This window comes from Anomaloglossus baeobatrachus, chromosome 1, assembly GCF_048569485.1.
Source record: "Anomaloglossus baeobatrachus isolate aAnoBae1 chromosome 1, aAnoBae1.hap1, whole genome shotgun sequence".
NCBI lineage: Eukaryota > Metazoa > Chordata > Amphibia > Anura > Aromobatidae > Anomaloglossus > Anomaloglossus baeobatrachus.
In genome coordinates, this window is record NC_134353.1 from 879,957,433 (window position 1) to 880,029,521 (window position 72,089).

General features: G+C 46.3%; 1 protein-coding gene across 1 annotated transcript; it reads right to left on the minus strand.

Annotated features, from left to right (window-relative positions):
* Positions 1 to 479: 479 nt before the first annotated feature.
* Positions 480 to 25,507, minus strand: SELENOP (selenoprotein P). Its single transcript, XM_075326462.1, has 5 exons — positions 25,440 to 25,507; positions 20,066 to 20,281; positions 14,039 to 14,251; positions 5,316 to 5,433; positions 480 to 918 (listed from the first exon to the last, which is right to left on the minus strand). The coding sequence occupies exons 2-5, from the start codon at positions 20,266 to 20,268 to the stop codon at positions 595 to 597; spliced, it is 858 nt and encodes a 285-aa protein (XP_075182577.1). The 5' UTR covers positions 20,269 to 20,281; positions 25,440 to 25,507; the 3' UTR covers positions 480 to 594.
* Between the last annotated feature and the right edge of the window lie 46,582 nt (positions 25,508 to 72,089).

The window sequence follows — 72,089 nt, forward strand, 5'->3', positions numbered from 1 at the left end:
ATGTCTCCTCACTAGAACAGTTCTGGGCAATCTAGAGATCACCAGAGCTTTAGAAACCCTGAGATCTAGCAAAGCTTGCTAAATCTGAAGTTCCTTAAAGTTTGGAGATCTGACCATTGCTCACCACTGCTCTAGGAACCTCTATTTCTGCTGGTATCGAGGTCACATTATGGTGTTACCACATTATGTTTGGTCTGATTATTGGAGAAGCACAGAAGAGACATTGTCTACTTTGGCAGCTTACTCGTGACCCTTGCACTGCTCCTGTCATTGTCAGTTTCCTGTTTCCTTGGATCATTCTCAGGCAACCCGGTGTTCGGTTGCTGCGGGGGGCTTGGTGTCAGACTGGCCTGCACTTGCTTTCTGTCATGCAGCTGGAGGCAGACGTCACTGTCAGGATTCTGGCAGGTTTTCTGTCCTCAGCTCCTGTCACCTGCAGGAAGATGGGAGAACCTCCTTACACTGTCAAGTGACTCCATGTTGTGCTGCCTGGAAGGACAGCTGTCTGCAGTGTCAGCATCAGCTGTTTGAGACCTTTCCTGACTCCTCCTCCCAATCTCAGAGGTATTGTTTTCGTCAGCTCTTGACTTTCTTTCAGAGCTTATTTTCTAGAGCTGGACCCTCTGTCTCTCTATTTGGAGCAACTGCCCTCTCAGGTAGACCCTCCAACCTTCCGTCTGGCTCATTACGCTCTGCTGCCCTATCGGGGGGAGTCTGACAACCCTCTGCCCTATGGTGGGGGTGATGGTGGTGGTGATGATGATGATGCTTTCTGTGACCATGGCCATGTGGCCTGATAGAATCTTCCACGGCAGTCTCTTTCTCCTGGTGATGGTTACCCGGATGTTTGAGTTGCTCTTCATCGGTCTTTGCCGGTGTTGGTGTCTCCTCTTCTTTGTTGCACACATCATTGTGGGTCTAGAATAAAGGATATTATAAATACTACAAGTAACATAAGACGCAAAGAAATGTTTTAGTAAATATTGCTATTAGAGCAGATCTGTAACCAGATTTTATAAGAAAAAACCTATACATTATAAAATAGATATCTTGGACCTGATGGGGCTGGTGTATCTACCTGCTTTGAAAATTCATGTTATAATGCCTGATAGCAAAACAAGCTAGTGACAGTCTAATTGTATTCAGGCTCTTCCCACCCTGCTTTACTGACAGTGGCAGCTGGTACCGAGCAGTGTTAGATGTTAACAGCAGCAGGGAGGAGGGACACTGAGGTAATGTCAATCATGCCAGCTGGGTGGAGATTGAATGTATAGTTTCACAAGGTTTTTACAGTAAAGGCCGCTTTACACGCTGCGACATCGCTCAAGCGATCTCGTTGGGGTCACGGAATTTGTGACGCACATCCGGCCGCTTTAGCGATGTCGTTGCGTGTGACACTTATGAGTGATTTTGAATCGTCGCAAAAACGTTCAAAATCGCTAATCGGTGACATGCCCCCCTATTCTCGATTATCGCTGCTGCAGCTAGCGATGTAGTTCCTCGTTGCTGCGGCAGCACACATCGCTACGTGTGACACCGCAGGAACGAGGAACATCACCCTGCACCCGCCGGCAATGAGGAAGGAAGCAGGTGGGCGGGATGTTACTTCCTGCTCATCTTCGCCCCCCGCTTCTATTGGGCGGCAGTTCAGTGACGCTGCTGTGACGCTGAACGAACCGCCCCCTTAGAAAGGAGGCGGTTCGCCGGTCACAGCGACGTCGATAGGCAGGTAAGTAGTGTGACGGGTCCGCGCGATGTTATGCGCCACGGGCAGCGATTTGCTCGTGTCCCACAACCGATGGGGGCGGGTACGCACACTAGCGATATCGGTCACGATATCGCAGCATGTAAAGCGGCCTTTATTCTTATCTGTAGTAAATACACATTTAAAGTAAATATACCAGTCTCATCAGATCTATGTAATAGCATATACAGTTAGGTCCAGAAATATTTGGACAGTGACACAATTTTCGCGAGTTGGGCTCTGCATGCCACCACATTGGATTTGAAATGAAATCTCTACAACAGAATTCAAGTGCAGATTGTAACGTTTAATTTGAAGGTTTGAACAAAAATATCTGATAAAAATTGTAGGAATTGTACACATTTCTTTACAAACACTCCACATTTTAGGAGGTCAAAAGTAATTGGACAAATAAACCAAACCCAAACAAAATATTTTTATTTTCAATATTTTGTTGCAAATCCTTTGGAGGCAATCACTGCCTTAAGTCTGGAACCCATGGACATCACCAAACGCTGGGTTTCCTCCTTCTTAATGCTTTGCCAGGCCTTTACAGCCGCAGCCTTCAGGTCTTGCTTGTTTGTGGGTCTTTCCGTCTTAAGTCTGGATTTGAGCAAGTGAAATGCATGCTCAATTGGGTTAAGATCTGATGATTGACTTGGCAGAATGTTCCACTTTTTTGCACTCATGAACTCCTGGGTAGCTTTGGCTGTATGCTTGGGGTCATTGTCCATCTGTACTATGAATCGCCGTCCGATCAACTTTGCGGCATTTGGCTGAATCTGGGCTGAAAGTATATCCCGGCACACTTCAGAATTCATCCGGCTACTCTTGTCTGCTGTTATGTCATCAATAAACACAAGTGACCCAGTGCCATTGAAAGCCATGCATGCCCATGCCATCACGTTGCCTCCACCATGTTTTACAGAGGATGTGGTGTGCCTTGGATTATGTGCCGTTCCCTTTCTTCTCCAAACTTTTTTCTTCCCATCTTTCTGGTACAGGTTGATCTTTGTCTCATCTGTCCATAGAATACTTTTCCAGAACTGAGATGGCTTCATGAGGTGTTTTTCAGCAAATTTAACTCTGGCCTGTCTATTTTTGGAATTGATGAATGGTTTGCATCTAGATGTGAACCCTTTGTATTTACTTTCATGGAGTCTTCTCTTTACTGTTGACTTAGAGACAGATACACCTACTTCACTGAGAGTGTTCTGGACTTCAGTTGATGTTGTGAACGGGTTCTTCTTCACCAAAGAAAGTATGCGGCGATCATCCACCACTGTTGTCATCCGTGGACGCCCAGGCCTTTTTGAGTTCCCAAGCTCACCAGTCAATTCCTTTTTTCTCAGAATGTACCCGACTGTTGATTTTGCTACTCCAAGCATGTCTGCTATCTCTCTGATGGATTTTTTCTTTTTTTTCAGCCTCAGGATGTTCTGCTTCACCTCAATTGAGAGTTCCTTAGTCCGCATGTTGTCTGGTCACAGCAACAACTTCCAAATGCAAAACCACACACCTGTAATCAACCCCAGACCTTTTAACTACTTCATTGATTACAGGTTAACGAGGGAGACGCCTTCAGAGTTAATTGCAGCCCTTAGAGTCCCTTGTCCAATTACTTTTGGTCCCTTGAAAAAGAGGAGGCTATGCATTACAGAGCTATGATTCCTAAACCCTTTCTCCGATTTGGATGTGAAAACTCTCATATTGCAGCTGGGAGTGTGCACTTTCAGCCCATATTATATATATAATTGTATTTCTGAACATGTTTTTGTAAACAGCTAAAATAACAAAACTTGTGTCACTGTCCAAATATTTCTGGCCCTGACTGTAGTTTGTATTGTGAATTTTGGTGATAGATCTGCTAAAATATTTTTTTTGCCCAGACTGCAAAACCAGATAATGCTCATAGACATACTTAAAAAAAATTAAAAGCAGATAATTCTCCTGATCCTGGACAAATGGCAAATACCCCAAAACATCTGTCTAAAGAATGGCTACATCCTTGCTCAAGCTGGAAGCCCTGTTAGGCGGTCGGACACTGACTTCTAAGCAGTGCTTCTCTTTTTTCTGGAAGAGTACTAATTTGCATACATTTTCCCCACGGTGCATCGGCTGTAAGACTTCAAACTTTATCTGAATCCCCCTAAGTTTTTTCTCACATGGCCGCAGTTTCTCTCATGCGAGAAAATTGGGCCTATTATATCAATGACACTCAGCTCAAACTTGAGCGTGATCCGAGTGTCATTCACTGCGATCCGGTTCTGACACAAGCGAGAATCAGAGCACACGTGCGGAGAAGATGGAGAGATTACATTTTCCATTTTTTCAATCGCTTGCCTCTGCACAATCGGACTGCACTCGGATGACATCGGAGTGCAGTCCAGTGTTTTACACGAACCCATACAGTTAATGTATAATGATATAAGCTGAATCGAAATGAGAAAATAAAGCACTGGTCAGCACTGCCCCATAGTGCAACATAGGTCCAAGTGCTATCTGATAAAACATCAGGTAGCACTTGGCCGTGTTACACACTGGTGTGAGCGAGCCCTATGGGGAACTAGTACTGCCTTCTACAGCAGCACGGAATTAGAATTTTAACGTAATCTGTGACCATAAAAATGCTGTCCGAACACCCGGGATTATTTTATAGAGCAATACGAGCCAAGCAAACGTATATATATTTGTAAAAAAGAATACAAATTATATATATATATATATATATATATATATATATTTGTATAACTAGCAATGTACTGATTGAAATATCTGCTTATTCTGAGTTCAATAGACACGGTGGCTCAGTGGTTAGCACTGCAGTCTTGCAGCGCTGAGGTCCTGGGTTCAAGTCCCACCAAGGACAACATCTGCAAGGAGTTTGTATGTTCTCCCTGTGTGTGTGTGGGTTTCCTCCGGGTACTCCGGTTTCCTCCCACACTCCAAAGACATACAGATAGGGAAATTAGACTGTGAGCCCCAATGGGGACAGTGTTTCTGATGTATGTAAAGCGCTGTGGAATTAACGGCGCTATATAAGTGAATAAATATTATTATGTGAATCAAAAAAGTCTTTTCTGAGGAGCTGTCAATCACTATTAGGTCCACTCACTGAACTCTTAAGCTTAGAATAAGCATATCTTCAGTCAAGATGCATGTTTTACAAAATACTTCCACGTAAAACTATTTATCAATCTGCTCAGCTCCTCTTGCTCTATAAATTCACAGAATTTAGTATATACCAAATGATCAACCGATGCTCCTGCTCTATAACATGACGCTGGCAGATCATCCGCACATGTAACACGAGGCGTGCCCGTTAACAACTTGGTCTTGGGCTCGCTTTCTCCAGCATAATGCCTTCATAGTATTGTCATACAGACTTTATGAATCAATCTTTGTTCCAATGACTACACCCCAACATACATGGAGAGCGCCAACTACGCTTATAACACAATGGCTCATTCATCTACACAATAACTTTCTATCTTCGCTTTGTGCAGGGAGCAAAAATAGTAAACTTTAGAAGAGATTTTACGTAAAATTTCTGTATGAGAAAGAAAATTACCTTATGTTTGCATTCCCCACAAGTGGAGCCGCAGTACGCCTGCTTTATTGCATCTTCTACATAATTAAATTGCAGGAACGAAAAAGGAAGAGTAAAGTGTTTCACCATTCGACCACACCTGAAAGAGAAACCGGAGGCATGAAGTTGGGGTGCAAAATATGGGGGGTGGCCATAGTGCTCTGCTCAGCTGCCAGCCTAGAGGACGCAGACCTGCCTCTCTAGGAGGATGACAAGGTGTGGCTGGGACTATGATGTGATGGAAGGGACTGCGTGACTGGTACCATTACAGCAGCATTGTTCGGCTAAAACTGTTATGGGAGCCTTATACAGGGCAGCCCCATAGGCATACATGAGGCAGCCCTATAGGCATACATTAGACAGCCCCATAGGCATGTATGATGCAGCCCTATAGGCATACATTAGACAGCCCCATAGGAATACATGAGGCAGCCCTATAGGCATACATGAGGCAGCCCCATAGGCATACATGATGCAGCCCTATAGGCATACATTAGACAGCCCCATATAAATACATGAGGCAGGCCTATAGGCATATATGAGGCAACCCCATAGGCATACATTAGACAGCCCCAAAAGAATACATGAGGCAACCCCATAGGCATGCATAAGACAGCTCCATAAGAATACATGAGGCAGCCCCATAGACATACAGTAAATGAGAGAGCCCCATAAGAATATGTGTCGCCAGGGGTTAAGGAGATACCCAGAACCGGGCCAAGGGGTCGCTTCTGGAAAGGGGATCACGGTGTCGTGACCCGGTCTGTGCTCCCTGGTTCCACAATAAAAGGGGGGGGTTATGTTCGTGACGCCACCCGTGGAATGTGATCAGAGATGACCACCGCTGCTGCAGAACCTCCGGGGTGATGGAAGGCAGCTTGAGATGGGACGGCTCCCCACGGGTAGAGCCTTTTCCCCGGGGCAGTGTGTAAGTCTATGGGGGGAGTGCAGGACACGAGCATAATAAACAGGCAGACTCACGGTTTTGCAGTTTCTTTGTCTTTTACTGATGATGTTATTCAGCAGAGTACTGTCCACGGAGTCTGTGAGGGGTTCAGGGTTTCTCCCACCCAGCCGGGCCGTTTTGGCTTCCTTGCCTGCACTGTGTGTCTGTGGCCCTGCTGCTGCGTGAACTATGCAGCTGGCTCTGTGCTCCTCGGTACCGACCTGACAGGCAACTCGAGTCCTTACTAGTATGTTCCTGAACTCTGCGCTTGTTGCTTGTGTCTGTGGTACAGGTGAAAGATCTGGAATCTTCACTTCTCTGGTGGTAACTGTGCAGTATGTAACCTGCAGTCTCGGATCCAGCATCCGTCTGTGTGCTCCACTGGGGTGAGCTCAGCAATGCTCTGTCTCCCAGGAATGTTCCTCTGTGTACTCTGTCTCCTTCCCTCAGACCCTCAGCTAGGCCTGGAATTGGTCAGTGGATCCTGAGGTGAGCTAAAGCCAGCTTCCAACCTACAGATCCTTTCTCCTCAGTGCTCTGCACTGAACTTCCAAACTGAAACTACTTCTGACCATTTCCTCCCCCCCAGCAGAATGTACAGGGAAGCAGCTTGGTCTCCCCCTTCTGGCCAGGAGGTCTTGGTGTTGTGTGTGGGAAGTTAACCCTTTGTGTGGCAACCCTGGGGTGCCACATTCCCCCTTAGTGAAGAACAGTACTCCGGGACTGTGAAACAAACAAACAAGTTATCACAACAATTATATATATACAGAGTCTCAAAAGGAAAAAATACAAAAACCTTAAAGCTCAAAAAGAGTCCAAAATGTTCAAAAATATATAAGTGTTCATACAGTATAGTCTCTGTAGGTACTGGGCTTATTGGTCTTAACGTTGCAATTAAATAAACATTTCAATCAACAAACACTTCTTAAAGGTGTCTCTACTCTGGTCATAAGTGCAGTAGGCCTCACGGCCCTCGGGCCACCAACATGTGATCAAGTTGTAACTCTCCGGGCTGCCACCTTACACCACTCTTCTCTCACCTTTTCTGTACAATAAACTGTTACGGTTTTTCATATAAACATTATAACATATGTACATTTTATATGCAATTCCACATTAGTCTTTATATCTTGCTGGTATCTGACCCTGAGTACTACGCTGTGACCTGCGTACTGCTGGTGTACTGGGTGTACTTAGCATAATGGTGTGAGTGGAAGTGTACCTATTTGGTGTTTCTGGTACTTGTGAGGATAGTGGACTGACTGTAGGACTGGCAAGCCCACTGGGACCAGGAATCTGTTCTTCCTCTACGGTTTCAACTTCCAGTTCTTCTTGTCTTGAGACTTCTTGTGGTATGGGTTCTGATTGTGGTTCCACCACTTGAGGGAAGGCGATCATTGGGACTACTACTGCTCCATAGTAATTTGGCCATGTTTTTGGGAAATCTCCTAAGACTGTATGGAATACATCTTCTTCCTTCTTGACAGGTTGTACCTGTATGGGTAAGGTGACTTCTGGTGTCTTCAGGGTTTCAGGACACGGTTTGAGTTGATCTCTTGACACGACAGCTGATGTCCTTCCTTCATCCTTACTGATTAGACACACTTTGGGATTATCCATACTGGATGGTAAGACTGTATATGGGGTGGTTTCCCACTGATTATCCAATTTGTTTGTGCGCCGTTTCCTCTTGAGAACTTGGTCACCAGGTTGCAATGGGGTTGCTAGAGCATGCTGGTTGAAGGTTCTCTCCTGTCTTCCCCTAGCTTGTTGGAGACTTTTCTCTACGCACTCTTGTACTTGGCGATACTGCTGCTGACGTAGGGTATCCCAATTGGATTCTTGAACTTCTGCATCTGGCTTCAGAATTCCCATATCTAGATCAATTGGCAGTTTACCGGGCCTTGCACGCATAAGGTAAGCGGGGGTGCAGTTTGTAGAACTCACCGGGACATGATTGTACAAGTCCACCAAGTCTGGCAATTTCTCTGGCCATTGATTTCTTTCTGACTCTGGTAAGGTCTTCAACAGGTCAATCACAATATGGTTCATCCTCTCACATAAGCCATTTGTTTGGGGATGGTATGCTGTTGTGCGAATCTTTTTACAGCCATACATGTTGCAGAATTCTTGGAAGATCTGTGATTCAAAAGCTGGACCTTGATCTGCAAGGACTTGTTCTGGGTAACCATGGGGTCTGCAAAAGTACGTCTGGAATGCTTTAGCTGCTGTTCTAGCTGTAAGGTCTTTCACGGGTACCACCACTAAGAAGCGTGAGTAATGGTCCACGATGGTTAAGGCATAGACATAGCCGGACCGGCTTGGTGACAACTTGACGTGGTCTAATGCGACTAGCTCGAGTGGTTGCTTGGTTACTATGGACTGGAGTGGAGCTCTCTGGTTCTGTTGATCCTTTCTTCTGAGGTTGCATGGTCCGCATTTTCTACACCAATCTTCAATTGATTTTCTCATGCCAACCCAGTAGAATCTTTCTCTTAAGAGCACTTCCAACTTTTTCCAACCAAAATGACCAGCACCGTTGTGGTAAGCTTCCAGAACCATCTTGACGTCTCTCTTGGGCACGATGATCTGCCAGACCAACTCATGTGTTTTTGGATTGGTGTGCCTTCTACAGAGCTTCCCTTGGTACAGGAACAATTTACCTCTCTCCTTCCAGAGATGTTGCGTCTCAGCTGGGGCATTCTTATTAGGGTATGCACCTTGTTGTGTAAGCAGTTCTTTCACTAGCTTCACAGCTGGATCACTGTCTTGTGTTTCAGCCCATCCGTGGTGCGCCAATGGGTTGAGAGTTGCCTGCTGTTGTTTTTGGTAGACACTTGGTTGATACTGTCCCACCTTAGGACGGTGAAAGGCCGGTAACTCAATTTCTTCCAGTCCCTCCGGTTCCTCTTCCACGTCCCCCGAGTGTGGCATCCGGGATAAAGCATCTGCATTCCCATTCTTGTGGCCTGCCCTGTACTTGATGACAAAGTTGTAGTTTGACAGTCGGGCTATCCACCGCTGTTCCAGTGCACCTAGTTTTGCAGAGTCCAGGTGGGTCAACGGATTGTTGTCAGTAAAGATGGTAAATTCTGCAGCTGCCAGGTAGTGTTTGAAACGCTCTGTTACAGCCCAAACTACTGCCAGTAGTTCTAACTTGAAGGAGCTGTAATTCTCTGGGTTTCTTTCTGTAGGCCGGAGCTTCCTGCTTGCAAAGGCAATAACTTTCTCCTTGCCTTCCTGCTTTTGAGACAATACTGCTCCCAGTCCTACGTTGCTGGCATCCGTGTACAAAATGAAGGGTTGATGGTAATCTGGATATGCCAGAATCTCTTCTCCTGTCAGTGCCCACTTCAACTTCTTAAAGGACTCTTCTCTCTCATCACTCCACTGGAAAGGAGGATTTCGGGCTGCAGACTTCTTTGACTGTCCTACCAGGATGTCTTGTAGGGGAGCTGCTAGCTTCGTGAACCCTTTTATAAATCTTCTATAGTAGCCTACCAGTCCCAGGAATTGCCTCACCTCTTTCACGCTGGTGGGTCTCGGCCAATCTCTGATCACGGTAACTTTTTCAGGATCTGGTGCTACCCCTTCTGAGCTCACGACATGTCCCAGGTACTGTACCCTTGGCTTTAGAAGGTGACACTTGGATGGCTTGATTTTCATGCCGTATCCGGATAAGGCTTCAAACACTTCTGCCAGGTCTAGTAGATGCTGTTCATAGGTCTTGGAGTAGACTATGACATCATCCAGGTACAGGAGGACAGTTTCAAAGTTCTTATGTCCTAGGCAGCACTCCATCATTCGCTGGAAGGTACCAGGCGCGTTGCAGAGTCCAAACGGCACACAATTGAACTCACAGAGGCCCATCGGCGTGGTGAATGCTGTCTTCTCCTTATCAGCCTCTGCCACAGGAACTTGCCAATACCCACTAGTCAGATCTAGGGTGGAAAAGTAAGTAGCGGATTTTAATGCAGCCAATGACTCTTCTATCCTAGGTAATGGGTATGCATCCTTGTGTGTAATGCGGTTGATCCGTCTGTAGTCTACACACATCCTCATGGTCCCATCTTTTTTCTTAACTAGCACTAGTGGGGCTGCCCAGGGGCTACAACTGTCTCTTATTACCCCTGCTTCTTTCATTTCTTTGAGCATGTCTTTGGCGCATTGGTAGTGAGCCGGTGGTACTGGTCTATACCTCTCCTTTATGGGTGGATGGTTACCTGTGGGTATAGTGTGCTCTACCCCTTTGATCTGCCCAAAGTCTAATGGGTGTTTGCTGAATATTTGTTCATATTCTTTCACTACCCTGTATACTCCATGCTTTTGATGGGAGGGTGTAGAATCGGTGCCTACATGTAGCTTTTGGCACCAATCCTCCAGCTTTCCCTCTGAGCCATTGTCTTCCGCCTGATCTGACGGCTTCAAGGGATCAACGGTGGTGATGGCGTTGTTATCAACCGTATATAGCTTAGCCATGGTAGCATACTTAGGTAGGGTGACCTCATCTTCCCCACAATTTAGAAGGCGTATTGGCACTCTTCCCCTGTGTACCTCAACTATTCCTCTGGCCGTCAATACAGTGGGCCTACTGTCTGAGTACACAGGTTCTACCAGGGCCTGATAGTCTCGCCCTCTGATGCCTATTGCGGCTCTACACCAGACCAGCATTTCTGTTTTGGGAGGAATTACAATAGGTATTGGGTCACTTACCCTTGCACTGCCAATTTCACCTCCTGACATTTCTACCTGCTGCTTCAGCATCAAGGCTTTAATTTCCTTCTGCAGGAGTCTCTGTTGCCCAGGTTTGGCAGTCTCGACGATCTGCTGCAAGACAGTAATTACCTCTGCAAAACAATTTTCAATTACATTCATTCCTAGCAGCATAGTTGGTTCACGTTCTCGTCGGTCAACATCAACAATGATAATACCCTGATTCTGCAATTCTACTCTCCCAATCTTAATGGTCATTTCTCTGAAACCAACCTGTGGTACTAATTCACCATTGCTAGCCCATATATTCAATGCAACATTAGATGGACCACTGCTAACGTCTGAATCAGCCCAGTACCTCTTATAAAGGACATGCGGAATTGATGATATTTGGGAACCAGTGTCCAGCAAGGCGTTGAGCGGAATGCCATCCAGCACGATGGGGATGACTGGACGTCCCCCCACATACTTGTCGTGCCAGGGTGAAGGACCTTGAGAGTTCATTCCTGAGGAGCGGCCCGCCTCCCCAGGGAATCCCCATTTAAAGCACATTCACGGGCAAAGTGACCTGGCTCCTTGCAACGGCGGCAAATGGGCTGTCCATCCGGCTGGTAGCGGTCGCTGGGTCGTCCTCTCGTCGCTTGGTATCTCCTAGGCCTCATCCACGGGACATCCTCCTTGCTGGTCGCCATCTCAATCTTGGGTGCAGACTTGGATCCACGCAGCTCCTGGACGATTCTAGCCATGGAAGCAACAGTGTCTGTCAGGGCATCAAGCCTTTGATGGAGAGCCTCATTAGTGATCGGCTCCAGGTGGTTAGCAGCAGCCGCTGACATGGCCGATGTCACCGGTACTACTGGCTGCTGGGGTGCCACTGTAAGGTGTTGAACAGAGTCTATATCCTGCGGCTCCTCCACCTGCTGGAGGCGGATGGCTCTATCCTTTAGCTGGGCAAATGTTAGTCCTGGATCCTGGATCACCATCATGCTCAGTTGTCCCCGGTGGGAAGGGGATGAGAGTCCATCCAGGAATTGGTCTATCAGCAGCTTATCTGCTCCAGGGGCTAAGGCAGGTTCTGCTAATTTAAGTGCTCTGAGCGCCTCCTGTAAGTTTAAGGCAAAGTCTCTTGCGCTCTCTCTAGGTTTTTGCTTGCATCCAAAGAACCTCATTTTAGCTCGGCTGCCAGCAGTGGATTCAAAAGCTGCTTTTAGTCCAGCTACTATATGCTCTACAGTGTCCTTTGCATCGTCCGGCCAGGATGTAGCCTCCCGCTGGGCATTGCCAGTTAACTGTCCCATAAGCATACCAACACGCTGGGTTTCTGTCAGGGGGTACATGCTGTAGTAGATTTTTAGCTTTCCGATAAAGTCAGTAAGTGTGTTGGGCTCACCTGAATACTGCGGCAGCCACACTGCACCCGGGGTGTACGGCATCAGGAACGGCATGATAGGTGCCGCTGCCCCTCCGGGTACAACAGCGTCTCCCTGCTGCGACATCTTTGCGCCCCCTTAGTTAATTTCACCAGTCTTCTTGACAGCAAGCCTGGGACACTTTTCTGCGTTTTCGTTCGGGTCGCAGCACCGAGCGCACCTCCTCCGCAAGCAGTGGGCGGAGTCTTAGTTTAGGCGCGCTGTTCTCCCGCGCGTAGCAGCTAATGGCGTGATTAAAGATGGCGCCTGGAAAATTTTACCAATGATGTTTTTGGATTTTTCCAGGTATCTTTGCAAAGTTTAAAGTCCGTTCTTTGTTGCAACAATTCACAGTGCAAGTCTTTTATGCGATGCAATAAGTCTTTACAGGCACACGTCACCCGGGTTGCAGCCGGGTCCAGTCCGCATCCTGTTCGTGACGCCAAAGTTGTGTCGCCAGGGGTTAAGGAGATACCCAGAACCGGGCCAAGGGGTCGCTTCTGGAAAGGGGATCACGGTGTCGTGACCCGGTCTGTGCTCCCTGGTTCCACAATAAAAGGGGGGGGTTATGTTCGTGACGCCACCCGTGGAATGTGATCAGAGATGACCACCGCTGCTGCAGAACCTCCGGGGTGATGGAAGGCAGCTTGAGATGGGACGGCTCCCCACGGGTAGAGCCTTTTCCCCGGGGCAGTGTGTAAGTCTATGGGGGGAGTGCAGGACACGAGCACAATAAACAGGCAGACTCACGGTTTTGCAGTTTCTTTGTCTTTTACTGATGATGTTATTCAGCAGAGTACTGTCCACGGAGTCTGTGAGGGGTTCAGGGTTTCTCCCACCCAGCCGGGCCGTTTTGGCTTCCTTGCCTGCACTGTGTGTCTGTGGCCCTGCTGCTGCGTGAACTATGCAGCTGGCTCTGTGCTCCTCGGTACCGACCTGACAGGCAACTCGAGTCCTTACTAGTATGTTCCTGAACTCTGCGCTTGTTGCTTGTGTCTGTGGTACAGGTGAAAGATCTGGAATCTTCACTTCTCTGGTGGTAACTGTGCAGTATGTAACCTGCAGTCTCGGATCCAGCATCCGTCTGTGTGCTCCACTGGGGTGAGCTCAGCAATGCTCTGTCTCCCAGGAATGTTCCTCTGTGTACTCTGTCTCCTTCCCTCAGACCCTCAGCTAGGCCTGGAATTGGTCAGTGGATCCTGAGGTGAGCTAAAGCCAGCTTCCAACCTACAGATCCTTTCTCCTCAGTGCTCTGCACTGAACTTCCAAACTGAAACTACTTCTGACCATTTCCTCCCCCCCCAGCAGAATGTACAGGGAAGCAGCTTGGTCTCCCCCTTCTGGCCAGGAGGTCTTGGTGTTGTGTGTGGGAAGTTAACCCTTTGTGTGGCAACCCTGGGGTGCCACAAATACATGAGGCAGCGCCATAGGGCTGTCATGATGCCGACATGAGGCTGTCGAGTTCGGGCCACTAGACCCTCTGACAGTCCGTGCATTGCGGTCCGTGTTCAAACCGTGTTTCACTGACCTCCACAGGAGCCTTCCGGGTAAAAACAGAGTAAAAAATAAAAAAAACTGTGGGTAATATATAAGGCCGGATGCTGGGGGAAACATTGTAGAGAAGATACATAACAAACCTGTCGTAAATGAAAAAATCATTTTTATTCCCTTTCAGCAGGCTCCAGATGTCCGCCTGGCCCTCCTCTTGTTGATACACAGGAATGTTCTCGGAGACCCGGATCTTCAGGTCATTGTACTTTGCTCGGGAATCTTCCCCTTGGTGATTGACCACAATGAAGGACACATTTGTGTAGTTTTCAGTCTCCAGCTTCACCCGCAGTTCATTCAAACTAAGACAATAGTATATAAACCTCATTATAAATGGAGCCTATTGGATATTTTGTACATAAATGAAAGCCTCTCCTGTTTGTTTTTTTTCAAGCTATATAAAAAACTTGTATAATAAAATGCAACTTTCTAATAAACCATGGAGGGACTTTAGTAAGATTGGCATTTTGTAAGCCTGATTTCAACAGCAGTGCACTACAGTTAAGGTGGCTTTACACGCGACGATATTGCTAGCAATTGCTAGCGATATCGTACGCAAAAGCACCCGCCCCCGTCGTGCAAGCGAAATCGTGTGATCGCTGCCGCAGCGAACATTATCACTACGGCAGCGTCACACGCACTTACCTGGTCGGCGTCGGCGCTGTGACTGCCGAACAATCCCTCCCTCAAGGGGGAGGGACGTTCGGCATCACAGCGACGTCACTAAGCGGCCAGCCAATCCAAGCGGAGGGGCGGAGCTCAGCGTGATGTAAACATCCCGCCCACCTCTTCCTTCCGCATTGTGGCCAGCGGCAGGTAAAGAGACGTTACTCGTTCCTGCAGTGTCACACATAGCGATGTGTGCTGCCGCAGGAGCGACGAACCACAACGAAAAACAACCATTACCGATTTTTGAGTTTGGGACGACCTCTCCATGGTGAACAATTTTCACCATTTTTGAGGTCGCTTAAGGTCGCTGGTAAGTGTCACATGCTGCGATATCGTTAATGACGCCGGATGTGCGTCACTAACAACGTGACCTCGACGATAAAACATTAATGATATCGTAGCGTGTAAAGCCCCCTTAAGGCTATGTCCGCACGTTGCATTCTTTAAAAAAAAAATGCACCCTCTGGCAAAATTGATAACTGTAAACACTGCGTTTGACAATAAAGAAAAGCATTAAAAATGCATGAGTTGTCTATGCATTTTTGATGCGTTTTGAAAGCGTTTTCAATGCGTTTTTGTCAGTGCGATTTTTTAAAGGAGAAATAAAATATGATCGGATAGGATAATTAATAGATAGAATATATAGAAAGAATAGAGAGATAGAAAGAACATATAGAATAGATAGAAAGAAATACCAGAATAGCTTGATAGCGAGATAGCTAGCTTGGACAGCTGTTATTTAAATTTTTTTACCTAAAAAAATTATGTGGGTCCTCCCATTTTTCATATCCAGCACAGGAACAGCAGCAACTGCAGGCTGCAACCCTCAGCTGTCTGCTGTACCTTGGCTGGTTATGAAAATTAGAGGGGAGGACAAAGTTTTTTAATTATTTGATTTAAAAAAAAAAAATGACGTGGGGACCCCCATGTTTTCAAACCAGCCAAGGTGCAGCAGACAACTGAGGGCTAATATTATTAGGGTGGGAAGACCCATTGTTATTTGGCCCTTTTTAGCCTAACAATAGCAGCCCACAGCTGCCCCAGAAGTGGCGCATCCATAAGATGCACCAACTCTGGACCCGGCTCTTCCCGTTGCCCTGGTGCGGTGACAATCTGGGTAATAAGAAATTAATGGCAACCCATAGCAACCACTATGTCCTAGATTAGTGATGGCAGTCGTCTATGAGACCCCGCCCGATCACTAATCTGTAAGTGAAAGTAAATAAACACATACACCCTCAAACTTCTTTATTTGGAATAAAATACCAGAAACACCCTCTTGCCCACTTTATTAACCCCTAAATACCCCTGCAGGTCCAAAGTAATCCACACGAGGTCCCACGGCGATTCAGCACCACTACATCCCAGTCCTGTGACAGCAGCCCCATAGAGCATGATTGGCCGCTGACAGCAGACAAAGACTGATCCGTGCAATGAGAAGATGAGAATGAACTCACGTAAACCTCTGACATCAGTGCTGTGACACCGGCAGTAGTTCAGGGCCCGCAGTTGTGACTTCAGAGGTTCACCCAAGTTCCTTGTCATCGCGTGGCTTTGTCTCTATGTGCTGTCATGAACTCGGGTGAACCTCTGAAGTCAGTGCCGCAACACAGGCAGTAGTGCAGGGCCCGCAGTTGTGACATCAGAGGTTCACTCGAGTTCATTCTCATCGCACGGCTCTGTCTGTGTCGTGGCCTGATTTTCAGTCACAGGTGAAGCAAGGACTCTTGTATGTGACCGGAAATCACCTGAGTGACGGCACCACAGATCGCTCGGCTCGCTTCTGTCACTCGGGTGATTTTCTGTCACAGGTGGACTCCAACTGTGGCTGCTGCTAACTTGAGTGACGTCACCGCTGATAGCGCAACTCACTTCAGTTGCTGCGTGGAGTTCACAGACAGCAGTCATGCTCTATGGCCGCTCGTTGTGAGTGTCAGATGTAGCAGTGCTGGATGCGTCGTGCAGAAGAGTCGTGGAACCTCATATGGATTACGTCGGACCTGGAGGGGTGTTTGGGGAGTTAATAAAGTGGTGAAAGAGGGGGTTTTTTTGTCTTTTATTTCAAATAAAGGATTTTTGGGTGTTCATGTTTATTTACTTTCCCTTACAGATTAGTAATGGAGGGTGTCTCATAGACACTTGCCATAACTAATCTAGGACTTAGTAGCGGGTATGGGCTGCCATTATCTCCTGATTACCCCAATTGCCACTGCACCAGGGCAATCGGGATGAGCCATGTAAAGTCCTGGGACTGTCGCATCTAATGGATGCGGCAATTCTGGGCAGCTGATAGCTGATATTTTTAGGCTTGGGGGCTCCCAATAACGTGGGTCTCCCAAGTCTGAGAATACCAGCCTCCAGCTGTGAGGCTTTATCTTGGCTGTGTTTTAAAATTGAGGGGAACCGCACGCCGTTGTGTTTTAATTATTTATTTATTGTACTGTATGATATAGACCCACCCACCGGCGGCTGTGTTTGGTTGCAGTCAGACAGCGGTCACTCAGCGTGGGGGCGCGTCTGACTGCAACCAATCATAGGTGCCGGTGGGCGGGGGAAGCAGTGAATATGACATGAGCCTAATGAGCGGCCGGCACTATCAGAAGCAGGAGAGGCCGCGGGAGAAGTCCAACAGCTGGACCACGCCGGTGATTGGTGAGTATGAAGCGGAGAGAGAGAGAAAGAGAATGGAGAAAAGTTGGTGACCTACGTTTTGTTGACAAGAACGGATCCAAAATGCAACCAAAACATTTTGGTTGCCATTTGACACACTTCATTTATGGAAAATATGAAAATGTTCACAAAACGCACTGAAGAAGGGACATGCTGCTTTTCTTTAGGCAACGATTTTAACAAATATTTGTCAAACAAAACGCTGCCTAAAAAAAGCAACATGCAGATGGAAGTTTTTATCATAGACTTTGCTTGGGGACACAAAGGCCATGTGCACACACGGAGTATTTGTTGAGTTTTTTTTACCTCGGTATTTGTAATCTAAAATCAGGGGTGGAACATTGTGAGACATTGATAAACAAGGCAGAGTAGATGTGTTTAAAGGGAATCTATTTGCAGGTTTTTGCTACCTCGTCTGAGAGCAGCATGATGTAGGCAAAGGGGCCCTGAATCCAATAATGAATCACATAGATTACTGGGTTCTGACACAGAGTTGTTAGATTTAGTATGCAGCAGAGCTGAGAAAACGAACCCCGCCCACACCAGGCTCTCTCAGTACATTGTCTATTGACAGTGAGCTGCTAATCACTGGTAGAGGCAGAGTCAGACTACCAGTCTTGTGCACATAAGACCTGGCAACGGTAATCTAAAGATAAAACCTTCAGTACAAGTAAACAACAGCACACAGTGTTATAAATGACACATCACTGAAGTCTGTGTTTTAACCCTTACCTCATGCTGTAGTCAGATTTAATAGAAAAAAACCTGTTCACAGACTCCCTTTAAAGAGAATCTGACCGCTAATTTACATTACCTGAACAATGGGCAGCACACTGGTTCTGTCGTGTCAGCCACGTATGTTGTGCTCTCAAACGCTGTGGCCATTCAGAGAAAACATATTTTTTTTCAGCCGAATGAATTAATTTGCCTAGAATGATAATCCAAAAGGCTGGACCCTGTTGGCTTGTACCTACTCTGATCCCATTGATTGACATGATTTCTTCCTATCTGTTCATAAGGAGAGACACCTCAGTCAAGGGAGCAGTGTGGGGAGAAAGTGCTGAGGATATGTATCTTGGAAAAGTTATCTGAGACCACATGGCCTCTGTCCAGCTTTGAAATGTACGTTTTCTATGGATTACCCCAGTGTTTCAGAATAAAACATACGTGGCTGATTCAGGCTGCCAGTGGTTTAGAAAGAATAAATTATGTCTGGTTCCTTGTAACACAAAAAAAAAGCGAAGAATGATGGATGGATGGATGGATGGATGGATGGGTAGATGGATGGATAGATGAATGTGGGTGGATAAGTGGATGGATGGATGGATGGATGGATAGGTGGGTGGATGGATGGATAGGTGGGTGGATGGATGGATGGGTGGGTGGATGGATGTGGGTGGATAAGTGGATGGATGGATAGGTGGGTGGATGGATGGGTGGGTGGATGGATAAGTGGATGGATTGGTGGATGGGTAGATGGATGGATAGATGAATGTGGGTGGATAAGTGGATGGATGGATGGGTAGGTTGGTGGATGGATGGGTGGATGGATGGATGGATGGGTGGGTGGATGGATGTGGGTGGATGGATGTGGGTGGATAAGTGGATGGATGGATAGGTGGGTGGATGGATGGGTGGGTGGATGGATAAGTGGATGGATTGGTGGGTGGGTGGATGGATGAATTGGTGGGTGGATGGATTGGTTGGTGGGTGGATGGATTGGTTGGTGGGTGGATGGATTGGTTGGTGAGTGGATGGATTGGTTGGTGGGTGGGTGGATGGATGGATGGGTGGGTGGATGGATGGATAAGTGGATGGATTTTATGGATGGATGGATGTATTAGTGTGTGGGTTGATGGATGAATGAGTGTGTGGATAGGTGGATGAATGGGTGGGTAGATGGATGGATAAGTGAATGGACGGGGTGGGTGGATGAGTGAATGGAGGTAGGGATGGATAGGTGGGTGGATGAGTGAATGGAGGGATGGATGGGTAGGTGGATGAGTGAATAGAGGGATGGATGGGTAGGTGGATGAGTGAATGGAGGGATGGATGGGTGGGTGGATGAGTGAGTGGAGGGATGGATGGGTGGGTGGATGAGTGAGTGGAGGGATGGATGGGTAGGTGGATGAGTGAATAGAGGGATGGATGGGTAGGTGGATGAGTGAATGGGAGGGATGGATGGGGGGGTGGATGAGTGAATAGAGGGATGGATGGGTAGGTGGATGAGTGAATAGAGGGATGGATGGGTAGGTGGATGAGTGAATAGAGGGATGGATGGGTAGGTGGATGAGTGAATAGAGGGATGGATTGGTAGGTGGGTGAGTGAATAGAGGGATGGATTGGTAGGTGGATGAGTGAATGGAGGGATGGATGGGTAGGTGGATGAGTGAATAGAGGGATGGATGGGTAGGTGGATGAGTGAATGGAGGGATGGATTGGGGGGTGGATGAGTGAATGGAGGGATGGATGGGTAGGTGGATGAGTGAATAGAGGGATGGATGGGTAGGTGGATGAGTGAATGGGAGGGATGGATTGGGGGGTGGATGAGTGAATGGAGGGATGGATGGGTAGGTGGATGAGTGAATAGAGGGATGGATGGGGGGGTGGATGAGTGAATTGAGGGATGGATGGGTAGGTGGATGAGTGAATAGAGGGATGGATTGGTAGGTGGATGAGTGAATGGAGGGATGGATGGGTGGGTGGATGAGTGAATGGATGGATGGATGGTTGGGTGGATGAGTGGAAGGATGGTTGGGTGAATAAGTGGATGTTACCTGGATGCCTGCAGGAGGCACAAGTATCAGCTTGCTGACAGGAGTGCCACAACCGTGACCAATCCATCTGAATCTTGCATGGGATTCTGGGTTCCAATCTTCCAGTCCGGTGGCTTTTTGCACAGTGTACGGTGACCCTGGCTCTCTGCCCCTCCCCAGGGGAGAAGACAGAGAGCCAGGGCAAGAGCAAAGCCCCTCCACATGGTTGGGCCTCACCTGCAAAACAAAATAGTGTTATATTTGCTGTACATTAGTAGCTAACAAGCGCTTTATCTTTCCTCCATACGTCCATATTACCGAGCATTACATTTGTTGAATATAATATCTGCATATGACTGACAAAGGATGTTGTCTAGATCTTCAAGACTCATATAGGGCAAGACTGCGAGTTAATAGAGAACCCTGACTGGTCTGTGTTAGTAAATACACATAATCTGCTATAGAATAGCTATACGGCAGACACTTTTTGTAGAACTTTGTATTTTGTATCCCTTTGTTATTTCTCCTGGAAATATAAAAATAGGTTGACAAATGGATTTTACCACCTTAGAGGACGATTACACAAACACTGAGCAACAGTTTAATCAGCTCTGACAATGACAGAGGACGCAAGATTGACCCTTACTGACGGGGGGGGGGGGGGGGGGGGGTTGATAATATCACCCAGGTGTTAATGTTGTACTTACAGGAGTAACAACAGAGGAATTAAGGATTTAGCATGGTGCAAAGTTGTAAAATAATAATAATAATAATACATTTTGAGCATTTTTCAATTTTTAAAATACAAGTATTTACTTAAAACAAGTATATCGGAGGAACAACAGGTCCTCTTTAAACAGTGAGGGGTACTTTACACGCTGCGATATCGCTATCGATTTATCGTTGGGGTTACGGTGTTTGTGACGCACATCCGGCGCCGTTAGCGACATTGCAGCGTGTAACACGTATGAGCGACCTACAACGATCGCAAAACAGACAAAAATCGTTGGCTTTGGAGAGGTCGTCCAAACACCAAAAATTGTTGTCTTGTACGTAGCGATGTTGTTCGTCGTTCCTGAGGCATCACACATCGCTGTGTGTGACACCGCAGGAGCGACGAACATCCCCTTATCTGCCTCCACCAGCAATGCGGAAGGAAGGAGGTGGGCGGGATGTTACGTTCTATTGGCCGGCCGCTTAGTGACGCTGCAGTGATGTCGCTATGACGCCGAACGCACCTCCCCCTTGAGGGAGGGATTGTTCGGCGGTCACAGCGACGTTGCTGACAAGGTATGTGCGTGTGACGCTGCCGTAGCGATAAGGTTCTCTATGGCAGCGATCACCACATATCGCTGGAACGACGAGGGCGGGTGCTATCGCGCACGACATCGCTAGCAATCGCTAGCGATGCCGCAGCGTGTAAAGTACCCTTGAGACTCCTCCTAATCTTGTGTGGATACATAAGTAGGCAAATATCTTAAAAACAATCCAGAAATTTAAATCTGCCCTTTACAATGCAGGAAAATATTTGCTATCATTAATCACAGGTAATTCTGGGATTACTGCCACGCTCTGTTGTTCCACGTCAGGTCCCCGTCAGGTAACACGGCGTCCTGTTCTTTCTTTATATGATTACACTTTCTGGAATCAAATTCGGAACATGAAGCACACATAATATAAGGTGCGGCCTGTTCTTTTGTGCATCAACAGATCCACTGTACAAAGCTCCTTTCAGCGTTCTCTGATTTAAAGGGAATTTGTCAGCAGGTATTTGTAATGTAACCTGAAGCCAGCATGCTGCAAGGGTTAACACAGAGAATTCAGGGATGCCTGTTTTGTCAAGGTCCAATATGTCATTTATTTTATTTGTTTAAGCAGCTAGAGCCTTAGGACTACAATGTCACATCAACGCAGTCCGGCACGCCCCCTCCTCTGATTAACACCTCACTGTCTATAGACTTTGTACATAGAGAGCCTGGTGTGGACGGGGCCAGCTCTCAGCTCTAGCTCTGCTACATGGTTAAATCTAAAGAGGTACTTTGCACGTCATCGACATCAGAATATGTGAATCATTTTTACTATGATTAACGAGCGCAAAAGTGTCGAAATTGTATGATCTGTGTAGTGTCGGGCATTTCCATAATGTTGCTGCAGCGACAGGTACGATGTTGTTCCTCGCTCCTGCGGCAGCACACATCGCTGTGTATGAAGCCGCAGGAGCGAGGAACATCTCCTTACCTGCGTCCCGGCTGAAATGAGGAAGGAAGGAGGTGGGCGGGATGTTTACGTCCCGCTCATCTCCGCCCCTCCGCTTCTATTGGCCGCCTGCCGTGTGACGTCGCTGTGACGCCGCACGACCGCCCTCTTAGGAAGGAGGCGGTCGCCGGTCAGAGCGACGTCGCAGGGCAGGTAAGTGCGTGTGAAGCTGCCATAGTGATAATGTTCGCTACGGCAGCTATCACAAGATATCGCTTGTGCTACGGGGGCATGGACTATCGCTCTCGACATCGCTACCATCGGCTTGCAATGTCGTAGTGTGCGAAGTACCCCTAAGAATTCTGATTGTGTCAAAACGTCTGCAGCCAGTAATCTAAGTGATACATTATTGGATTCAGGCTCTATTTTCCTACATTATGCTGCTTTCAAATAAGGAGGAAAAAACCTGCTGACAGATTCCCTATAACAACCTTAATTTTATTTTCCCCACAAAATGTATAATTACAGGTTTGTCCCTGCATATCATTTTTATACATAGAGTGCAGCAATAGCCCCATTCTCTAGATATTTAAAGAATAATCAGCCTTTTTTTCTTTCTCCTATAAATCAATAGTACACATGAAAATAAGAAACTCTGTAATAAATCTGATCAGAGAAATTTACTTATTTGTCCTCCTGAATTGAATTAGCTGGTAAAATGTGTCTTTAGTGAATACAGATTTTGCCATTACTGAGATAGGAGATGGCAGTTGGTGCTCACAAAGTTCTATGGAGAAGTGTAACTGTCATTTCAGGAGAACTTGCAGCAGAATATCTGTTTCTGAGTCTTGCTCCTCCACTCTTCTTTTTCCGTGGCATTTTATAAGCACCAATTGTCAGATCCTATCTAGGTAATGGAAAATCTGTCTCACTGAGTCATGAATTGAGAGTGAAAGAAGTTAATTTCTCTTATAACATATAATATAAAGTTGCTTAATTTCATGTGTACTATTAATTAATGGAATAAAAGTGAAAACAATGGTTATTCTTCAAAGGGACTCTTTGTCCAGATTTTAGCATGATGTAGGGACAGGGAACCTGATTCCAGTAATGTATCACTTACTTGGCTGCTGGTGGTAGTCTTGATAAAATCCCTGGAGATTATTATTAGAGGACTAGTAATAATAATACTAGTAATATAATATTTATTCATATATATAGCGATATTAATTGCACAGCGCTTTACATACATTGTCAAAACCTACTGCCTGGTAGTCTTCCATATTCATGAACTCTGTATAACCCCACCAATTATAACTTTCTTCCTATGCACAGTGTAGACAGAAATCTGCCAATCAGTTGTGTGGGTGAGGTTATACAGAGCTCAGCATATAGAGAACAGGTAGACAAAACTGATTTTATCAAAACTGCAGCAAGCAGTCCAATATGTGACACATCACTGGAATCAGGTTCTCTGCCCCTATGTCATGCTACTATCAGATGGGGGAGCAAAAACTTGATTGATTCCCTTTAAGTTAAGATTTCTAGGTATAAGTTAAGCATTATCAATGCGAATTCTATCTTATTCCTATTCTATTCCGCTTTCTCTGGGTGACAACCACTGATGGCTCCCACTATGGTGACTGTTAACCTTATATTGACCGTGAAAGACAGTAAGACAGTAATCTGCATTGTAAAGGAGTGTAACTGTATATAAGAATGCAGATAAAATAGAGTGACCGCTCCAGTGATTAAAGACTATAAAGAGACATGATTGTACTTATATCACTGGGCTTCATAGGAGATCTATAAATTTAAAATCACAGTATAGCATTGTATTGTACAAGTGATCACACATACCGTGTATATATATATATATATATATATATATATATATATATATATATACACACTGCTCAAAAATTAAGGTGAACACTTACACACAAAATCCTTGTTTAAGTGTTCACTGTATTTTTTGAGCAGTGTGTATATACAGAGTATATATATATATATATATATATATATATATATATATATATATATATATATAGTTCCTATCACCCCTCCCCTGTTTTAGATGAAATCTAAAGTGTCAAAAAAAATATAACCATATATAAAATATCATAATATTGATTGGATATGTTTAAAGTAAAAAAATTTAAAAACATTTAAATGGCAGAATCTGATAATAATAATTAATAATAATAAATAATAATAATAATAAATATATATTTTTTAGTTTATTGAGCCTCCAAAAAATAGAGATAAAAAATTCTTATAGATCAAAATGGTAATGATAAAAACTTCTGCCCACAGGAACCTGGAGCCATCAATGGTTACTGTGGAGGAAGAACACAGCCACCATTGTGGGGGAGGCCAAGAGCTGGAGGCCCTGTCTGCCCATACTAAAGGCTGGCCTTGCTGTAAAGGGTTTTTGAGGAAAAAAAATATACATTTTTATGTTTTCTTTTGTGCAATCCTGCAGCCGTCCCCTGAGGATTTATACTAAGCTTGCTCTGTTCAAAAATCATAAGTGATGACAAAACTGTATAAAAAATAATAAAAAAAACACAAAATAAATTATATAATAATAAAATTATTATCAAATAATAAAATATTAAATAAACATAAAATAATAATAAAAAATATAAAAACATAAAACAAAAAATAAATATCAATAATAATAATAGTAGTAGTAGTAGTAGTAATAATAATAATAATATAGTAAGAACTGTATATTTCCCAACAATTATCGGTGCATCCCCAAACAATCCCGACAGGTAAACATGTAGCAGAGCTGAGCTTCCCAGATGGAGCAAAGTTCATCCCGTCATATGGAAAAGTGCCGAATTTTCCATATGTAACAGATGGGAGTCGGAGAATTCTTACAAGTTGCAAAACAGCAGAAATTGAAAATGTAGAAGAGTCGAATTGAATATTTATTAAAACTTTTTTGTATTGTCTCATATTGTCTGTACATGTCCCCTCTTAATTGTAAAGCGCTGCGGAATATGTTGGCGCTATAGAAATAAAACGTATTATTATTATTATTATTATTATTATTATTAAAACTCATCCTGACTTATCAAAATACAAACAATAAGTTGCATTATTTAAAGCTATATTTTTTTTTACCCCAAAATCTGAAATCTATGAATCTCACATATAGTAAATATGATTGAAGTGTAATGCATCTTACGCTGCGCCTGGTCCTCCGCAGGCTGCACTGCTCTGCACTAGGACTACACATCCCAGCCCTATATATACACAGCTTGTTTACAAAGTGCACAGGAACAAAAGTGCAGGACAGTAAAAGGGAGGATCCAGGAAAAAGAAGAAATGGCTCTAAAAGTACAAAAGAAGGAGAAAAAAAGAAAGCAAAACTTGTATACATACAACATAACCAAAAATCCCCCATATAGTCGGAGGGCACCTAAACCTTAATGACGGTTCCTAAAAAAAACACAATAAGTGCGAGAACAGTTCCCCCTGTAGAGGAATGGTTTGCTCCATCCTGGGTAGGGGAGCGTCCTGACCTCACATTCTTCTTGTCTCCAAGATTTTGAGGAAGAAGAGATTGAGAACTGCAGGGTTAGCAATTAGTTTTCTAGAACTTTGCAAAACAATCTTCTCCTGTTTTTTAAATCACTTTTTGGGAAAGCCCCGGTATAACAATATCACCACCTTTATTCCTCCTGCAATGGTTGTTACCCAGCTTTCCTAAAGTTCTGAGAGGCAAATCTGACAAATTTTCAAAAGATTTGGGGCATATGTACAGTCAAAACCGGAAGTTTACATACACTCCTATAGAGACACATCTGCATGTTTTTCTCACTATCTGACATGAAATCAGAATAAATGTTTCCCGATTTAGGTCAATTAGGAATCAAAATTATTTATATTTGCCAAATGCCAGAATAATGAGAGAGAGAATGTTTTAATGCATTTTTATTACTTTCTGCAAAGTCAAAAGTTTACATACACTAAGACTACTATGTACTGTGGTTATGTGACGCCCTGGACAAGCCAGGTAGTCATAAATAGGGCCCCGCACAACACCAGTCCCCTCACTAGGTAACACCAGCCAACTACATAACACCCTAGTCACCTCGCTCAGGGCTGGATGAATACACCAGGGGGCGGAGCCAGGCGGTTGGACACGCCCACCCAGGAGTTTAGAGAGCCTGAGGGAGGAAAAACAGTCAGTTCAAGAAGAGTCTAGTTTGAGAGTGGAGTGGAGGAGGTCAGGCCTGTGACAGACTGACAGGTGCCAGGGTTGAATCCCGGGCACAGTTGGCTAGGAGGCATACGGAGGCCTCTGTCTGCAAGAGCCAGGAAGACGGCTCGGTGGAACCGTGGTGGACCGGGACAGGGTAGTGGCCCACCGGTACCAACCCGGGGAACCGACTCGGAAACCGGAGCACAAGAGGGGGTACTCAGACCCTGAAACGAGGTCTAGAAACTACTGGACTGAGTTAATTACCTGATTTCAGTCTGGACTTTAGGTCCTTTCCCACCCAAAGTCCCTCATAGAAGACAACAGCCTAACGAGGGGGATAGAAAGCCACCGCCAAGGCTCAGAGATCCCAAAGGACCAGTGTCTGCGGGCAAATGGGCTCTTCCGACATTCACAAGCCGGGGAGCGGACTCCTGACGCTGCAAGCGCAGGTAGTCCAACAACTCAAACAGGTGCAAGACAAAGGCAGAGACCACCAACCGGGTGGGGGAACCCGACTGCAGCCGGGTGTGGGCACCGACCACCATCACCTTGGTTTACCAGAGACTCGAGTGTTTTATTCTAATAGTGAGTACACCAGTGCCCTCCGGCCGCCCATCTCCCTGCACCGCCAAAGCACCCCCAACGGGTCCTGGGGCCACCATCCCTGCCCACAGAGGGGTTAACAACTTGCTGCATAACATCTCCCCCGGGTGCCCCGTAACTGCAGAGGTGGTGTCCAACCTCACCACACACCGAGGGTAGCGTCACGAACTTAGTACGGCTCAGCCCGTACATATACGTCCTACATCCACCACTATAACAACCACCCTTTTTGATCGAAGTGACCACGAGACCCCCGGGTCCGGAGACCCTCGAGCCACCCACGGAAGGTCCGGATCCGAGCAGCTCGTCTGCTGCGAGCGGGGCGGTACAATCACACCTGGAGGTCTTATTACGGCTCATGCTAAATCCATAGACATTAATGTGGAGTCGGTCCGTTTGTAGATATAACATCTTCCGCTCTTCTGGGTCGGATTTACAGAATTTATACGGTGTCTGGAGAGATTTTTGCCCATTCATTCAGAAGAGTATTTGTCCAATTGAAGGAAGATGCGAACACAGGGTTTGTGAGGACTCCACAGTCCTTTGCCAGAGAGGCGGTTGAGGCTTTACATCACTACATCCAACACCTGGTATTGTGCTTGGTGGTGTAAGGCTGCATGAAACCCAGTCATGAAGCTCAGTTTCCATGTGAACACCAGAAGAGGTTTGGACTCTGCAGTTATGGAGTCCGCAGAGTGTTGGTGACTTTTCTGACCTCTGATCGTCAGGCTCTGTGACCTCGTTCTGTAACTTCATGTGGTCCAGACGTTGTGGCTGAGTTGCTGCGGTTCCTTCTACTTCTCAGTAATATCTCTGACATGTGATGGTGGAATCTTTAGGAAGGAAGAAACATCATATGACTCGTTACACTGGCGGCTCCTGTTACAGGACTGTGTCTTTGTATAATTTGACAATAAATATATACAAAGGTGCAGTTTACCCGCTTGTTTATACCAGAGGAAAGTGGCCAAATACGACAATACTGAATCCTTTTCCAGGAGGGTTCCACTTGGAATCTGCCTGCAATAGCATCACAAAACCATGGTAAAAAATGTCATTCCCATGCACTTTTAGTCTTTTGTTACTTCTTTTCACTGTTTCAGAGGTTCGGAAATCATGAAATCGGCTAAAAGAAGTATCATGTTTATTCTCCGGGCGGCTTCTCTAGTTCTATTTTAAAATATAGAACAAAAATGGTGATGCAAAAAAACGTGGGAAAAAACGCCAGTAATGCCGCTTCAGGAAAAAGACCACCGGGCCAGTGGTGAATACTGACAGAAGAAGGTCTTATGCAGGAAGAGTATATGGGCACAGTGTGGAGGGAATAGAATCCTGCAGCACGTCCGAGGTAAATAATTAAAATTTCACTTTATTTCTGAAAAAAACTATATATATACAATATCGTACGCAAAAGCACCCGCCCCCGTCGTGCATGTGATATCGTGTGATCGCTGCCGCAGCCAACATTATCGCAACGGCAGCATCACACGCACTTACCTGGTCGGCGTCATCGCTGTGACTGCCGAACAATCCCTCCCTCAAGGGGGAGGTGCGTTCGGCGTCACGCCGACGTCACCATGACGTCACTAAGCGGGCGGCCAATCAAAGCGGAGATGAGCGGGACGAACATCCTGCCCACCTCCTTCCTTCCCCATTGCGGGCGGGACGCAGGTAAGGTGAGGTTCCTCGCTCCTGCGGTGTCACACACAGCGATGTGTGCTGCCGCAGAAATGAGGAACAACATCTATAAACAACCATTAACAATTTTTGGTTTTAGGACGACCTCTCCATGGTGAACGATTTTCACCACTTTGGAGGACGTTTAAGGTCGCTGGTAAGTGTCACACGCTGCGATATCGATAATGACGCCGGATGTGCGTCACTAACGACGTGACCCCGACAATAAAACATTAACGATATCGTAGCGTGTAAAGCCCCCTTTAGACATATAACAGTCAAATGAGACACAATATATACAAATGCACCGTTACTCCTTCAAACAGGAAGAAAAAAAAAAACAAAAAAAAACCATTTCCAGTTTAAACCTGCACAGGTTGGATCAATCAAGCTGTTGAAAAAGGTCACAAAATGGGAAAATCAAATCCATAGCTCCCATACAGGCAGTTCAACCCTTCAAATAATTGAATTAGAACTATTTATTCATTTTAGCTTATGTTTATTTGTTATTTATCATAATCATATTCCACGATCCTATTTATTATTTTAATTTACTATTTTTCTTTTTTTTCTTTTTTATTTCATTTTGATTTTTTAATTTTTATTGATGTTTTTTTACTTTTATTTTCCATTTTCTATTGTGCACTCAGCAAATAGAATTATAAGGCAATTGCCAAAAAATAAATAGTAATAATTGTTCAAAAATAATCCTGAACTATCAACAGCTAGATTGAATACAACCCGGCCGGCATTGCAATCATGTTTCAGCAGACAACACATCAAAATGTTTTTAGTTAGTTACTCCCAAAGCAGTTTGAGAAAAAATAGCTGCAAGTAAAATTCTTATGTTAGGAGCAATATGGGCACAGTGCAGTTCAAAATCTTATTATCATGCACAATTCCACCTACTTTGGAGGTAAAAGTGGCCCCTTACCTCCTGGGCCCTGTCTGGCTCCACAGGTTACACCACTGATATGTCTGTCTTTGTGCCAGCCCTTTCCTAAAGTCGCTTTGCTTAGGAAACCTTGGAGGCTATGCTGGTGTCTTAAGGTGGCTTTACACACTGCAACATCGCTGTAACGTCACCGGTTTTGTGACGTTATAGCGACCTCCCCAGCGACATTGCAGTGTGTGAAACACATCAGCGACCTGGCCCCTGCTGTGAAGTTGCTGATCGCTGCAAATCGTTCAGGACCATTCTTTGGTCCTTTGTTTCCCGCTGTGCAGCATGATCACTAGAAAGTCTCAGTGTGTAAAGGGGACTTTACAGCGACTTCCCTTTCAAAAAGCTGCTTTACAACGTCCCCAATGACTAGCTAGGTCGTTCTGCAGGTCCGGATCACTGTTGCGTCGTTGGCCAGGTCTGCCTGTTTGACAGCTCACCAGAGACTTTGTAGCGATCCGGGCCATGTTGGGATCACTGGTGGGATCGCTAGAAAGTCTCAGTGTGTAAAGGGGCCTTTTAGAGCGTTGTGTGTACATACCCTAAAACTACGATATGCCAGTGCCCACATAGCAATACCATCTACAGAGGTGTTCAAAAGTCCTGCCTAGGTGTATGATAAATTGATGTTTCAAGTGTAAAATGTTTTCTGGCAAATATCTTCAATACTAATATGACACATATACAGTATATATTGTTTTCTTCAGAATTCAATATGCCATTCTTTCCCTATAATATTTTTAGCTTTTGAAGCCGTTTTGCCCTGCAATTTGTGCAGCAATATGGGAATTAAAATCACAACTAAATAATGTACAGTGAAGGAAATAATTATTTGATCCCTCGCTGATTTTGTAAGTTTGCCCACTGACAAAGACATGAGCAGTCTATAATGTAACGGGGTGCCAGGGGCGCCTCTGGGCTTGTAGTCATGGCCCCTTCTGTCAGGCTTACCCCTGGCTCCGCCGTCACTATCGGGACGGGAGATGTCTTGGTGGGGCAGAGTGTGGTGGTGCAGATGTCGTCCGACGTATAAACACTCTCCAGGCATGGTTCGATGCAAATAAAAGACATTCTTTATTTCACAACTCTTTCCAAAAACCGGCAGTTACAGATGACTTCACGTTCTTTTCTTAGCTGGGGGAAGCCTGCCCTGACGTCTCCTCCAGTGGGGATGTGCCCGGCTACTCTACTTCACCTGGCTCCCACTTATGGCTACCCACAGCCCGGACCCACACCGGGACTGCTTCGCACTATGAGGTTCCGCCCGCTCCTTTTCTCTCCAGCTTCCCTGTTCTTCCAGCTCCCTTCTTTCTTTCTTTCTTTCTGCCCACTCAGCTCCACACTCTGCCCCTGGCTGTTTCTTCTCTCCCATCCCGGACACAACTGCCTTTTGCACACACTTCCTTTCCCCCTAAGCTGCCGGCTCCTCCTCCCTCCTGTACAGTTTCTATGGGGACAGCATTAACCACTTCAGAGAAAACCTGTGCTTCCTTGTAAGGGGTCTGCCCACCCCTTACAATAATGTTAAGGGTAGGTTAATTTTAACATTGAGAGATAGAATATCCAAACTAAAATCCAGAAAATCACATTGTATAAATTATATGTGTATAAAATTATTAGCATTTTGCAGAGAGAAATAATGATACCCTACCAACCATTAAGGGGTGCTTCACACACAGCGAGCTCACTGCCGAGATCGCTGCTGAGTCACGCTTTTTGTGACGCAGCAGTGACCTCATTAGCGATCTCGCTGTGTGTGACACTGAGCAGCGATCTGGCCCCTGCTGCGAGATCGCTGCTCGTTACACACAGCCCTGGTTCGTTTTCTTCAAAGGCGCTCTCCCACTGCGACACACAGATCGCTGTGTGTGACAGCGAGAGAGCGACAAATGAAGCGAGCAGGGAGCAGGAGCCGGCGTCTGACAGCTGAGGTAAGCTTGTAACCAAGATAAACATCGGGTAACCAAGGTGGTTACCCGATATTTACCTTAGTTACCAGCCTCTGCAGCTCTCACGCTGCCTGTGCTGCCGGCTCCGGCTCTCTGCATATGTAGCTGCTGTACACATCGGGTTAATTAACCCGATGTGTACAGCAGCTAGGAGAGCAAGGAGCCAGCGCTAAGCAGTGTGCGCGGCTCCCTGCTCTCTGCACATGTAGCTGCATTACACATCGGGTTAATTAACCCGATGTGTACTGTAGCTAGGAGAGCAAGGAGCCAGCGCTCAGTGTGCGCGGCTCCCTGCTCCCTGCACACACAGCTAAGCGGTGTGCGCTGGTAACTAATGTAAACATCGGGTAACCATACCCGATGTTTACCTTAGTTACCAGTCTCCGCAGCTTCCAGACGGCGGCTCCGTGCAAGCGCAGCGTCGCTTGCACGTCGCTGCTGGCTGGGGGCTGTTCACTGGTCGCTGGTGAGATCTGCCTGTTTGACAGCTCACCAGCGACCATGTAGCGATGCAGCAGCGATCCTGACCAGGTCAGATCGCTGGTCGGATCGCTGCTGCATCGCTAAGTGTGAAGGTACCCTAAGAGTTCTGGCTCCTACAAACCACTTAGACGCTCCTAATCAACTCGTTACCTGCATTACAGACACCTGTGTTATATTGTCACCTGTATAGAAGACTCCTGTCCACAGACTCAATTAATCAGTCAGTCTTTAAAGGCCCCTTTACACACTGCAACATCGCAAACGACATCGCTGTAACGTCACCGGTTTTGTGACATTATAGCGACCTCCCCAGCGACATTGCAGTGTGTGAAACACATCAGCGACCTGGCCCCTGCTGTGAAGTTGCTGATCACTACACATCTCTCAAGAATTCTTTGGTCCTTTGTTTCCCGCTGTGCAGCATGCATCACTAGAAAGTCTCAGTGTGTAAAGGGGCCTTTACAGCGACTTCGTTAGCGACTTCCCTTTCAAAAAGCTGCTTTACAACGTCCCCAATGACTAGCTAGGTCGTTCTGCAGGTCCGGATCGCTGTTGCGTCGTTGGCCAGGTTTGCCTGTTTGACAGCTCACCAGCGACTCACCAGAGACTTTGTAGCGATCCCGGCCAGGTTGGGATCGCTGGTGGGATCGCTAGAAAGTCTCAGTGTGTAAAGGGGCCTTAAGGCTTGTTTCACACTTGCGTTGTTTTGCATCAGTCACAATGTGTTGTGTGACGGATGTGACTGATGTGTTGTAAATAGTTTTACAATAAAGGTAACAGATTCCTGTGAAAAAACGTTTCCGTTAGTTTGTTTTTTTCTATTTCCTGTAGCAGCGAGAGAGTGAGCAACCGGGCAACGCTTCGGTACTACAGCTAGTTATATAGTAAAGTCACTTGACTTCCGGTATTGGCGGTAAGTAAACGTTTACCACGATCATGATTATAATGGCGCTGTCACTTATTGATAGCGCCATTTAAGGGGTTAAACGGCACGGGCGGATAACGATTCCGCTCGTGCTTAGCAGGCACACATCTCAGCTGGATAAATCAGAAGGTACATGTGCAGGCGGCCCATTTGAAGTTTGCCAATGAACACCTGGATGATACTGAGAGTGATTGGGAGAAGGTGCTGTGGTCAGATGAGACAAAAATTGAGCTCTTTGGCCTTAATTCAACTCGCCGTGTTTGGAGGAAGAGAAATGCTCCCTATGACCCAAACAACACCATCCCTGCTGTCAAGCATGGAGGTGGAAACATTATGTTTTGGGGTGTTTCTCTGTTAAGGGCACAGAAGTACTTCACCGCATCAATGGGACAATGGATGGAGCTATGTACCGTAAAATTCTGAGTGGCAACCTCCTTCCCTTTGCCAGGACATTGAAAATGGGTCGTGGCTGCGTCTTCCAGCACAACAATGATGCAAAACATACAGCCAAGGCAACAAAGGAGTAGCTCAAAAAGAAGCGCATTAACCCCTTCAGCCCCCGGGCACTTTCCGTTTTTGCGTTTTTGTTTTTTGCTCCCCTTCTTCCGAGAGGCGTAACTTTTTTATTTTTACATCAATCTTGCCATATGAGGGCTTGTTTTTTCCGGGACGAGTTGTACTTTTAAATGAAACCATAAGTTTTACCATATAGTGTACTGGAAAACGGCAAAAAAATTCCAAGTGCGGAAAAATTGCAAAAAAAGTGGGATTGTACAATAGTTTTTGGGATATTTTATTCACCGTGTTCACTATATGGTAAAACTGATGTGTGGGTATGATGCCTCAGGCCGGTGCGAGTTTGTAGACACCAAACATGTATAGGTTTACTTGTATCTAAGGGGTTAAAAAAAATTCACAAGCTTGTCCAAAAAACGTGGCGCACGTTTTGCGCCATTTTCCAAAACCGGTAGCGTTCTCATTTTTCAGGATCTGAGGCTCAGTGATGGCTTATTTTTTGCATCTCGACCTGACGTTCTTAATGGTACCATTTTTGCGCAGATGCTACGTTTTGATCGCCTGTTATTGCATTTTGCGCAAAATTTGCGGCGACCAAAAAAACGTAATTTTGGCGTTTGGAATTTTTTTGCCGCTACGCCGTTTACTGATCAGATTCATTGATTTTATATTTTGATAGATCGGGCATTTCTGAACGTGGCGATACCAAATATGTGTGTATTTTTTATTTTTTTAACCCTTTAATTTTCAATGGGGTGAAAGGGGGGTGATTTGAACTTTTAGGTTTTTTTATTTTTTTTAATTTTTTAAAACTTTTTTTTTTACTTTTTTTTTTTATTTTACTAGTCCCCCTAGGGGGCTATTGCGATCAGCAATCCGATCGCTCTGCACTATCTGCAGATCTCAGCTACAGAGCTGAGAACTGCAGATTTGCTGCTTCACTTTCAATGCCGGCTGTATTCCGGCATTGAGAGGAAGTGACTCATGTTAGCTACAGGCGTCATCACATGACCCTGTGTGCTACCATGGCAACCGCCGAAAGTCACGTGATCATGTCATGTCGCGGGGTAAGTCACTGTCATGGCGGCGCCCATATACATATCGCTGCCAAGACTTTGGCAGCGAAATGTAAGGGGTTAATGGCCGCGGGTGGAAGCGATTCCACCCGCGGCTAGCAGGCACACATATCAGCTGTTGATAACAGCTGATATGTGCGCCGATCGCCGCCGCCTGCCGGCGGCAGGGGGCGGGGCTTACCGGCACACGATCCATGACGTATCTAGTACGTCATGGGTCGTTAAGGGGTTAAGATTATGAGTGGCCTAGCCAGTCTCCAGATCTTAATCCCATAGAAAACTTATGGAGGAGCTGAAGCTCCAAGTTGCCAAGCGACAGCCTCAAAATCTTAATGATTTAGAGATGATCTGCAAAGAGGAGTGGAGCAAAATCCTCCTGACATGTGCGCAAACCTCATCATCAACTACAAAAAACGTCTGCTGTGCTAGTCAACAAGGGTTTTGCCACAAAGTATAAAGTTGTTTGTCAGAGGGATCAAATCCATTTTTCTCTCTGCAAAATGCAAATAAATGTATATAATTTATACAATGTGATTTTCTGAATTTTATTTTGGATATTCTATCAAATACTTATGTCCTTAACTGTACAAATTCAGACCCAAAATTGGCCCGTCAGAGATGATGCTCGAGTGATCATAAGCTGGATGTGGTAGCCAAGCATGTCTCCAGACTGAATGCCTATGGATCATCTGTGAGGCATCCTCAATCAGAAGGTGGAGAAGTGCGAGGTCTCTAACATCCACCAGCTCCATGATGTCGTCATGGAGGATGGAAGAGGATCCAGTGGCTCCTGTGAAGCTCTAGTGAACTTGAAAATAATGGTGGCCACATAAAATATTGACACTTTGAGCACAATTTGGCCATTTTTACTTAGGGGTGTACTCACTTTTTTCGGGGCTTAGACATTAATTGCTGTTGGTAGAGTTATTTAGAGGGCACCAAATTTGCACTGTTGTACAAGCTGTACACTGACTACTGTACATTGTATCACAGTGTCATATCTTCAGCGTTGTCCCATGAAAAGATTTAATAAAATATTTACAAAAATGTGAACTCACTTTTGTGATATACGGTAATGTATTTTATTTGGATTTCTTGTGATGTACCAACACAAAGTACCAAGTATTTGTAAAGTGTAAAGGAAATGGTATTTGGTTTTCTAAATATTTTAAAAATATAAATCGTGCATTTGTATTTTGCCTCCTGTAGTGTAATGCCACTGTAGTGTAAGGCATATCTAAAGAAGAATATAACACCGTCTGCAAAACCTGCAGGGCACGCATCAGATTAGCCAAAGCTGATAATGAAATAAGGCTTGCAAGAGATGTCAAAAGCAATAAAAAAGGATTTTGGAGTTATGTAAAAAATATAAGAAGTCAAAGATGTTATAGGAATTTTACAGGATGAAAATGGTGAAGTTGTAAAAAATGAAGTTGAGAAGGCCGAACTTTTAAATTGTTATTTTGTATCTGTTTTCTCTGAAAAAGTAAATGTAAAATCAACTGATCTTCATGATTCTATTGTAGGATTACAAGAATCCAGGCCATCAATAAACAAAGGGATAGTGAAGGAATACTTAGCTAACATTAATGAATTCAAGTCCCCAGGTCCAGATAAATTACACTCCAGAGTACTGAAGGAGTTAGCAGAGGAAATATTAGAACCACTCTTCATAATTTTTGAAAATTCTTGGAGAACAGGAGAAGTTCCAGAAGACTGGAGAAGAGCAAATGTTGTCCCTATCTTCAAAAAGGGGAAGAAGATAGACCCAGGGAACTACAGGCCTGTGAGCCTGACTTCCATACCAGGAAAGATCTTTGAACAAATTATTAAACAACATTTATACAAGTACTTGGATGAGAATGAAGTGATTAACCAGAGCCAGCATGGGTTTGTAACTAATAAGTCATGTCAGACTAACTTAATTTCCTTCTATGACAAAATCACTGACTGGGTGGATCAGGGAAATGCAGTAGATATAATATATCTTGGCTTCAGCAAAGCATTTGACAAAGTAACTCATACAATCCTTATTGAAAAAATGACCAAGTGTGGAATGGACAAGGCAACTGTTAGATGGATTTGTAACTGGCTTAGTGATTGGAGTCAAAGAGTGGTCATAAATGACTGCACATCTAGTTGGAAGACTGTCTCAAGTGGGGTACCACAGGGCTCTATCCTGGGCCCCGTGTTGTTCAACATCTTTATCGATGATTTAGATGAAGGAATTAAGGGTAAACTGATTAACTTTGCTGATTACACAAAGTTAGGAGGAATAGCTAATACTAGAGAAGAGAGAGAGGATTCAAAAAGATCTAAACAAGTTGGAACAGTGGGCAGCAACTAATAGAACGTTTTTTAACAGGGAGAAATGCAAAGTCATACATCTTGGCAAGAATAATGAAAAGAACATATACCGCATGGGAGGCAAAGAGCTATCCAACAGCATGTGTGAAAAAGACTTAGGTATACTAATAGATCACAGACTGAACATGAGCCAACAGTGTGATGCAACAGCAAAAAAGGCAAACACCATTCTTGGATGTATTAACAGAAGCATACAGTCTAGATCACCTGAAGTCATTATCCCCCTTTACTCCTCTTTGGTCAGACCTCATCTGGAATATTGTGTCCAGTTCTGGGCACCACATTTTAAAAATGACATCAACAAACTGGAGCAAGTTCAGAGAAGAGTGATCAGAATGGTGACTGGTCTGCAAACCATGTCCTATGAGGAACGGTTACAGGATTTAGGATTGTTTAGCTTGCAAAAGAGAAGACTGAGAGGAGACCTAATAGCAGTCTACAAATATCTTAAAGGCTGGTACACTGTAGAGGGATCAGTTTTATTCTCATTTTCACAAGGAAAGACTAGAAGCAATGGGATGAAACTGATGGGGAGGAGACACAGATTAGATATTAGAAAAAACTTTTTGACAGTGAGGGTGATCAATGAGTGGAACAGGCTGCCACGAGAGGTAGTGAGTTCTCCTTCAATGGAAGTCTCTAAAAAGAGGTTGGACGGACATCTGTCTGGGATGATTTAGTGAATCCTGCTTTGAGCAGGGGGTTGGACTAGAAGACCCAGGAGGTCCATTCCAATAATATTATATGATTCTATGATCCTGTGATATTCTATGAAAATCCTGAGTGACCAATTTTCTCCAGAAGCCACCTAACTAGTAAATTGGGTCCCCCCTGTGTGTAATTTATTCTCAGTATAACTAGAGGTGATCTGTGAAGACCTCAGAGGTTTGTTTGAGAACCTTAAGGATCAAACAGCATCAAGAAAACAAAGGAACACACCAGACTGGCCAGGGATAAAGTTGTAAAGCAGGGTGAGGTTATAGAAACAATGAGCCAAGCTCTGGACATCTCACAGAGAACTATTTAATCCATTTTTGAAAGATGGAAGGAGTATGGCACAATTGCAAAGCTGCCGAAACATTTCCATCCACCTACCCTGACAGCCCAAGAAAGGAGAGCACTAATTAGAAAAGCAACTAAGAGACCTATGATCACTCGTTAGGAGATGCAGAGATCCACAGATCAACTGGGAGAATCTGTCCACAGGACAACTATTGTATACTTCACAAGTCTGGCCCTAATGGAAGATAGACAAGAAGAAAGACAGGTAAGAGGATACAGCATCACTATGTAAGTGCCACGATATGTGAACATTGAACATATGAAACTTCAGCTACATTACTGCTATATAAAATATACTGAGAAAAAAGTGAAGGTAGTTAGCTCATAAATTGTCCAGTTCATGAGAGCTCATCAGTTGCAGCATGGCATTCTTCCGAGACAGGACCCTAACCTAATATTATGCCTTTCCTGGGCTAAAAGCCTAAAAATTTATGGGCAAGTAGGATCCAGCATGAGAGCAGTGCTCAGTCAGAAAAGAAGGTAGTCACTGATTTCCAATGGTTAATACAGAAACTGACCAGCACGTCAAAACAGAAAAAAGCAAGTGTGAACAGGTACAAGCTGCTATAAATGCATAATAGACAAATAAGAGGATACAGCAGCCCTCTGTAAATGCCAAGATATATGCGAACATATGACATTTGAATTGCATTAATACTATATGAAATACACTTATAACAAATGAAGGTACTCAGAGTATAAATTGGCCATTTCAAGAGAGCCCATTAGCTGCGGCAAGGCGTCCTTCCTAGACGGGACCTTCACCTTCCAGCAGGACAACGACCCTAAAAATACTGCCGGAGCTATAATGGAGGGTTTAGATTGAAGCAGATTCATATGTGTGAATGGCCCAGTCACAGTCCAGACCTAAATCCCATTGAGAATATGAGGCAAGACTTGAAAATTGCTGTTGACAGACATCTCCGTCCAATCTCACTGAGTTAGAGCAAGTGTGCAAAGAAAAATAGAAAGAAAAAAAAATCCGCCTCTAGATGTGTAAAGCTGGTAGAGACATCCCCCAAAGACTTACAGCAGTAATTGCAGCAAAAGGTGATCCTACAAAGTATTGACACTGGAGGGCGGGCTGAATAGAAATGCACATCACATTTTTCAGACTTATATTTTTAAAAAATTTAGAAAACCATGTATCTTTTAATTTAAACTTATCAATATCCCATAAAAAAAAATCTCCAATAAAATACATTTAAGTTTGTAGGTATAATGTGGAAAGATCTGGAAATGTTCACGGGTATGAATACTTTTTCAAAGCACAAAACGTGACATAGGACATGATACCAATGGACACCTTGAAGATTAGGGGCACTGGAAGTAGCAGGTAGGGTCAATTTACCAACTTTGAGCATGCCCCACCCCACTTTCTATCGCTTTCTCCTAGCTGTCTGCATGTAGACAATGCAAAGTATAAATGTTCAGAATGAAATGTTTGCTTCTGGAAACCAAGAGAGTCTGCCAAGGACTTGTGAAGGTCAATGGAAGGTCTATAATTGACACGTTTTTTCTGTTTGCCATTATTACAGCATTCTAACATTGAGGATGTGTTTATGGAGGCATTCACAAGTAGATTACAGTAATAGCCCAGCTCAGTGAGTGAAATATTACAGCAATGAGTTAATGATAGACTGCCGTTATCTGAGATTACTTAGCAGACTGTATGTCAGAGTGTGACCGAGATATATATGGGATATAATGGCTTTTATTGTGCATCAATATACATCCGATCATAGCTGAGATGGAAATAACAGTGACTAAGAGCTGCTCACAAGAGGCAGGGCGCAGGGAAACTGCTGCGCAACACTGTTTCCACAAGTGCCATTCATTTCTACAGAAGTGTCCATTAGATACACAGCGATTGTGGACGAAGATCTTTAAGATCTTTTAATGTCCACCCTTTGACAACCACTTCTCATTCCTCTTGTTCACCCCTCGTACAAACAAATAAGCCTATACTCACCTCCAGTGCCGGCACAGTTCCAGCGATGTCTAAAGCCGTGTTCATGGGGCGCACTTAACATTTTTATGACACACAAGCCCCACAACAAATCAGTGCCAGCTTCCTTCTCCCCACCTTCGGAACGTTTGAGCAGGAAGTCACCGCAGTGCTCACATCGTACTCAAATGTCCGAAGGCGGGGAGACACGCTGGGCGCTGATTGATCATGGGGCTTGCGTGTCATAACAACGCGGCTTCAGACATCACTGAAACTGCACCGCACCGGAGGTGAGTATAGGCTTATTTATTTTTACAGGGGTGAACATAGTGAATGAATAGGTGTTGTCCAAGTAGTGGACATCTTCTTTAAGAGTTTTAAGGGGTGGCAGCTTAGAACCATTCGATTACCAAAACTGTCCATTTATTACTGGACAGCCATTCATTTCCTGCAATGTTCAGGCCACAGAAACTTCCCGCCAATAACTGAATGTTAGGGATCTCCGGGGCTGTTCCCAAATTAAAGGGGTGGTATGATGAGAGAAGCACTGTATGCAGGGAGCTACTTTGTAACAGCTCTTCACCAGCCCCGTCCAGTCTATCTACAAAATACAGACCTCATGGATGGTATCCACTAAATAGAAAAAGCTATTGTGCCCTCTACACATTATACTTACAGGAGCATTCATGACCTCTCATTCTAAATCTATAGACCTTAATATGGAGTTGGTCTCTTTGCAGGTATAACATCTTACATTCCTCTGTGTAGGCTTTCTACAAGATCTTTGCGTTTGTCTGTGGTATTTTAGCTATTTATCTGAAAGCTATTTGAGAGCTCGGACAGTAATGTTGGACAAAGGGGACAGGCTCGCAATCTCTGTCCTTGCTCATCACAAAGGTGTTGGATGAGGTGGCTGGTCATGTTCTTTCACACCAGACCCGCTCAAGCATGATCTTGCTTTGTGCACTGAGCACAGTCATGGGGAACAGAAAAGGGCCTTTCCCACAAAGTTGGAAGCTACAATGGTCCAAAATATCTTGGAACAAAAGGGCCTAGACCAACTTGTGAAAAACAACCATTATTGTTCCGCCACAAAATTTTACAGTTGGCACAAAACAGGCAGATAATGTTCTCCAGAATTCAATTTTGGTGGCTTTTACACCACTCCATCCTAAATGTGGCATTGTCCTTGGTTACCTAGTTACATAGGTTGGAAAAAAAACTTAGTTCCATCTAGTTCAACCTTCATAGAATCATAGAATGATAGAGTTAGAAGGGACCTCAAGGGCCATCGGGTCCAACCCCCTGCGAGTGCTATATGTTTATCCTGCTTCCACTTGAAGATTTCCATAAAGGAAGAGCTCACTACCTACTGTGGTGGCCTGTTCCAAGCTCTGACTGCCCTCACTGTCAGAAAGTTTCCTAATGTCTAATCTGTATCTCATTCATTTTAGTTTCATCACATTGCTTCTTGTACTTCCTTATGCTAATGAGAATAGGATAGTTCCCTCTGCACTGTGACTACCTTTCAGATATTTGTAGACCACTATTAAGTCTCTTCTCAACCTTTTCTTTTGCAAACTAAACATCTCTAGTTCTTTTAGCCGGTCTTCATATGACATGGTTTGCAGACCTTCTACCATCTTGGTTGCTCTTCTCTGGACTTCCTCTAATATATCAATGTATTTCTTGAATTGGGGCACCCAGAACTGTACACAGTACACGAGGTGGGGTCTGACCAGGGCAGAGCATAGGGGAATAATTACCTCTCTTGATCTAGATTCAATGCTTGTCTTGGTACATCCCAGAATTTTGTTGGCCATTTTAGCTGCAGCTCCACATTGTTGGCTCATGTTGAATCTGGGATCCACTCTTATGCCCAAGTCCTTTTCCCCGGAGCTATCACCTAGTTCTATTCCTCCCATACTATATATGCTTTTCACATTTCTTTTACCCAGATGTAGGACTTTGCATTTGTCCCTGTTAAACACCATTCTGTTCTCCTCGGCCCATTGTTCGAGTGTGTCTAGATCCTTCTGAATACGCTCTCTTTTCTTGCTAGTGTTGGCTACTCATCCTATCTTTGTATCATCTGTGAATTTTATGAGTTTCTCAATAATTCTGTTGTCCTGATAATTTAAAAAGATATTAAACAGCACTGGCCCCAGTACAGAGCCTCTCAGCCCCCGCTTTTTACTTTCCTCCAGTTTGATGTGCAGCTATTTAGTATTACTGGTTGTGCCCAATCATTAAGGGGCACTTTGCACACTACGACATCGCAAGCCAATGCTTGCGATGCCGAGCGCGATAGTCCCCGCCCCCGTTGCAGCTGCGATATCTAGTGATAGCTGGTGTAGCGAACAGTATCGCTATGCCAGCTTCACATGCACATACCTGCCCTCCGACGTCGCTCTGGCCGGCGACCCGCCTCTTTATTGAGGGGGCGGGTCATGCGGCGTCATAGCGACGTCACACGGAGGCGGCCAATAGAAGCAGAGGAGCGGAGATGAGCGGGACGTAAACATCCCGCCCACCTCCTTCCTTCTGCATAGCTGGCATGAGCCGCAGGATGCAGGTAGGAGATGTTCCTCGCTCCTGCGGCTTCACACACAGCGATGTGTGATGCCGCTGGAACGAGGAACAACATTGTAACATCGGTCATTTCCAAATTATGGAAATGACCGCCGCTATACCGATGATACGATTACGACGATTTTGCGCTCGTTAATCGTATCAAAAAGGCTTTACACACTACGATATCGCCTGCGACGCCAGATGTGCGTCACTTTCAATTTGACCCCACCGACATCGCACCTGCGATGTCGTAGTGTGCAAAGTGCCCCTAAGCCAGTTGTGAATCCATCTAACTGATCTTTGGTTATTATTTTTATGGGTATAAAATTCTGGTCTGTATACTAAGGTACCCTAGCCTATACAATTCTGGTTTGTTTTTTGGTGTCATGTGATACTTTATGGAATGCCTTACTCCACCAATTATATATTTTGTCACTAAATTATTTTTAATCAATAACATTGTGTGCACTGAGGACATCATGTTCATGATGTGATTTATTTGGACTTTGCAAAGGCATTTGATACTGTACCACATAATAGCCTTATACTAAAGCTCCAGAAGCAAGGACTAGGGGAAACTATATGCAACTGGGTAAGGAATTGGCTAAAAGATAGGAAACAAAGAGTAGTCATAAATGGAACATTCTCTAAATGGGCCATAGTCAGCAGTGGGGTGCCGCAGGGATCTGTGCTAGGACCAATTCTTTTTAATCTCTTTATTAATGACCTTGTGGATGGGATTGATAGTAAAGTGTCAGTCTTTGCTGATGACACCAAACTATGTAGGATATTAAAAACTGAACTTGATAGTATAATATTACAAAAAGATCTGGATAAGATGTCAGAATGGGCAGATACTTGGCAAATGAGATTTAATGTTGATAAATGTAAAGTAATGCACCTAGGACGGAGTAATCCTATAACTGCGTATACATTAAATGGAAGTAAACTCGGGACTACAGAACAGGAGAAGGACTTTGGTATTCTCATTACAAATAAGCTGAGCAGCAGCACTCAGTGTCAAGCAGCAGCTGCAAAAGCAAACAAGATTCTAGGGTGTATAAAAAGAGAGATTAGATCCCGTGATCCCAACGTATTGTTACCCCTCTATAAATCACTTGTAAGGCCACATCTGGAATATGGGATTCAGTTTTGGGCTCCACATTTTAAAAAGGACATTCAGAAGTTAGTCAGTTCAAAGGCGGCTAACTAGACTACTACAAGGAATGGAGGCCTCCCATATGATGACAGGTTGGAAAAGTTAGATATGTTTAGCTTAGAAAAAAGACGTCTCAGAGGAGATCTCATTTATATGTATAAATACATGTGTGGTCAATATAAAGGACTGGCACATGACTTATTTCTTCCGAAGACAATACTAAGGACCAGGGGGCACTCAGTGCGAGTGGAAGAAAAGCGATTCCGACAGCTAAATAGGAAAGGGTTCTTTACAGTTAGAGCAGTCAGACTGTGGAATGCCCTACCACAAGAGGTAGTAATGGCAGATACTATAACAGCTTTCAAAAAAGGGCTGGATGATTTCCTCAGTACACACAACATTGTTGGTTATAAATGACTTGGTGACCAGGTGTAGAACTGGTGGAGGAAGGATGAACTAGATGGACCTAGGTCTTTTTTCAACCTTAGTAACAATGTAACAATGTAACTATATCATCCAGCCCTTTTTAAAAAGCTGTTATAGTATCTGCCATTACTACCTCTTGTGGTAGGTCATTGCACAATCTGACTGCTCTAACTGTAAAGAACCTTTTCCTATTTAGCTGCCGGAATCGCCTTTATTTCACTCGCAGTATAGTTACATAGTTAATAGTTTAGTTGGTGAGTGATGTAATATTTGCATGTAGTTGCATGGAAACCCAGGTCCTGAAGTTCCCTGTGAGGCACCGTGCTTTTGAGCTGATGTTAATACTACAGGAGGTTTGGACTCAGCAGAGCATTGGCGACATTTCTGCCCTCTGCTCCTCAGCGCTCGTCCCCCAACTCTGTAACTTTACGTTGCCTTCACTTTGTAGCTGAGTTGATGCTGTTCCTTCCGTTTCTCAATAGTATCAATCACATATGTAAGTGGAATTTTTAGAAGAGAGGAAATTTTAGGAACTGACTTGTTTCACCGGTGACATCCTATTACAGGACCGCGCTGGTATCGGTGAGCTCTGTATGAAGAGCCATTCCATCATGGTTAGTAATGGCAGACAGCATGGTGAGGGGCCGGTTATTATACACCAGGGTAATGGGACAGAATGAAAAAAAATGATTATGAGGGGTGTACCAGTGCTTTTGTCCATATAGATTACTAGCTGTAGTACCCAGCGTTGCCCAGGGTAGTAACTAAATGTCTCTTTGTCTCTCTCCCACTCTCCCTTTCTCCCACTCTCCCTCTCTATCTGTCACTCTTTCTGTCCATCTGTCTCTCTCTGTCTGCCTTTCTCTGTGTGTGTCTCTCTGTCTGTCTCAGTTTGTCTCTTTGCCTGTATCTCTGTAACTGTTTCTCTCTCTCTGTCTCGTTGTCAGCGTCTCTCTGTCTGTCTCTATCCATCTCTCTCTGTCTGCCTCTATTTCTCTGTCCGTCTCTGTCTCTCTCTGTATTTCTGTCTGTTTCTCTCTGTTGCTCTTCCTGTCTGCCTCTCTCTCTGTCTCTCTGTTTCACTCTCTGTCCATCTCTCCACCGATATCATATGACTTCACACATAAGCTTCTTATACTAACAATGTCCTTCATTGCCTATAGCAACCAATCAGAGCTCCTAATAATAACCTGTAGCTCCCAGCTCCATTGACTTTAATGTTAGCAGGTTTTTTGGCGAATAACTGTAAAGCGCGGGGTTAAATTTTCCCCTCAAAACATAGTGTGGCGCCCTGGACAAGCCAGGAGCCACAGAGAACAACACCCACGCACCCCACACTCCCGGTCAGGCACACCTAAGTCAGACACAAACCCTTGTTGCCTTCCTCCAGGGGCTGATGTCCACACCAGGGGGTGGGCCAGGCGGTTGGTCCCGCCCACCGAGGAGTTCACAGTCCTGGAGGCAGGAAAAGTAGACAGTTTAGTTTTGGAGGTGAAAGTGAGAGGAAGGAAAGTGGTAGTGGAGCAACTAACTGACAGCGTCCGGGTGTGTGGCCCGGGCGGTACAGCAAGGTTGGCAGACGGTGGTGACCGTCTGCAGGAGAGGCCTATCGGAGTTTACCGTAAGGACCGTGGATGGGCGGTGGCCCGGCGGTACCGGACCGGTACGCAAAGTGAAGCCAGCACCATCTGGCAGGGGCTTACGGACCCCGGCAAGGCTAGGAGTCGCCGTGAATTTGCCAAATTCGTTAGTGAAGGGAACCTCCTGGGTTTCCCAGCAGCCAAGTCCCGACAGAAGGCAACCGTCCAACTGAGAGAGGGAAACACAGTCACCGCCAAGGCTAAAGTTCCCAGGGCCAGAGCCTGCGGGCAAAAGGGGCTCCTCCAGCCCATATCCAAGCTGGGGAGTGGGTTACCGATGGGAGCCCATTGGAACCGCTTACAGTACGTAGGTGCAGAGAAAGGCAGTCAACAGCAACCTGCCGGGAGGAACAACACCGCAGCCGTCTGTGGGACCCGTCCATCCAGCCGTGTGTTTTACCGAGAACTGTGTCCTCATCATTGGCTGAGTGAGTACCACCGTGCCGTGTGGCACAGCGCTGCCCCCGCGACCCTGCACCTCACCAGGCCCTGCAACCCGCCTGTCATCCATCCCTACCCCATCACCGGGCCCCGGGACAACCAACCCCCTACCCACGGAGGGGAGAACTAACATCAAAGCTGCTCCCTGTCACCGCTCCCGTGATCCCCCGTCTAGAGCAGCGGTGGTGTCACCAATATCACCACAACCGTGGGTGGCGTCACGGACAATCACCAAATCCCCCACCATCCAATCTCCCTTTTCACTCACAGGCGAGGAACGCCGCTCGAGTCCCCGGGATCCGGCCCACCGCTCGAGCCACCACCGAGCAGCAGCAGCAGCAGCGGCCGGACCCGAGCACTGGGAGAGCGCAGCGTCCCCTCCTCCGCCCGCGACAACTTGGCGTCACGAACAGGATCCTACCGTTCTACCAACTGGTGGAAGTGCGCCTTGTGTGACCGCCGGAGGCGTCCGGCCGAAAAATTTGTGAAGCCGCCATCTTGGGCGCGAAGAATTCCCGCTCGAGCATCTCCTCAAGTAGTGGAGGCGCGAAGGCCAAAACCCCGCCCCTGTAGAGGAGGAGCCGGAAAGAGACTAAGTGGGACGTAAACAAGATGTCTGCGCCCGACGGAGCCGCTGGAAGAGTGGCGGATGCAGCCGCGGGAGCACCTGTAGATGGGAATGGGCCTGCCCAGGTCCCGGCCGCGCTGGCGGGGGACGCCGCGGCCCCAGCCCTCGCTCAGGTGATGCTGTTCTCTTTGCCCTATGTGCCCGGAGCTGCCTGGCTACCGCAGTACGATGGGAAACCTGATGCCTTGCAGGTTTTCCGGAAAAAACTTAGTCCGCTACTAGAACTGTACCCCCTGACTGATAAGCAACGTGCAGCGCTAGTGCTGGGGCAGCTAACCGGCGCGGCTGAGCAAGAGGCGAAGACCTGGGCCGAGGGGGACCGGTCCTCTGTAGCCACCATATTTGAAAAGCTGCAGACTGCATTTGAGACCCGTACCGAGGCCGAGTTGCGGATGCAGTTCTACCAATGCCGGCAACGGCCCGCAGATAGCATTCGGGACTATGCCCTGCGCCTGCAAACCGCACTCTGCACACTGAAGCGGGTGGACACCATCAACAGTGTGGACAGTAACAAAATGTTAAGTGAGCAGTTTGTGCAGGGGATGAGGTCCTCAGAAGACCGCAAACAGCTTCGCCTGTGGGCCCTAGAACACCCTGATGTGGACTTTGCCGTATTAAAGGAACGGGCCATCAAAGCTCTGCAACCCCCCGCATTTGAAGCTCCTGAGCCAGCCCCGTGGCCTGTTGAGACTGCTCCCGTTGTGGTGGCCCCTACCCCATTAGAACCTCCAGTGCCTGCAGCCCCAAGCGGGACGATGGAAGAGCTCACTGCTCAAGTTCACCGCATGGACGGGGACCTCGCTAAGATCTTCGCCGCACTCCAGCCTCCGACCAGATCCCAGGCCCCGGTGAAGATGCAGCTCGCCGACAGCCCTGAGGACGTCCCCTGGATGCAGCGGAGAAGGGCCAATGACTCACGGAATGGACCCCCAATCTGTTACAGGTGCAGCAAACCCGGCCACTACTCCAGTGTCCGTTAAACGAGCAACCCCTGGGGCCACGGGCCAATCCTCAGGAGTAGAACCCCATGGCCCCCCAGACTGGCGGGATCGGTACATCGGGTCCGGCCCATCATCCCCGTGGCTGTGGACGGCATACCGGTGATGGTTCTCCTGGACACTGGATCACAGGTAACCACCATACCATACACACTGTATCAACGGTATTGGGGAAAGACGAGCTGGCTCCCCCAGACGCCAGTATAACACTGATTGCTGCTGATGGACTCCCATTGACCCAAGTGGGATACAAACAAGTGGCCATGACTGTGGGGCGAGCTGAACTGCAACACCAGGGTATGATTGTGATCATGAATGAACCCAGTGATCATAACCCGAAGGTAGTGCTAGGGACCAACGTGATGGAGCACTGTATGAGTGACGTGCTGACCCTACTACAGCAGCTGGCCGCCACAGCGGCGGTGGAGCCGACAGAGAGCTGTGCAGCGTGGGATCCAAGCCTTGATGTACCGCCAACATGTGAACTCGACAGGAGGAGAGATTGGTGGGGTGAGAGTGATGGATGTTGCCCCTTTGATTGTGCCTCCCAGGAGCAAGATGATGATTTGGTGTAGGGCAGCGGTAGGGCCCCAGGGGCGTGACTACCCCGCCATGATAGAGCCCATGCCCTCTGAAAACTGGCCCACAGTAATGGCCGCCCGAGGGGTGGTGGATGTAAAGAAGGGGAGAGTGCCCGTGAGGGTGCTGAACTGCGGGGAGGAAGAAGTCAGGCTTCCCCGGTACGCTACCCTTGCCAAGTTGTTCACCTTGGATCCCCACACCATCCACGAGGCCATTCCCCCAACCTCACCACCTACTGCCAGAACTCACCCATCCCAAGGGGAGTTAGACGAGTGGTGTCGACAACTACACGTAGGCACTGACTATACCCCTACACATCACAAAGAAGGGGTATACCGGGTGGTACGGGAGTATGAGCGGGTTTTTAGCAAACATCCCCTAGACTTTGGGCAGATTAAAGGGGTTCAACACCATATCCCCACCGGTGAGCATCCCCCTATCAAAGAGAGGTACAGGCCTATTCCCCCTGCACGCTACCAATGTGCCAAGGACATGTTGAGGAACATGAAAGAGGCAGGGGTTATTAGGGACAGCTGTAGTCCCTGGGCCGCCCCGTTGCTACTGGTTAAGAAGAAGGATGGCACCATGCGGATGTGTGTGGATTACCAAAAAATTAACCAGATAACACATAAGGACGCTTACCCTCTGCCCCGCATTGAGGAATCCCTGCGCTGAGAACTGCTAATTACTTTTCCACCCTTGACCTCACCAGTGGGTACTGGCAGGTGGCTGTGGCACCAGAAGACCGAGAGAAGACTGCATTTGCTACCCCTATGGGACTCTGTGAGTTTAATAGCATGCCGTTCGGGCTGTGCAATGCCCCTGGAACCTTCCAACGGCTGATGGATTGCTGTCTGGGGCATCTAAACTTTGAGACCGTCCTGCTGTACCTGGATGATGTGATTGTGTACTCCCAGACATATGAAGCCCACCTGGAGCACCTAGCCGAGGTGTTCGCGTCCCTTGCCAAATATGGGATGAAGTTGAAGCCCTCAAAGTGTCATCTGTTGAAACCCAAAGTGTAGTACCTAGGGCATGTGGTCGGTGCAGAGGGTGTCGCCCCTGACCCTGATAAAATCACCGCCATTCAGGACTGGCCGAGGCCGACCACGGTGAAGGAGGTGAGGCAGTTCCTGGGCCTGGTGGGGTATTACCGTCGCTTCATCAAGGGGTACACGAAGATGGCTGCCCCCATGCAAGACCTCCTCGTGGGACAGACCAAAGATGGTAGACCACCAAAGGTGGTTTCAAGCTTGAACTCCTGGCACTGGTGTGGGCTATCACCGAGCGGTTCCGCCATTACCTGGCAGCGGCTAAGTTCACCGCTTTCACGGATAATAACCCGCTGACCCACCTGGACACCGCCAAGCTGGGCGCGTTGGAACAGCGGTGGGTGGCTAGGCTAGCCAACTACGATTTTACCATCAAGTACAGGGCCAGCCGTGCCAACGTTAATGCCGATGCACTCTCTCGGATGCCCCACCTGTTGGAAGAAGGGCCCGAGGATATCGACCTCGAAGAGATTGAGTTGCCCGCATTTCATCGGCCACTGACTGAGAAGGTGCATGTTCATCAACAACGGGTAAACCTGGACACGCTGCCCAGCCAGGAGTGGCAAGAAGCCCAGCACCAGGCACCCGCTGTCCGCCTAGTCAAGATCTTGGTGGAACAAGGCGCTGCTGGGATAGACCCTGCTGCCCCAACAGAAGCCCAACGCCTGTGGCGAGAACGGACCCGGCTGTATCTACACGAGGGGAAGTTGTACCGTGACCTGATTAACCCGAAGACTCATGAGACAATCCGCCAGTTGGTGATTCCCCAAGCTAACGTGCCCACCGTCCTACAAGCGCACCATGATGGTGCTGGACACTTCGGATGGAAGAAACTGGAAATGTTGTTGAGAGAGCGGTTCTTTTGGAGTGGAATGCAGGAATCTGTAGAGGCCTGGTGCTGAGAGTGTGGCCCTTGCACGTTGGGAAGGAAGGACGAGGCCAGCCAGAAGGCGCCCCTACACCCGATCGGTACACATCAACCGCTGGAGCTGGTCGCCCTGGACCATGTAAAGCTCACCCCCAGCCGAAGTGGGTACACCTACGCTCTAACCATTGTAGACCACTATTCAAGGTTCATGGTGGTTGTCCCAGTCAAAGACCTAACTGGCCGTACCGCCGCTAGAGCGTTCCAGGCTTATTTCTGCCGACCACATGGATACCCTGAGAAGGTGCTTACTGACCAAGGCCCAGCCTTTGAAGCGGAGGTGTTCCATGAATTCTGTCAGTTGTACAGCTGCAAGATCCGGACCACGCCTTACCATGCCCAAACCAACGGCATGTGTGAAAAGATGAACTACCTGGTCCTGGGCCTCCTCAAGACGTTGCCGCTAGAAGAGCGGAACCTGTGGCCGGAGAAGCTACCTGACTTGGTCGATATGTACAACAATATCCCTTCCAGCTCAACGAAATGCACCCCAGCATACCTGATGACGGCTCGCCCCGGCCGGCTACCGGTGGATCTGGACATGGGATTGGAAGCCCCAGAAGCATTCCCTTCGACAGCTGAATGGGACACTCGGCGGAGGGTGCAGTACCGACAGATTCAGGAATATGTTGAGAAGAACTTGAGTCGGAGTTGGGAACAACAGGAGCAGCGCTTCAACCAGAAGGCGTCTGCTGGCCCTTTCCAGCCTGGAGATGTAGTGCTGAAGCGAAAGAGGAGGACCCACAAGCTGGATGATCAATGGGAGCAAACCCCATATGTCATACAGCCCACAGGATGGGAAGATGGGAAGGCCTACCAGATCAGTCGTGACCAAGGGGGCACTTTGGCCACGGTTTCCCGGGACCATCTAAAGAGGTGCCCACCAGCATTGAGGGCAGCGGCTGAAGCTCCGGTTCCTAAACCGGCGGAGAAGGCAAAAGAGGTAATCCACATCGTGATGGGTGACTTCCCAGCGGACTGGCCCACACAGAATGGCGAGGTGATTCTTCCAGTGATACTGTTCCCACAACCCGTGGATGAGGAAGTGATGGAAGTGGTCGACCATGAGCCAGTGCCCAGGGATGAACCTGTACCCAGCTCCCCTATGCCTCCGCCTGCCCCACACGATAGCAGGGAAGAGGAACTGATTGTTCCCTCTGCCCCACTGCCTGTCCCCACTGACACTGGACCCCGGAGGTCCACTCGTCCCAACCTAGGTAGACCCCCACTTAGGTACAGGGAAACTACTCTTTAAAAGGGGGAAAAATTGTGTGTGTGTGTGTGTTAAAAGTACCGTTTGAAAAAAGAATGAAAAAGAATAATCAACCAGGGGGTGGGCCAGGCGGTTGGCCCCGCCCACCGAGGAGTTCACAGTCCTGGAGGCGGGAAAAGTAGACAGTTTAGTTTTGGAGGTGAAAGTGAGAGGAAGGAAAGTGGTAGTGGAGCAACTAACTGACAGCGTCCGGGTGTGTGGCCCGGGCGGTACAGCAAGGTTGGCAGACGGTGGTGACCGTCTGCAGGAGTGGCCTATCGGAGTTTACCGTAAGGACCGTGGACGGGCGGTGGCCCGGCGGTACCGGATCGGTACGCAAACAAATTGAAGCCAGCACCATCTGGCAGGGGCTTACGGACCCCGGCAAGGCTAGGAGTCGCCGTGAATTTGCCAAATTCGTTAGCGAAGGGAACCAACTGGGTTTCCCAGCAGCCAAGTCCCGACAGAAGGCAACCGTCCAACCGAGAGAGGGAAACACAGTCACCGCCAAGGCTAAAGTTCCCAGGGTCAGAGCCTGCGGGCAAAAGGGGCTCCTCCAGCCCATATCCAAGCTGGGGAGTGGGTTACCGGTGGGAGCCCATTGGAACCGCTTACAGTACGTAGGTGCAGGGAAAGGCAGTCACCATCAACCTGCCGGGAGGAACAACACCGCAGCCGTCTGTGGGATCCGTCCATCCAGCCGTGTGTTTTACCGAGAACTGTGTCCTCATCATTGGCTGAGTGAGTACCACCGTGCCGTGCGGCACAGCGCTGCCCCCGCGACCCTGCACCTCACCAGGCCCCGTAACCTGCCTGCCATCCATCCCTACCCCATCACCGGGCCCCGGGACAACCAACCCCCTACCCACGGAGGGGAGAACTAACATCAAAGCTGCTCCCTGTCACCGCTCCCGGGATCCCCCGTCTAGAGCAGCGGTGGTGTCACCAATATCAGCACAACCGTGGGTGGCGTCACGGACAATTACCAAATCCCCCACCATCCAATCTCCCTTTTCACTCACGCGCGAGGAACGCCGCTCGAGTCCCCGGGATCCGGCCCACCGCTCGAGCCACCACCGAGCAGCAGCAGCGGCCGGACCCGAGCAGTGGGAGAGCGCAGCGTCCCCTCCTCCGCCCGCGACAATAGTCTGTGACGTTCCCTGAGTCACATGAGGCGGCTGGGCAAAATTTCGTGATTGTAAATGCGATGGTGCGGATTCCTTTAGCGGACATACACACACACACATACATACATACATACATACATACATACACTCAGCTTTATATATTAGATGTTATTGTGGATTGAACTGTGGCAAGGAATTTGAATCCTCCTCTGCCACTCCACTGTAATGTTATATACCTGGTCACAGTGGAAATGTTTCAGTCCATTTATAATGGGGAGTTGCCTATAATGTATATATATTCCAGCAGCCCTACAGGTAGAGCTTTACCTTTAAGTGGATCCGTTTAGGAGCAGCATAGTATCTGGTCCACAGCACTAGTAAATAATATTGTACAAGTTGACTATTAGAGCATATCAAAGAAAACAATGGACCCACAGTATTCATGCTGGGAGACGCGCCGCCCACCCCGTGCCTCTCACTAGTGACTGCTGCCTTGTATCTGCATGGAATGTCCCAGTTTGCTATGGACGTTTCCTAAATTAAAGGAAGTCCATAACCCCACCCCTAAAAAAACTGCTTACTAATCCACTTATATAGTTATGTAGGGTAGTTAGCCGTTAAAAAAAATCATACCTATAGTATAGGTTTTAGTGGTTTAGTTGCCATAAAAAGCTAGTATCTGTCATCAGCACTTACTCATTTGCATATTTTTTTTTTTTTATTGAACCTAAATCACTAAAAACTATGCAACATGTATGATTTTAATAAAGGCTAAGTCTCCAACATACAAGGTGTACTTAGCACTTGGGGGGTAACAGATTCTCTTTAAGAAACTTTGACTTGTGCTAATGTTCACAGCCCATATGACCTACAAAAGCTCTAAGTCAGCAATCAAAGAAAGAAGTTGGAAAACAGTGTTTCTGCTGATCATCACAAGTAAAAACTGGAAGTCACAGGATAAGTAATAATAGACTATGACATACTGTATCTAGTTCACAACACAGAAATCTGGGTAAATATTAACTCACTGATCTCTAATACAAACATCCTAATCCTGGAATTAAGGAGTCTGACAAAGGTCATGGACAATATGGTCACATCTGAAGATCCTCCATTAGTCCCCGAGTCTGATATTACAAAGGGGCTAGGCAGGGGCAGAATAATTGCAGTTGCAAGGATCGCGAATGGGCACGAGGGTGCAGGGGGTCTGCCGGCCCTAGCCCCTGCTTAAGCTTGATGTGTCCAAGGCTGCACATCCAGCTGAAATGGATCATGGTGCAGAGACCCGCTAGGTCCCTGTACTGCGATACACACTGCCGGTCAAACAGAAGCCAGCAGGTTTCATCTGTGTCCCACTGCCTGAGGGTAGCGTATGGCAATGACGTCATGTATTGCAATAGCACCGACACCGTTGAAAGCTGCCGGCCACTGTGCGCTGGCTACACAGGAGGACACTGCGTGAAGTGGCAGCCAGGGACAATGACTACAATGTTGTTGGTTTTTGCATTAGACAGAACTTAAGACATATTTTCCAGGATGGGGACATATATACCAGGAGGGAGACAGTAGATACCAGGAAGGGGACCGTATAAACCAAGAAGGGCACAGTGTTGTGAATATCATCAGAGATGGTGCTGTTTCTGGACTCTCTTTGGTGGCTAGTGATAGTGAGTCTGATTCTGCATCTGTCGCTCAGACAGGTGTTGGAGATGATTGCTGTTTCAGGAAGCCTATGTGGGATATAGGAAGGCAGTCTCTGTATAACCTTTGCTGGTGATAATTGTTTCTGCTCTTTGTGAAGATGTCCTGAATTTTGTCCTCCAGCCTTTAGGCTTTTGCCTTTCCCTTTAGGTTTTCTCTTTTGCCTTTTTGGATTCTCGAGGAATGATTTCTACAGTGTTTTTTCGTTCCTTTGCATCAGTTTTGTTTCCATGTCATCCTGCGTCAGCATCTATGCCTGATAAGTATTTTGTCCTCTTAGTCTGGGCTTGGTTAAAGGCTGAATTTGCACTGAATGGCATTTCTGCTTAATCTATGTCTTTTTTCTAAATCAGTGTTTGAGAATATTCCCTTTTTGTTTCTTGCAAGTGAATAAGTGCTCTTCCTGCTCTATTTTGGAGGATAATTTATTCCCAGCAAGAAAGGGAGTTTTTACTCCCTGTTTGATCACGAGTTTTGTATTTTTGTATCTCATGTGTTTTTGTAGTTAGTATCTTTTCTATTATATTTGCATTTTTCTATTTAAATGTATTTGCACATTTGCACGTATTTGCACATAGAGTTCCTGATATAGTGGGAGGAAAGATCGTGTGATCTTTAAGGGAATTTTTGATTATCAGGTGTTGGTATTATTCAGTTTTTTAACTGGCTGCAACCAGCAATCTATCCTATACTTTTGTATCTAGCTAGCAAGCCCTCACTTTACTTTACTTAACTCCAAATCTACCATCTGTGTGTTGTTTTTTCTTACATCACCGTCATTATATGGTGGGGGCTTTGACTTTCCTTTGGGACTGCTCTGAGGCAAATCAGGATTCCTCACTCCATCTTTAAGGTTAGTTAGTTCTCCGGTGATGACAAGGCATCTAGGTTTGTTAGAAACACTCCACCACTACTTCTAGTTGTGTTTGTACAGTCAGTGGATTGCAGCCAGCTAAGTTTCCAACTACTTGTGTGTATTATCTTCAACCTTTTTTATGGGATTTTTGCAAGATCTTTTGCGGTCTCCTGACCATAACAGTATCACCGGCCATACAAAAAATAGGTAATTAAAAGAAGGATAGTAGTTATCAGGAGGGACCCAGCAGGGGGGCAGTAGATACCAGACCAGATGGATGACAGTATATACCAGAAGGGCCCAGGAGGAGGACAGTAGATACCAGAAGGGGGACAGAATGGGGACATATATACCAAGAAGGTGACATATATTCCAGGATGGGAACATTTTCACCAGGATGGGGTTACATATACACACCAGGATGTGGGCTAGAAAGGGGAACATATATACTAGAATGGGGGACATATGTCAAGATGGAAAACACACCAGGATGGGGCACATATATACCAGGATGAGGGACATATTTACGAGAAAAGAGCCCAGTTGGGGTACATTAGAACAGGGTGGGGGATATTACTACATAATGAGGGGAGGGCAACTCATATGTTTTTATAGGATTTAGAATGCTAAATGTATACATACATACACATACATCTGACCAACATAAGAGGGGAGCCCAGGTCCAAATTTTGCACCAGGGCCCGACTAACTCTAGTTATGCCACTGGGGCTCAGTAATGTAACATAACAATCAAATAGACGTGACTAGGGAAAAATAAAAATGGACTGAATCGTGATCTCCAGGGTTTCCACTACGCTTGGTAGCTGAAACTCCGGAGATTTTCCAACGCTGGGAGCGCTGTTTACCTTTTTGTGCCTGCCGTTTATAAATGGCAGATCAGAATAAGTACCCTATTCTGCCGCAGTTTATCTCCGTAAGACTGTTGTAATGGAGTTAAAGTGCACAGGGTGGTACCCGTGGCAAGGTACTCGTTTCTTGCACCCTTGGCCTGTTACCTGGAATATGGGGTCCTGGGTGTGTGTAGATGTACTTGGTGAATTTACTGACACTCTGTTCCTGCTTAATGACACATCTTGGGACAAGTTGGACCTTTTCATTTTGTAAAGGAATGAGCCAGACCGTGTTACTAAACTCGAACTTACTGATCATAAGAACCGTACAATACGTAGCAGGTTGAACATTTGCAGTCTTCATCTGGCAAATACATAAACTTAAATAAAACATAAACCTGGTAAAACCGGTTTTACGGGGATCTTCCATCTTCCTGAAACATGGCCACATGGCTCAATGTGTTTCACTGTGACGACTATACCCAGCTACTTGCTGTGATCCATTCTTGGGGCCGCTTATAGATCTATTATACTCTTTAACAAGTCCTCAGGTAGTTGTGGCGCTCTGGACAAGCCAGGGGCCACAGGTAGCTACACCACCACACCCTACACCCCGGTTAGGCACACCAAAGCCAGAACACAAAACCCTTGTTGCCTTCCTCCAGGGGCTGATGATCACACCAGGGGGTGGGCCAGGCGGTTGGTCCCGCCCACCGAGGAGTTCACAGTCCTGGAGGCGGGAAAACCAGGCAGTCTAGTTGGAGAGGTGAAAGTGAGAGCAAGTGAAGTAGCAGTCGAGCAGTCTGAAGTGAGTCCGGGTGTGTGGCCCGGACGGAGCAGCAAGGTTGGCAGACGGTGGTGACCGTCTGCAGGAGTGGCCTATCGGACTTTGCCGTAAGGACCGTGGATGGGCGGTGGCCCGGCGGTACTGGACCGGTACACAAGGAGAAGCCAGCACCATTGGCAGGGGCTTTTCAGACCCCGGCAAGGCTAGGAGTCGCCGTGAATTTGCCGAATCCGTTAGTGAAGGGGACCTCCTGGGTTTCCAAACAGTCAAGTCCCGACAGAAGGCAACCGTCCAACCGTGAAGGGGAGACAACGCCACCGCCAAAGGCAACCGTTTCCCCGGGCCAGCGCCTGCGGGCAAAAGGGGCTCCTCCGGCCCACATCCAAGTCGGGGAGCGGGTTACCGGTGGGAACCCATCGGAATCAACATAGAACATAGGTGCAGGGAGAGACAGTCATCACTAACCTACGGGGAAGAAACAACCGCAGCCGTCTGGGGGACCCGTCCATCCAGCCGTGTGTTTTACCGAGAACTGTGTCATCGTCTCAGGCTGAGTGAGTACCCCCGTGCCGTACGGCACAGTGCTGCCCCTGCGACCCTGCACCTCACCAGGCCCCGCGACCCGCCTGCCATCCAGCCCTACCCCATCACCGGGCCCCGGGACAACCAACCCCCTACCCACGGAGGGGAGAAATAACAACAAAGCTGCTCCCAGTCACCGCTCCTGGGATCCCCGTCTAGAGCAGCGGTGGTGTCACCAAAATCACCACAACCGTGGGTGGCGTCACGGACAATATCCATAATTAAAACCCCCACAACCAATCATCCCCTTTTCACTCACGGGCGAGGAGCGCCGCTCGAGTCCCCGGGATCCGGCCCACCGCTCGAGCCACCACCGAGTAGCAGCAGCGGCCGCAGCAGCAGCGGCAGCCGGACCCGAGCAGTGGGAGAGCGCAGCGTCCCCTCCTCCGCCCGCGACATAGTTTGTACCTTTTCCTCTCTAAGGTTTCCAAATGCTGGCCAACACTAAATCACACTTTCAAGTCTTCCTGACAGGTGCCCCAAGTGGCCTGTTCTATAGAATTCAGTAGCCTCTGTTACTGTTCCAAAACAAAGCTTGCTACCTTCTGCATGACTGACTTCACTGCACACATCAAATACGGCTACTCTGCTGAGTCTTGCCTCTATCAAAAAAATTTCAAAACTGACTGCTAACATGATCTAGTTTCCTGATCATGCCCAGTAACTCTCTCCCTGGGTGGCTAGATAATAGATATTAACCCTAAAATATGTGGAACGATGAATATGGAAATACAGACATGAATTACTGATATGAAAAACATTAAAAAAATTGAGATAGTTAGTGTGGCGCCCCTGCGGCTTCAGGCGCCACAGGGTACTGCGCCTCACCCGAGGATATGGAGGAGGTCGTCACCGGTAATCACCACCAAAACACTAATTTAACACATAATATGGGATCCCTTCCACTGGGACTGAGCTAGGGTAGGTGCTGGTGTGGCCTTCATGAGGTATGGGACCTCTTGCCCACTAGGCGGGGCACCTGCAGGGATGGTTAGGAGCCATCTCACACACAGTTTCAATTTCACACAAACAGGAAGGGACAGTCTGAGGAGAGAGAAGGAAAGAGCAGAGCTCTAGAGGTCCTGGGGACGGGTGGTTGGCGGAATTTGTCCCATGACCAGGAGTGAGTACTCAGACATTGACAGACTCGGAACCAGGCAGTCAGAACCGGACAGCGTCCGAGCAAGGTCGGACTTAGGGAGTAGCAAGAGGAGACACGGATAGTTCTGGGCCCGTGGTCTAGAGCTGGAGGCTCGACCCGGTTTCTTAGGAAAGAATGGGAATCCCTGGATTCGCGAAGAGTGCAGAAGGCACCTGTGACCGGTTCCACGGCAAGGAGGAGGGCTGGAGGGAAACCATCGAAAGGAGATGCACAGAAGGAAACACCGGCCTCAACCTCTGAAGTATCTGGAATCTGCTGAAGCCCATCACAGCCTAGCCTGGCACTCCAACGTCAGCGTGTGTCCAGTGAGTAAAAGAACTTGAACTGCACTCTGTTGTCCCGTTACTGCCGGCGCTCGCAACCTCGCGTCCTTCTGCCATAGGCGGCCACGACCACCATCATCCTCTACCTGTGGAGAGCTGCAACACTTGAGCTGCATCACCATCTGCCCCTGAAGAGAGACCTCCCTCAGCGGCGGCTTATAACTGGCCACACATCACAGGCATCCCGAACAACTACTCCCATCATCCCCGTCCCCATCTTTATGGACACCGCTGGGATCACAGAACCGGACGAGACCACCGCGGCGACCCAGGAGAAGAACCGCGGCCCAGTGATGGGTGACCTCCGATCCCGTGGGCGCGTCATTAGCACACAAAAATTACCAGTTTTATGTGAGCCCAACAGCCAACGGCAAGGCTACCTTTTTTTGGGTCCCTGTCAAACTAATGTCTCTCTTTGGGTTAAAAAACCCCTACAATTTATGGGCGGACAGGAACCTGCAAATGGAGAATTAACCCTCTCCCTGGGAGGCTAGATATTAACTGTCATGGTTCTGATTTGTGGAGCTCTGCTCACCTGCAGAGCCAATGCTCTGTTGTATTGTGCTCCAGTGGACTCGTTGGTGCTGGGAGTGGTCTGTTCACAGGAGCCTCAATCCAGCTTCATTAGGGAGCAACCTCACTTGGAATGCCGCCAGTCATAGCTACTGTTCTGATTTTGTCTCTCGACCCTGGATCTTATTACCCTTCTCTGCCTGTGACCCCTGACTCTGACGTTACCTTCTGGCTCCTGACCTCTGGCTTGTACCTTGACCGTGGCTCCGCTTTCTCTCTGTGTTCCATACATGACTTCGTGGGTCCTGACCTCTGACTCATACACTGACCTCGGCTCCGCTTTCTGCCTGTGTTCCATACGTGACCTCCTGACCCCCGGTTTGTTTTACTACTCCACTATTAGGCGTATCTAGTGACACCTATTGATTGAGCATCACATTAGCCCTGTCAGGATGCTGCAGCCACAGGAAATCTAAACATATAAAACACAGGCAACATAGCAGGTTCATAACATCACATGAAAAACAGTCTTCAGAGAGAGTGTCGAAGATCTCATTCAGTTTTATTTCTTGTTTGTTTTATTTTAAATCCGCCATATTGATCCAGAGATTCAGAGATTCAGTGCAAATCTTTATGGTCTTTACCAAGGAATTGTGGCTTACAAGGTAATAATGCAGAGCAGCCTTAGGCTATGTGCGCACATTGCGTATTTGCATGCAGTTACGCTGCGATCTGCACCGCAGTGTAACTGTATGCGTCCTGCGTCCCCAGCATAATCTATGAAGATTATGCAGGAGACGTGCGCACGTGGCGTACTAGAGCCCAGCGCTTCGGCTGCTGCCCGAAGCGCGCGTTCTAAGAAGTGACATGTCACTTCTTTCATGCGCTCTGCATGCATCCCCCGCTCTGTCTATGGGAGGTGCTGCACTCAGAGCGCATGGAATCGGCTTTTTTTTTCTTTTCATACGGACTCTTTCTGCAGCGATTTGAAGCGCATGTGTGCTGTTCAAATCGATGCAGAAATTTCTGCAGGGACAAACGCTACGTGCGCACATAGCCTTTAGACAGAGGATCCTGTGACCACCACCCAAATGATAAAGACCATAAAAATTACCATATTAGATGTAGCACCCAGGGATATGGGGTACTCGGTTCCGGGCAGTGTAGGTCTTGGGAATGTCACAGTGGTGGCCGTTACCCAGTTCCGTGGCCTGGGCCCTTTTTTTAATAGGGATATTTATAGGGGACGGTTGAATAAAGTTTATTTGTGATGCCACTTGCGATGTTGCGGCTAAGTATAGGGAGCCACTGCTGCAGAATGTCTCCACTGGGGCTGGTGGTATTAGCTGCTAGTATGGCAGTTCCTCCGTAAGTAGGGTATTGCCCCAGCGGGTGTATGTGTCGCGGGCGGGGAGGAGGGTGTCAGCACACTACGCTCACCCCTTCTGCTCGGGTCCGGCAGCTGCTGCTCAGTGGTGGCTCGAGCGGTGGGCCGGATCCCGGGGGTTTCTCGAGCGGCACTCCTCGCCCGTGAGTGAAAGGGGGGTTTGTTGGGTGTGGGGATGATTATTGTCCGTGACGCCACCCACGGTTGTGGTGATTTCACCACCGCTGCTCAGTATGGGGATCCCGGGGATGGTGATGCGGAGCAGCCAGGTGTTGTGTTGCCCCTCCGTGGGTAGGGGTTGGTGATCCCGGGACCCGGTGATGAGATGTGAGGTGCAGGGCCTGGTGGGCGCAGGGACGCGGGGGCAGCGCTGTGCCTTGCGGCACTGTGGTACTCACTCAGCCTGAGACGTTGACACAGTTTTTACGGTAAACCAAACGGCTGGTAAGACGGTCCCACGGACGGCTGCACTTGCTCTCCCAGTAGGTGATGGTGATGTCCCTCTTCCTTGCACCTTTGTTCACTTGTTGGTTGCGATGGGTTCCCACCGGTAACCCGCTCCCCGGCTTCAAGCTGGACCGGGGGAGCTCTACTCTTTGCCCGCAGGCGCTGGCCCTGAGAGACTGGTGCCCTGGCGGTGGCGGTGTCTCTCCTACACTGGTTGGGCTGTTGCCTTCAATCGGGACTTGGTTGTTGGGGGATCTACGTCCCCTTCACTGATGGATTTGGCAAATTATGGCGACTCCTAGCCTTGCCAGGGTCCGAGAGGCCCCTGCCCTGGTGCTGACTGTCCTTCGGTACACTGCTCCAGACCGCCGGGCCACTACCCGTCCGCGGTCCTTCCAGGAACTTCCACACGGTCCCCCTCCAGACAGTCACCGCCGTTGCTGACCTTGCTGACCTGTCCTGCACACAGCTGGACTACTTCAGGCTTTCTTTCTGTCACCACTTTACTTCCTTCAACTTTCACTTTCTTAACTCCTCTACTTAGCTCCTCACTCCTGCTCCTCCCTGAGCTATCTCTCCTTCCACTTCTCCCTCCAAACTCTAACTGCCTGGTTTCTCCCGCCTCCAGAGCTGTGACCTCCTCGGTGGGCGGAGCCAACCGCCTGGCCCACCCCCTGGTGTGAATCATCAGCCCCTGGAGGAAGGCAACAAGGATTTCTGGTTAGCTGTGGTGTTCCTAACTGGGATGTAGGGTGTGGTGGTGTGTGACCTGTGTCCCCTGGCTTGCCCAGGGCGACACATTCCCCCTTAGCAAAATGCAGACCGTCCGCGGGCTGCCGTCCAACACCGGTTTTATTTTTCTGTAAAAGATAACATGGTAAAATAACATATGTACATTTTTAATAAATCTTCCCTTAACGGGAGGCACATTTCTTTAACGTTGCAAACGGTGTACGGTTACGGTTTCCGCTCTCTCCCACCCAAGCAACCTGGCCCTGATGCTGCCCCTAAAGCCCAGGCAGCACCCCTTGACCCACAGTCCAGCACAAATTACCCGAGCGGGATCTGTCCTTCCCCTCCAGAGGGTAGCCACCGGTTCCTTTGGTGGCTGGGCCCCAGCCTGCTCTGCTGAGGGCCCTCCCTCCAACCTGCCTCTCCGGAGGCGGCATTGCGGAAACGGTAACGGCAAACAACTTATTTACAAGCCACTTAACGTTTGTGGTTGCCCTGCAAGTTCACGGGCTTGTCCATGGATAGTCCTCCATGCAAAACTTTTTAAACGGTCCCCACTGGGACAACGGTGTCGGCTCCAGCCGGTTGCAAATCACACAGACAATCAGGTGAAACTTCGGTAATCATTTTCTTATCATTTTTCAAAACTTTTAAACAAACAAAATGGTGGTCCCAACAGGGACGGTGCAACGGGCATCTGCTGCCCTACTCCGGATATTCAGGCTCTGGTGCTGCCAAGGGAGGGAGTGCTGCGCTCGCTCGGGCCTCTGGGCTGCCCCTCAGTTTAGCGTCCAGCGTGAACCACCCCCGCTCCCCAAAGTACCGGGAGTATTGCACGATGTCACCCGGCATCAGATTGCGGCCGGGATGCTCCTCAGGCAGGTGGGCATTCACATCCCGCCGGGCTATAAACACTTCGGCCTCCAGGCCCGGTTCGTAGATAAACCCATAGCCCCAGCGGACATCAAACCGCCTCACCTGCCCCTCGTACAACGGTCCCCGGACACGGGATGTTGCTTGCCGGAGGTTCTCTTTCTCCCTAATGGCCCTGGCCACCAGCTCGGCCTTCTTCCGTTCCCTCTCAGCGATCTCCAGGCCCAGAGGTACCGGCTCCCTATCCCAATACGGCGCTGCTGCGAGCTCCGGCGCACTGGTCGGGCCCCGCGGGACATCCTGGACGTTGCCCACTGTCAGGAATCTGGGCGGCATGTCCCGCGGTGTCTTGGCCTTGGGCGCTGCCTTGCAGCAACAACCCGGCGCTACCTCAGCCGAGGCGTAGGGGATGACAGAGAGTAATAGAATGAGGGTTTCCAAGCCGCGCCAAATGACGATCAAGTTAAGCCATTAGATTAATGTTGCTTTTTATTCCAATTACAGGTCTACGCGTTTCGGAAGGCACCCCTTCCTTCTTCAGGACCAGATGGCAAGAAAACATCAAATCTGCTGTCCAGACAATCCTTACAGCACTATATACCCCACTGATGACGTCATGATCCACCCACTTTCAGAAAAAATCGGCGGGAATCAACACATTTAAAAATACAATGACGTGGCAACTTCGCTTTACACAATTTCATAAATAAATCACTTAAAACCATTTCTTCCCTTCTTAGGAACAATGGAAGCCAAAATAAAATTCCTCTGAAAGAGGAACTAAAATTTGGCTTGGATGCCCGGTTTCTTACCATTTATATGGAAGAAAAGCTGTGCCCTAGGGGCTTAAGGATAAAACACGATACTCCTTTCCCATTGGATCCTGTATTTTCTGCAGAATGGGATGGGATACTTAATAACTGTATGCAAGCGATGCTACAATGCCTGTTCAAGAAAAGAACTATGATTGCCAATGAGGCAACAACTAAAATTAAGGATTTATACAAGGAACTGGGACATTTTGATCTCCATCCTGAATACAAAATTGTTAATTCTGATATCAATACCAGACTTATTCAGCTAGAACAGGAGACTATTTTCAGGAAATCTAAAAAATTGCAGAGGGACCGACAGGATAAAATCCCTAACATAGCCCGCGATACCATACCAAAGGATAGTTCCAGAGAAACTGTCAAACGTATGCCCAGGTCCAATAGTTACAATAAAATTTTTTTCAATAGTAAATTTCATAGGAAAAGGTCCCTGTCCTCAAACAGGAAAGTAAGTGAGAATATACATACTGTAAAAATACAGAAGACCTCTATTCCTCTGTCCACTAGCTGGGCCCCCCCCATTGAACATAATATGGAATTGACATCAGGGGATGTGTTTCTTATCGAACCGGCAGCGGGGGTATCTAACACTACAACCAATGAAATAAGTCCTATTGATCCTGTGGAGAAATCTATAGAATGTATACCCAAAGGGGGAGAAAGTTTGAGAGATTTCGAGACCACTAAGCAACATCTTGAAGCTCTCAGAGTACAAATTGAGAGAATACGCAAGGGTATAGATTCCGACTTGGGACAAATACTCAATAATGTAGTCCCAACTGATGAACCCGATAAAGATTTCATAGATCTTTTAGAACTATCTACTCATGATGAATTTATCCCTCTACCTGAAGTACAAACTGACAGTACAACTGTTGTATCCATTCCTCCCGGTTTTTCCCCTGACATCAGCCCTAAGACTAACACTATCATCATTGACAATTCACAGAAAGGAAACACCTGTGTTCCTTTTTTATCTCTGGCCAAAAACAATCAGAGCCAGATCACCAGTTTCATGACTCCAAAAATAAGAAAAAGAAAAAATACTACAGAGGATCAAGAGCTGGAATTAGGATCCAACAAAAAAGAGAAAAGAGGGCCTCCTTACTAAATACAAATTCGGGAATATTTAATTTATCTGATTATACTCTAACTAAAGGTGAGCTTAAAATCCTCAGTAAGGGGTTATCTTTTTGTCCCGCCACAAGTGCAAATGATTTTGAATTATACTTAGATTTTCACAAATTCATAAGAAAGCTGACCCTGACTCGACATTTTCAGACGCATAAAACCCACCCTAGGACCTCCACAGAGGATCCTGATAATTTCTTTCACACAGAATTAAAACAAAAATCGAATTTTTATCCCACGCATAGTAAAGGTCATCATTTGGAGAACTTTAGTGATCTTGTACTGAAGGATTTTAAGAAACTTTCTGAATATAGAACCTCGGTCAAAACCAATCTCAATTTGGAGGAGAGAAAAGCACTTCTTACTTTAAAAAATAACCCGAATTTAGTTATTAGGAGTGCAGACAAGGGTGGGGGGATTGTACTGCAAAATAAAAATACATATCTACAGGAAGCAATGAGGAATCTATCCAATACTACTCACTATGAGGTGGCGGATATAGCTGACTATAACCAAGCGGTAATTGAATACCATACTTTGATAAACAGGGCAGCGACAGCAGGGGTTTTAAATAAAGAGGAGACTAAATTTTTAAGTATAAAGAATCCAAAAATGGCCTTTTATTATCATCTCCCAAAGATTCAAAAAAATCTGGAAAATCCGCCGGGGAGACCCATTATTTCAGGGATCGATTCTCTGACGTCTAATCTGGCCGCCTATATAGACTGCATTATGAGAATACATGTCACTAACTTGAAAAGTCATCTTCGGGATTCCACTGATCTTATTAATGTGATCAAGACCATACAATGGCAGGACACTTATTTATTTCTATGGGGAGATAAGGTATGCACACCAGTGACTATGTAAGGGGAATACATGAAATAGCAGAAACTGCTGTGTGAATACTGACTTGAAAAATCCAATAGCTATATGTAAGGGTGAAAATGTGAAAAAATGGAATCTGCATTACTGCCATGAACATATGAATCAAGAGAAATTTAGCTACTGAATTGATCAATGCAATAGAGCCCCAACACTACGCCAAAGTATTTCTCTACGTTGGGGTCCCTAGCTTGTGTGTGTCCTCTCATGCAGTTAAAAAACTTACTGTGTATGGGAAGCTGAGACCCAGGCTATTTATGCGTATGATATGGATTGGCAATAGGTGTGGTTGGGGAGGGTTCACAAACGAAAAACTACTAACAAATAAGGAATAACGTTTGGAACACCATTCTAAGTCTGAACTGGGTGCAAAAACCTAAAAAAACATCACTATGGGGAGATAAGGTATGCACACCAGTGACTATGTAAGGGGAATACATGAAATAGCAGAAACTGCTGTGTGAATACTGACTTGAAAAATCCAATAGCTATATGTAAGGGTGAAAATGTGAAAAAATGGAATCTGCATTACTGCCATGAACATATGAATCAAGAGAAATTTAGCTACTGAATTGATCAATGCAATAGAGCCCCAACACTACGCCAAAGTATTTCTCTACGTTGGGGTCCCTAGCTTGTGTGTGTCCTCTCATGCAGTTAAAAAACTTACTGTGTATGGGAAGCTGAGACCCAGGCTATTTATGCGTATGATATGGATTGGCAATAGGTGTGGTTGGGGAGGGTTCACAAACGAAAAACTACTAACAAATAAGGAATAACGTTTGGAACACCATTCTAAGTCTGAACTGGGTGCAAAAACCTAAAAAAACATCACTATGGGGAGATAAGGTATGCACACCAGTGACTATGTAAGGGGAATACATGAAATAGCAGAAACTGCTGTGTGAATACTGACTTGAAAAATCCAATAGCTATATGTAAGGGTGAAAATGTGAAAAAATGGAATCTGCATTACTGCCATGAACATATGAATCAAGAGAAATTTAGCTACTGAATTGATCAATGCAATAGAGCCCCAACACTACGCCAAAGTATTTCTCTACGTTGGGGTCCCTAGCTTGTGTGTGTCCTCTCATGCAGTTAAAAAACTTACTGTGTATGGGAAGCTGAGACCCAGGCTATTTATGCGTATGATATGGATTGGCAATAGGTGTGGTTGGGGAGGGTTCACAAACGAAAAACTACTAACAAATAAGGAATAACGTTTGGAACACCATTCTAAGTCTGAACTGGGTGCAAAAACCTAAAAAAACATCACTATGGGGAGATAAGGTATGCACACCAGTGACTATGTAAGGGGAATACATGAAATAGCAGAAACTGCTGTGTGAATACTGACTTGAAAAATCCAATAGCTATATGTAAGGGTGAAAATGTGAAAAAATGGAATCTGCATTACTGCCATGAACATATGAATCAAGAGAAATTTAGCTACTGAATTGATCAATGCAATAGAGCCCCAACACTACGCCAAAGTATTTCTCTACGTTGGGGTCCCTAGCTTGTGTGTGTCCTCTCATGCAGTTAAAAAACTTACTGTGTATGGGAAGCTGAGACCCAGGCTATTTATGCGTATGATATGGATTGGCAATAGGTGTGGTTGGGGAGGGTTCACAAACGAAAAACTACTAACAAATAAGGAATAACGTTTGGAACACCATTCTAAGTCTGAACTGGGTGCAAAAACCTAAAAAAACATCACTATGGGGAGATAAGGTATGCACACCAGTGACTATGTAAGGGGAATACATGAAATAGCAGAAACTGCTGTGTGAATACTGACTTGAAAAATCCAATAGCTATATGTAAGGGTGAAAATGTGAAAAAATGGAATCTGCATTACTGCCATGAACATATGAATCAAGAGAAATTTAGCTACTGAATTGATCAATGCAATAGAGCCCCAACACTACGCCAAAGTATTTCTCTACGTTGGGGTCCCTAGCTTGTGTGTGTCCTCTCATGCAGTTAAAAAACTTACTGTGTATGGGAAGCTGAGACCCAGGCTATTTATGCGTATGATATGGATTGGCAATAGGTGTGGTTGGGGAGGGTTCACAAACGAAAAACTACTAACAAATAAGGAATAACGTTTGGAACACCATTCTAAGTCTGAACTGGGTGCAAAAACCTAAAAAAACATCACTATGGGGAGATAAGGTATGCACACCAGTGACTATGTAAGGGGAATACATGAAATAGCAGAAACTGCTGTGTGAATACTGACTTGAAAAATCCAATAGCTATATGTAAGGGTGAAAATGTGAAAAAATGGAATCTGCATTACTGCCATGAACATATGAATCAAGAGAAATTTAGCTACTGAATTGATCAATGCAATAGAGCCCCAACACTACGCCAAAGTATTTCTCTACGTTGGGGTCCCTAGCTTGTGTGTGTCCTCTCATGCAGTTAAAAAGCTTACTGTGTATGGGAAGCTGAGACCCAGGCTATTTATGCGTATGATATGGATTGGCAATAGGTGTGGTTGGGGAGGGTTCACAAACGAAAAACTACTAACAAATAAGGAATAACGTTTGGAACACCATTCTAAGTCTGAACTGGGTGCAAAAACCTAAAAAAACATCACTATGGGGAGATAAGGTATGCACACCAGTGACTATGTAAGGGGAATACATGAAATAGCAGAAACTGCTGTGTGAATACTGACTTGAAAAATCCAATAGCTATATGTAAGGGTGAAAATGTGAAAAAATGGAATCTGCATTACTGCCATGAACATATGAATCAAGAGAAATTTAGCTACTGAATTGATCAATGCAATAGAGCCCCAACACTACGCCAAAGTATTTCTCTACGTTGGGGTCCCTAGCTTGTGTGTGTCCTCTCATGCAGTTAAAAAACTTACTGTGTATGGGAAGCTGAGACCCAGGCTATTTATGCGTATGATATGGATTGGCAATAGGTGTGGTTGGGGAGGGTTCACAAACGAAAAACTACTAACAAATAAGGAATAACGTTTGGAACACCATTCTAAGTCTGAACTGGGTGCAAAAACCTAAAAAAACATCACTATGGGGAGATAAGGTATGCACACCAGTGACTATGTAAGGGGAATACATGAAATAGCAGAAACTGCTGTGTGAATACTGACTTGAAAAATCCAATAGCTATATGTAAGGGTGAAAATGTGAAAAAATGGAATCTGCATTACTGCCATGAACATATGAATCAAGAGAAATTTAGCTACTGAATTGATCAATGCAATAGAGCCCCAACACTACGCCAAAGTATTTCTCTACGTTGGGGTCCCTAGCTTGTGTGTGTCCTCTCATGCAGTTAAAAAACTTACTGTGTATGGGAAGCTGAGACCCAGGCTATTTATGCGTATGATATGGATTGGCAATAGGTGTGGTTGGGGAGGGTTCACAAACGAAAAACTACTAACAAATAAGGAATAACGTTTGGAACACCATTCTAAGTCTGAACTGGGTGCAAAAACCTAAAAAAACATCACTATGGGGAGATAAGGTATGCACACCAGTGACTATGTAAGGGGAATACATGAAATAGCAGAAACTGCTGTGTGAATACTGACTTGAAAAATCCAATAGCTATATGTAAGGGTGAAAATGTGAAAAAATGGAATCTGCATTACTGCCATGAACATATGAATCAAGAGAAATTTAGCTACTGAATTGATCAATGCAATAGAGCCCCAACACTACGCCAAAGTATTTCTCTACGTTGGGGTCCCTAGCTTGTGTGTGTCCTCTCATGCAGTTAAAAAACTTACTGTGTATGGGAAGCTGAGACCCAGGCTATTTATGCGTATGATATGGATTGGCAATAGGTGTGGTTGGGGAGGGTTCACAAACGAAAAACTACTAACAAATAAGGAATAACGTTTGCAACACCATTCTAAGTCTGAACTGGGTGCAAAAACCTAAAAAAACATCACTATGGGGAGATAAGGTATGCACACCAGTGACTATGTAAGGGGAATACATGAAATAGCAGAAACTGCTGTGTGAATACTGACTTGAAAAATCCAATAGCTATATGTAAGGGTGAAAATGTGAAAAAATGGAATCTGCATTACTGCCATGAACATATGAATCAAGAGAAATTTAGCTACTGAATTGATCAATGCAATAGAGCCCCAACACTACGCCAAAGTATTTCTCTACGTTGGGGTCCCTAGCTTGTGTGTGTCCTCTCATGCAGTTAAAAAACTTACTGTGTATGGGAAGCTGAGACCCAGGCTATTTATGCGTATGATATGGATTGGCAATAGGTGTGGTTGGGGAGGGTTCACAAACGAAAAACTACTAACAAATAAGGAATAACGTTTGGAACACCATTCTAAGTCTGAACTGGGTGCAAAAACCTAAAAAAACATCACTATGGGGAGATAAGGTATGCACACCAGTGACTATGTAAGGGGAATACATGAAATAGCAGAAACTGCTGTGTGAATACTGACTTGAAAAATCCAATAGCTATATGTAAGGGTGAAAATGTGAAAAAATGGAATCTGCATTACTGCCATGAACATATGAATCAAGAGAAATTTAGCTACTGAATTGATCAATGCAATAGAGCCCCAACACTACGCCAAAGTAGTTGCATTGATCAATTCAGTAGCTAAATTTCTCTTGATTCATATGTTCATGGCAGTAATGCAGATTCCATTTTTTCACATTTTCACCCTTACATATAGCTATTGGATTTTTCAAGTCAGTATTCACACAGCAGTTTCTGCTATTTCATGTATTCCCCTTACATAGTCACTGGTGTGCATACCTTATCTCCCCATAGTGATGTTTTTTTAGGTTTTTGCACCCAGTTCAGACTTAGAATGGTGTTCCAAACGTTATTCCTTATTTGTTAGTAGTTTTTCGTTTGTGAACCCTCCCCAACCACACCTATTGCCAATCCATATCATACGCATAAATAGCCTGGGTCTCAGCTTCCCATACACAGTAAGTTTTTTAACTGCATGAGAGGACACACACAAGCTAGGGACCCCAACGTAGAGAAATACTTTGGCGTAGTGTTGGGGCTCTATTGCATTGATCAATTCAGTAGCTAAATTTCTCTTGATTCATATGTTCATGGCAGTAATGCAGATTCCATTTTTTCACATTTTCACCCTTACATATAGCTATTGGATTTTTCAAGTCAGTATTCACACAGCAGTTTCTGCTATTTCATGTATTCCCCTTACATAGTCACTGGTGTGCATACCTTATCTCCCCATAGTGATGTTTTTTTAGGTTTTTGCACCCAGTTCAGACTTAGAATGGTGTTCCAAACGTTATTCCTTATTTGTTAGTAGTTTTTCGTTTGTGAACCCTCCCCAACCACACCTATTGCCAATCCATATCATACGCATAAATAGCCTGGGTCTCAGCTTCCCATACACAGTAAGTTTTTTAACTGCATGAGAGGACACACACAAGCTAGGGACCCCAACGTAGAGAAATACTTTGGCGTAGTGTTGGGGCTCTATTGCATTGATCAATTCAGTAGCTAAATTTCTCTTGATTCATATGTTCATGGCAGTAATGCAGATTCCATTTTTTCACATTTTCACCCTTACATATAGCTATTGGATTTTTCAAGTCAGTATTCACACAGCAGTTTCTGCTATTTCATGTATTCCCCTTACATAGTCACTGGTGTGCATACCTTATCTCCCCATAGTGATGTTTTTTTAGGTTTTTGCACCCAGTTCAGACTTAGAATGGTGTTCCAAATGTTATTCCTTATTTGTTAGTAGTTTTTCGTTTGTGAACCCTCCCCAACCACACCTATTGCCAATCCATATCATACGCATAAATAGCCTGGGTCTCAGCTTCCCATACACAGTAAGTTTTTTAACTGCATGAGAGGACACACACAAGCTAGGGACCCCAACGTAGAGAAATACTTTGGCGTAGTGTTGGGGCTCTATTGCATTGATCAATTCAGTAGCTAAATTTCTCTTGATTCATATGTTCATGGCAGTAATGCAGATTCCATTTTTTCACATTTTCACCCTTACATATAGCTATTGGATTTTTCAAGTCAGTATTCACACAGCAGTTTCTGCTATTTCATGTATTCCCCTTACATAGTCACTGGTGTGCATACCTTATCTCCCCATAGTGATGTTTTTTTAGGTTTTTGCACCCAGTTCAGACTTAGAATGGTGTTCCAAACGTTATTCCTTATTTGTTAGTAGTTT